This window comes from Capsicum annuum, chromosome 5 (genome assembly GCF_002878395.1).
Source record: "Capsicum annuum cultivar UCD-10X-F1 chromosome 5, UCD10Xv1.1, whole genome shotgun sequence".
NCBI classification, from domain to species: Eukaryota; Viridiplantae; Streptophyta; class Magnoliopsida; order Solanales; family Solanaceae; genus Capsicum; species Capsicum annuum.
Window position 1 is genome coordinate 207663599 of NC_061115.1, and position 72089 is coordinate 207735687.

General features: G+C 34.2%; 2 protein-coding genes across 3 annotated transcripts; both read left to right on the forward strand.

Annotated features, from left to right (window-relative positions):
• Nucleotides 1–30114: 30114 nt before the first annotated feature.
• LOC124898618 (ribosomal RNA-processing protein 14-C-like) lies at nt 30115–30447 on the forward strand. The gene has a single exon (XM_047412250.1). It carries the CDS (start codon nt 30115–30117, stop codon nt 30445–30447), a length of 333 nt encoding a protein of 110 aa, XP_047268206.1.
• A 32562-nt stretch (nt 30448–63009) lies between these two features.
• On the forward strand, nt 63010–67546 carry LOC107871149 (transcription elongation factor TFIIS). Of its 2 annotated transcripts, none has more exons than XM_016717964.2 (3): nt 63010–63341; nt 64062–64241; nt 66338–67546. In XM_016717964.2, the coding sequence occupies exons 2-3, from the start codon at nt 64077–64079 to the stop codon at nt 67256–67258; spliced, it is 1086 nt and encodes a 361-aa protein (XP_016573450.2). In that variant the 5' UTR covers nt 63010–63341; nt 64062–64076; the 3' UTR covers nt 67259–67546. The 2 variants fall into 2 exon arrangements, with proteins under 2 accessions (XP_016573450.2, XP_016573449.2); XM_016717963.2 differs by having other exon boundaries at nt 63014–63229.
• The last annotated feature ends 4543 nt before the right edge of the window (nt 67547–72089 follow it).

The window sequence follows — 72089 nt, forward strand, 5'->3', positions numbered from 1 at the left end:
CCCCGAAAAAAGAAGCTTGCCCTTTCAACCTCCCTCACCCAAAGAGCTTCAGCTGATTCTAAGCAGTCGGTAAAGCCGATCTCAGGTAAGTCCCCTTCCCCGCCCAAATCTATAGGTAGGTTAGGGTTTCAACCCAATGTTGGGCCTCAGTGGGTTGACCCATCTCCTGGGCTATTCCCCGTTTGGATCAAGGCCCACTCGGACTTTCCTCAAGCCCAGTTACGTACTTTCTTTACCACAGGGTTAGATGTAATATCTGTTGGGCCACTTTTAAGCCCAAAAACGTCCATGGACTTGGATCCCTTTCCTAGCCCCCAGCCCAAACCCAGTTCTTTTAGTACTTCATCTACTACTACTATTCCTCTTAGTATTATTTCTTCCTCTCTTTTAAATAATTCAATGGAAAAACAGACCCCTCAGGTGGACCCCCCTTCTTCTCAGTTAATCATTTCCCCCTCCTACCTGGGGACATCCCACATACCATGCTGACAATATCTTTTCCTACTCCTCAAGGAGATTTGATGGACAATATGGCAGTTTCAAACAAAGCTTTTAATGCATCTGAATGTCCTGTAGCTCCAACTATTCAACTTCCTACTAATTATTCTAGTTTTAAACCCGCTACTGTGGCCATGAAAACCACTTCTTGCCAAAATGAGCTCCAAGCCACCCCAAATGATCACCTTATTCTCAGAACCACTTCCTCCATCTCACCTTCCAACATCATGGTTGGAAGTGTGTCTCTCAAATTAGTCCTTCCCACTTCATCTTCATTGGCAGGGGATGCACTTCACTCTCTTCATTTAGGACACGACCTATCTGGCCCAGCTGGCCATGACCTATCTCAACGAGGGTCTCCAGTACTTCGGTCCAAATGTTTGATTAACAATAATGCTTCAGATTTTCAGCCCCTCCTTCTAGGGGGAGCTAATCCCTGCTCTCATCTCGGAGCTAATGACTCAGACCAGCCTGACTCTCCTCTTCTACCCCTCTATAAATCAAACTCTATTATCCCAAGGCCCTCATTTTGTCAATTTTTATGGGGACAACCAGTCTTCAGTTGCTCCAGCTTCTTTATTGTCTCAGCCTTCCAACACTCTCTCCCTGGAGCTGCAAGAAACACTACTAGAAAATATTAAATTTCCGATGGTCAATGTAGTCGAAAAGTGGTCGGAAATTAAGGTATTTCCAACTACTTTTCGGCTACATGATAGTGTCGGAATATAGCCTGTCGGAAAAACTTTTTCGACTATTGTTGTCAGAAATCTTCTACTACTTTAGTCGAAAAAGTAGTTGGATATTTAACAAATATTTATTTAATAATTATTAAATTTTCAACTACTGTAGTCGGAATAATTAAAATTATTAAATAATTATTTATTAAATTCCGATTACTGTAGTCGGAAATTTAATAAATATTTATTTAATAATTTTAATATTTCCAACTACTATAGTCGGAAATTTAATAAATAATTATTTAATAATTCTATAATTATTAAGTAAGTATTTATTAAATATCCGACTAAAGTAGTTGGAAAATTAATAAATAATTATTTAATAAATAATTATTTAATAATCTTAATTATTTCGACTATAGTAGTAGGAAATTTAATAAATAAATATTTAATAATTATAAATTTTTCGACTACCATAGTTGAAAGTTTAATAAATAATTATTTAATAATTATTATTAATTAATAATAATTATTATTTAATAAATAATTATTTTGTATTCGCTTACACTGCTTTCAGATTATAAATGACATAACTTCAACAATCGTAGTTGGAAGTTTAATAAATAATTATTTAATAATTATTATTAATTAATAATTATTATTAATTAATAATTATTATTATTTAATAAATAATTATTTTGCATTCGGTTACACTGCTTTCAGATTATAAATGACATAACTTCGACTACCGTAGTTGGAAGTTTAATAAATAATTATTTAATAATTATTATTAATTATTAATAATAATTATTTAATAACTATTATTATTTAATAAATAATTATTTAATAAATAATTATTTTGCATTCGCTTACACTACTTTCAGATTATAAACGACATAACTAATGTATTTTTCACAACAGGTTCAAACACGACAAAAAATTATAAATACAACCACTTTAAACCATTCAAAAAAAATATCAAATCAAATAGTTTAAACATCTAAATGTCACAACCAAAAACAAGAAAAATAACTACAATCTAATTATCATTAGATTCATTATTTTCCTCGTCCTGAAATACTTGCGGCATGTGCTTCTTAACCAACTCCTCTAATTTATCAAATTTAGCAAACCTAGCATCATTAACTGTACATTTCTGCGTCAATTCCACAATTTGCTTTTTCATCCCTTCCATTTCTTCCATAGTTTGCAAAGTAGAGGAGGAACTAGGAAACAATGAAGGACTACTCGGGGATTGGAGATCCCCTGTCCCATAGTTTCTACCGTTATTTGGACCACCTACCACAGTTGTCCACATATTATTCAGCTCTGCAGGTGATGGTTGGACGATGGTACCATCCTTTGAAGTAGGTTGGGTTTTCCACCACTCTTCTAAGCTTTTTTGAAATTCTTCCTGAAAGAAAATTATTTGTCAGTACGTAAAAAAGCAAAGTTGAGTAATAATAAAACAATGTATGTAAAAGTTATTATCTTACATATGCAATCCTAGCACGCGGCTCGACCTAATCTCCTCTTGTACCGTCCTTGTTTTTCTTTCTATACGTCTCTTCGTAGACCTCAAGAAAAGGTTGCTCTTTTTCCCCATTTTCATATTCCTACAAAATTTTAGAAAAAAAGATAATGCAAGTATGAAGACAAGTCCGGGCAGTAACCCAGGGGATGTAGTACTCTGATAATGCAAGTGTGTCTGCAGGAAACAAAGAGTGCTTAACAAACTCTGCACCTATAGTGGAAGCATTGATAGATGGTGCTAATCATGATTATGACAATGGTGTTGAACTAAGTCTAGATGATCCTACCAGTGGTGCTGATGGTGCTGAATCAAGATTAGATGATCATAACAATATTGTATTGCTGAAACTTTTTTTTCAATGAACTCATATTAGATGCAATAAAATAAGGTGATATAAAACCTTCCATCTTTTGAACAATAACATACGAAAGTTCGGCTTCATAACAGTAACTAGTTACATTGTAGATGCTGCAAAAAAACTTCTATATCTTAGACAGTTTAAGTAAATCTATCCTCTCTAAATTTCTCTTCTTACTCGGTAACTACCACCTCAATATGTACATTTACTCCTCTAAACAATTTCTAATTCCTAGTTGTCCATCTATGATGGATTATCTCCCCAGACTTCAGCTATCACCTCATTCAACAGTCACTAGTTAAACAATTTCTTCTTTAAATTTCTCTTCTTACTCTATAACTACAACCTGTCTAAGATGTAGGTAAATCTAGTGAATCAGTCACTAGTGAAACAACCAGGTTTTTTCAGCTGCATAAAACTTGTATATCTCTTAGACAGTTTAGGTAAATCTATCTTCTTTAAATTTCTTTTCTTACTCTGTAACTACAACCTCAATATGTACATTTACTCCATTAAACAATTTCTAATTCCTAGTTGTCCATGTATGATTGATTATCCCCCCAAATTTCAGCTATCACCTCTCCGTCTTGTACCTAAATTCTAGCCCATTGCATAATGGGATCCCTGCCAATTTAGTCCAAGTGCAGTCCACAAACAAGTGCTGATTTAATTGCACTGCTTGCGTATCAAATAAGAAGCATCTAGTTGTCTCTCTTTGGTAAGCATCCTGCCCTGAACAACTAGTCATACTATAAATACGTAGGTGGAGTTACTGCACTCCAAATGAGTTAGCAATATCCAGCTCCCGTTCAGTCCAAATAATGACAGTTAAGGCAACTGTGACCTAGAACCATCTAACTAAACCACTAATTCTCTTCTTCTTACTTTCTAAAAGCATTAGGCAGTGTGATACAAGATCAAGTTCACAACAAAAGAAACAAGCAATAACAAGAGCAACAAGATGTCAACAACAATGCTAGTGAATCAAAATAGGCCACACACGGCTTCACTAGAATTCAAGATGAACAACAACAAGAAGATAACAACAATAGTGAATCAAAAGAGCCCCACATGGCTTCACTATGTCACGGTTTAAAACATTGAACTAAATCGAATAAATAAAAAATTTAAGCTAATATTACCAGTCTTCGTCGGTGGGTAGCGAAACTCATCGAACCTCCTGTGTGCAATGAGCCACCCATTTGAGACGCTCTGTTTTCCTTTGCCCGTTCCCTCCAACCCTAAATTCAGGAGTATCCCATTTTTTGAAGAAATGGACCCACACATCAGCATTCAGCCAACCAGGTTTTTTCAAGCTCCTCCGAGCCTCATATAAGTGTTTTATGATCCGTAGAGATTCTTTGAACTTGAAAATGCATTGTATTTCATTTTCATGACAAGAATTTCATGCACACTTTCTCTGCAAAATAGTTTAATCTAAAGTCATGAAATGAGTTGACGGATACAACAGTAAATTCATCATTGATAGCATACTGAAATGTTAAATTCTTTGATTTTGATTATACCACAAACTGGTTGCACATAAGAACTCTGATGTCGAGTTTAATCTCGTTCCAACTACCCTATGGCTCCGTGTAAAATGATTTAATTGCTTCTATAATCATATGTCCACCGCTAGATGCGGGAATGAACCTGTAATAAAATTATAGTAAATTATGTTATCTGTCAAAAATTTCAAAAATTATAGAAAAACATAAGGTTTACTTACCCATTACCACCATCAGGGGCGATAATTAGTCTGCCATTGTCGTCATATTCTACTACTTCTTTAAATTTTAGAAACTGGGATGCAGTTGCTGTAGCATTAGATGTTGTAGCACTATCAATGGATAGCGATGTTGATGTGCTAGCACCTCCAATTCTCAATCCAGAAAGGCTAGGTGTGGATGATGTTGAAGGTACAGATGAAGAGCTAGTATACAGACTATTGTGGGGAGAAGAGGGTTGAAACTAGTGGGGTGGTGGGGGCATGAAAAATGCATTTGACAGTGAAATATTTGCCCTTGGAGGAGGAAGAATATTTGTAGTAGCTTGTTGAAGAGTTGTGGTAACAGGTGGTGGTGGTGGTGTATATTGACCTGCGAGAAGATTATCAGTTCCTTTCTTACCTTTTTATGTCGTCCTTTACCAATACCTTTTGATGCCATTGATTATATTTATTAAGCACCTGGAAAAAAGAACCATAATATAAAACAATTAGTTGTATATAAGGACTGGTTATACAGAGCAAGTTCAACCATGGATTCTTCACATATAAAGGTAACAAATTCAACTTGCTGATGTAGAATAAGTACCTTTAACAGTCCATATTGCAGAACAAATATGTTTATCATGTAATACACACAAGTAAAAGTAACTCCATGTTTTGACTTCTCAACTTAAAAATGACAGGTTTGGATCCCACTGTAGTGATATAGTACAAATATAGAAAAATTCTAGCACAAATGATAGTTTCAAGTAATGTAACATCATCTGTGCAAAAATGTGCAGTACTACTCTCTTCATGAGCAGTCCACACAGTATAATTCAACATAAAGCCCTTCCTATAAAGATGTAATGTAACATCATATGGACTCAATAACTTGAAACACTTGCAATTCCAACAAGGACACCTAATTGTCCCTTCAATAAGAAAATCATTAAGTGTCATTGTTTTAGCAATAAATCCAGCTATCCCAGCTTTATATTCCTCCCTCAACCCCGCACGGTTAGGATAAAGTCTATTATACATCCATGTACGATCTTTATTTTTCATCTACACAAGAACAACAACAATAATAATAGAGAAGAGAAACAAAAACAAGAGAAACAAAACAATAACAGGATTGTTTAGAGATGCTACTACGCAGTGGACACAAGCAGAAAACTAAGAGATTCAATATAAAATAGTAAAGTAGCCAACAACAATACAATATTTTAATTAAAAGAAGAATTTTTTTATCAGTGAAAGGAATTCAATCCATGTGATAGCTTCACAAACAAGATAAAATAAAGGCAAAAAGAGAGACAAGCAGACGAGGTAAAGAATTTAAAAGAAGAAAATAAAAGAAAAACGCATGTTGAAAACACTAAAGAGGTTTTACTATGACCACGTCCATAAACTTTTGTATCACAAATGACACAACACTGAAGACTAGGGCCAGCTCATCAATCAAAGGTACTAAAAATAGACCATGTAGAAAATAAAATAAATTTTTACCTCAAATCAGTGAAGACGTGAGTGAAGACGGGAATTTCTTGATTGATCTTCAATACCGTTACCTAAGAATGCTGACTTGATTCTTCCAGACCTATTTCAGCAACTCTGACAAAAGAAAAGCATACAACATTAATGTTTTGAAGGACCAAAATAAGCACATCACACAGAAGTATACGGAATGAACAAATTACAAATGAATACAGTAGTAACATGCGCGACCACTGAAGCAAATAAAGCTGCACATCATATTCTTATGTCATTATTTAAGGGATATGTTACACACAAGAAAATAAATGTATTTGAACTTTTTATTTGATACAACAGAGGTGCAGCGTGATGTCAGGTGGTCACATATTCATGCCGTAGAAATAGCCTTCTATAAACAAGGTACTTAAGGCACTAAGGTACAATAGATACAACATGGTCAAACCCTTCCCTGGACCCCGCGCACATAGAATTCAACCATTTGCTTCTGAATGTATAAATCTTGAGGCAGTAAGATTGTACGAGAAGTAGTAAATGACCCTTCCATTCTAATTATTCTCGGTGAGCTGTTGGAAGTTATTTACTTTTTCAGTTTAACATACAATATATTTGTTTAACTAAGGTTTTCCACACATGCATAACACAGTGTTAACTCATAAAGACCAACTCTGGTAACACATCCAGAAATCTACTTTATTTTATCCTTTATAATCAGTCCACTCAGTGAGAAAAGTAGAGAATCAACTACTAACATGGTGACAATACCACAATTCAAAATAGAAAACTGTACAAATTATTGTGAAGTATTTGGAAAGCCTATTCATGCATTGAACTTGTTCAGTAGTCAATCTAAGCAGGTTAGTCCTCCGGCTCACAGAGAATAACCTTGACCATTCAGGGAATGATGCTAGCGTGCTAAATTCATCATATATCAGTATCAATGTATGGACTGAACTGAAGAACATCCCTTGGAAGGATAATCATAGATCACTGTTAAGTGAGTTCCAATAAGAGCATAGGTCTCAACACTGTGTTTGGTTCAAGGAAAGGAAGGGACGTGAAACACATCAATTAACTCTCCACCTGGAACTATTTATCTTCGTCTTTAGCATGTATGTTCAAGTCATCGAGGGGCCAAAGTATCCTGGACACGCTTCTCCCTGAGGTAATCGAGTTTGTAGGTCATTTACTTTGTAAATTTTGACAATTAAGCTACTGCAAGTTCTCCTAAGGAAACCATGTTATGACACCATAAACCTTGTCATAATTTACCTTCTCCTAATTGATAAGGTTTATTGGACATCGCAAACAATCAAAGGAAGCAAATTTCATGCAACAAAAATTAGGATGACAATTAAATATATATTTTCCTCCTTTCACTAAATCTTGAATGATTATGTAAACATCTATGTAATCCTACTAGGATGATGGAATAATCATCTAGTTGACTTCACTGGCCCATAGGGATGCCTGACCAGAAGATATCCGTATTCAAAATCGACATTCCAAATTTAATCGCTAAGGTCTAGATTTTCATTAGCTTTTCTCATACTCCCTCCATCCCAATTTCTGTGGGGCCTTTTGGATTTCAAGATTCAAACAAGTCTTTCTTTGAGGGTAATTTTCATATTTCTTTTACTAATTTTGAATTGCCAATTACAGCGACTCAGCGGTGTTGTCTAAATATAGTGAGTGTGTGTGAGAGAGAGAGAAAGAGAGGGAGGGAGGGAGAGAGAGATCATACGGCCGTCGCCGTAGCTTCAAGGGTTTCGATGGAGAGGGAGAAAGAGAGAGGCGCTTTGCCCTAATTGAAAGAGGCAGTGAAATGAAGAAGAACAGTTTAATGCTATTAAAAATAATCTTCCAACTACGACAGTTGGGTAAAAGTTAAATATATTTAATTATTCAATTCTTTATATTTCCGACTATAGTGGTCGGATATATGCTTAATTAATTATTAATTTTATTTAGTTGTTAGTATTTCCGACTAGAGTAGTGAGAAATATATATTTAATAATTTATTTAAATAATTATTTAATTTTCGTATAAGGGACTGATTATATATTTAGTATTATATTTATTTAATTATTTCTATTTCCGACTAAAGTAGTCGGATATATATTAAATTAATTATTAATTTTATTTATTTATTACTATTTCCGACTATAGTAGTCGGAAACATATATTTAATAATTTATTTATTTAATTATTTATATTTTCGGCTACATTGGTCGGATATATATTTAATTAATTATTAATTTTATTTATTTATTAGTATTTTTGACTATAATTGTAGGAAATATATATTTAATAATTTATTTAAATTATTATTTAATTTTCATATAAGGGATTGATAATATATTTAATAATATATTTATTTAATTACTTATCTTTTCGACTACAGTGGTCGGATATATACTTAATTAATTATGGATTTTATTTAGTTGTTAGCATTTCCGACTACATTAGTCGGAAATATATTTAATAATTTATTTAAATAATTATTTAATTTTTGTATTAGGGACTGATTATATATTAAGCATTATATTTATTTAATTACTTATCTTTTTGACTACAGTGGTTGAATATATATTAAATTAATTATTAATAATATCTATTTATTAGTATTTTCGACTATAGTAGTCAGAAACCTATATTTAATAATTTATTTAAATAAATAATTTATTTAATTATTTATATTTTCGACTACTATAGTCGGAATATATATTTTCTGGAATTTGTCGCCAAATATTCTGACTGTTTTTGTCACAAATAGTATTGGAAAAATATTTTGTAAAAAATAAAAATTAAAAAATAAGATTTCTGACTACTTATTTCAATCGGAAAAATGCGAATTTCTGGTAGTGTAAGGGAAAAACTCTAGCCTCTCTAAGGGAGAGCAACCGCAAGATGGAACTGCTGTTAGCTTAGCTAAGGGTTCCAAAGAAGGATGTGCTTACTCTGGCAAATCTTATAAATCTAGAGTTTGTGGATTTCCTAAATGAGATAGTCATCCTTCTTCTCCCTCAAGACCTCGACAAGCTAGAACTAGGAATCAGCTTACCAAACCCTATGCTAGGAGACCCCTTCAGAGTGAAGGTTGCTCCACTATCTAGGAAGAGGAAACACTCTACTACTTAGAAGCCCTCCAGCTCTTCGAGGAAAGGAAAGGAAATAGCAGTTGTGACCCCCCAAGCACCCCAACAAATGATGCAAAACTGCATACTATGGAATGTTAGAGGTGCTAACAATGCTGAATTTCGTAGAAACTGCAGGTCTATGGTTAAAATACATCAACCCTCCATCTTTGCTCTTCTGGAAACTAGGATGGTGGATCACTCTAAGTTAGCTGATGAGCTGGGCTTCTCCTGTAGTAATACCCCGTATTTTCGTGCTAGAATTCTAACCATCATTTCTGTGCGTCTAAGCTCTAATCCAAATAATTTCCATGTAAATGTAAGTTTCACGATCATTATCATAGTCTATGAAGTGGTTTAGAGGTGAAAAATGTTCATAGCAATGACTTAGAACAAAGTTGAGCTAAGATCATTTGGTTTGTCGAACTTTGGTGTTTGATTCTACAAGGGTCTACTTTAAATGTGTATAACATTTTATATACGTGGAATTTTTCATCTCAAGACCCACCAAATTGTATATAATTGAATTAAATTTCCACTGATACCTATTTTGCAAAATTTCGATAACCGAGTAAAAATTTATGGCATTTTCCGTGCGAGGCAGTAAGCCGATGCGATCTTGATGCGTCGCGTCAACTTCGCCTCGACACAAAAAATTGACGTGGATCCAAAGCTATTTTCCATGCTAATTCAATTCCAAAAGGGCCTAGGTTCACTTTAGTCAATTTCCTCCACCCTTATTCCGTCTAAACACAAAATCAAAGCCTATTACAAGCACTTTAGGCAAAATTTCATCAAATTTCTCCAAATTAAAAACCCTAAGTTCAACATTCATCTCTAAGAAACTCAAGATTCCACCATCCTTTTTTCCAAATTGATGCAAGATTTAAGATCCCTAGACCAAGAGCTTCAAGAATCTTCATTCAAGAGTGCAAATAGAGTCTCAAAAAGCAAGCTTGTGCATATAGTTCATCATCTAAGGTATGTGGGGTTTGAACAAGAACAATTCTTTCATTCTTGTGCCAAAGGAATTGAATTTTATTAAAGATTTCATGATTTACATGTTGGGGTTTACACCCAAATCATCTTGTTTTAAGGTTATGGGATTCTAAGTGATTTAAACCTTTAATTTGTATGTTTATCCCACCTATTTATGCTTTGAATTGAGAATTTATATCATGAATTGCACTTTTCTTTTTATGGAATGATATTGTTGAAATATATCAAGAATGATGTTGAGCATAAAGTGTTGTTGTGAATTGTCATGAGTTTAAAGCATGAATTTTTGAGCGCAAAGATCAAGTATTAAGATTTTATTATCATGTTCTTGAAAGTTGTTTGATTGTTATATCCATATCAAGAATGAGTTTGAGTTTTAAAAGGAGTCTATGATCTTAAGTTTTCCTCTAGCAAATTGTTTCCAAAGATTTAAAGAAAGTTGATGTTTTGATCCTAAGGCATACACTTTGTGATTTAAAAAAAAGAGAAGCATAATTGGTTTTCACTATAAACCCTTGTACTATTTTAAGGTGGATTTCATGAAGTTTTGAGCCTAAGTATGAGAGTAGTATTTAGCACCGAGTTGGGTATGATTCCAAGGTCTCATGCCCCAGAACTACGTGCCACCGTAGGTTTCTAAATTTTCCCATAGTGGGCTAAGATAGTGATCACTTAAGTTAAGGTTCTATTCCGATGGCAAGGGTAGAACATCTCTCCCCAATGTGGGCAAGACGTTGGACTCCATGTCAGCTTACATGGTTTATGTTGGTTAGAAGAAACTCCCAAGTTCAAGTTCCTAAGTCCCAAAGTTTAAAAAAAAAGGATTTCCAAAGCTCCCAAAGTCTCTAAGTTCTAATAGTAAAGAAAAGCTTTAAAAGTATTTTCCCTTCAGATAAAAGATAAAGTATTATCCTTGCAGTACAGTTTTTAAAAGAGAATTCCCTAAAGCCTTAAAGATAACCTTATAGGAAGTTGTTTTAGAGTATTTCTCTATTAGTAAAGAAAACCATTTAGAAAACTAAGTGTAAATGCTCACAAAGTTTACTTAGATTATGCTTTACAGAAAGATATTAGCTACAGTTTTCAGTTTTTAGATTTAAGAGTGAGTCCTTTTACACTTAGATAGTATGATTTACACATAGAATACTAGCACAACTTTTAGAACTATATGTTATGACTCACTAGATTTATAAAACATAATTTGCTTTTTATTATTTCAGATTTCAGTTTTTAGATATTCCAGCTTATGTGAGTCACTTATATTTACATGCATGAATTTATAAATTGTGATGATATTATGTTTTACTTATGCATTCACCCCATATACTCAGTACATCCTTAAAGTACAGATCCACATATATGTCTATGTGCTACATTGTCTCATAGTGTAGGTACAAGGTTTAGTATGCACATTTAGACTCAGACAGTTGTAGATTCCAGCCACCAAGATGATGAGCCCTCCTACTTTAGGGACTTCAGTTAGATTTATTTATGTTATTTACTTTCTTAATCATATGTATTGATTAGTGATAGTTGGGGTCGTATCCTAGCTATCTATAGTCAGTATAGTAAAGGCTTCACAGATGTCAGTTAGAGTCAGTCATGTAAATTCAGTTTTCATCCTTAAGATTTATTAGATTGTAAAGCTATATCAGTATTTTAATTTCACAGATTTCATCATTTTATATTTTTGCACAGTAAATTTAGTCATGTTATATATATTATTTAGTTGCTTATGAGTTATGCCAGTAGAAGGGTTAGCTTAGTTGCTTATGAGTTATGCCAGTAGAAGGGTTAGCTTGGGATCACTTGTAGTCCTAAGCACCGTGTGACATCTTGGGATAGATTTTTAGGGCATTACAAACTTGGTATCAGAGCACATAATTCAAGTGTCGTAGTGTGTCTGTGAAGCCATGTCTAGTAGAGTCTTGCAGAACAGTACGAAGACGTCTGTACTTTTTTTAAGAGGCTATGAGGCATTTAAGAAAAGATTATTTTCTTTCCTACTCTAGATCGTGCAGTGAAGTTATTTTCTCAGAATCTCCTGTATATTCGTGTGTTACCCCAAAATTCCTCATCTATGTATTATTCTTGAGATAACATAACCAGTAAGTTCCAGTTCCTCCCCAGATAATGCTCTCAGATTTGCTAGCAGAAGTTTCAAAAGTCTCATAAAAGGGGCTTGAGAGGATCTCCCTAGCATGTTAAGTCCTTTAAGTTGAAAGTTATGTTCTCATCCTTATGAGTTGTTCAGTGAGAGAATAAGATATGCATTCAGATTCCTCATTATTCCTTCAATATAGATAGTGCTCATTAGAGGAGATAGTATAAACCTAGATTGTTGAATAGAGTTTGCATTGAGGGATATTGCAACCTAGAGAGTTATGATTCATAGTAGTAGGACCTTCTTATAGTTGGAAGTATAGGTATAGAAGTGTAGTGACAAGAAAAGTGGGAATGACGATTCATAGAAAGTATAGAGATTAACTTATGCATGCTATAGATTTTGTGTTATGGTGATATGTCCTGGTGTGTTAGTTTAGTGAAAGGTAGAGAAGGATTTATTAGTTAAGGTGAATTATTGTTTGCTTAAGGTATGAAAGGAGTTATTGGTGGTAATTATTGTGTTAGAAAGGTATAGATTATTAATGAAATGTTTGGTTGTTTAGTATTTTTAAGTTAGGCTTCCCTTGAGGTTACAGAGGAGTTTAGTTGAAACTTATAGGACTATGAAAGAAATTTAGGTGTATAGATGGGTAAATAGTAATGATGTGTAGAAAGAGGATGTGTTAATGGATTGAAAATAAGATAGGCCATATGATTATGATTGGTTATTATTGTTATGAGATTCTAGTAGATTAGTGTTTCTTGATGTTTTGTTCTATAGATTCCAAATGAGATTAGTATGTGAGTTTGGGTTGCTAATCATTCCTAGCACTAAACACTGAGTTTGAATAGTAGATGGTCATCTAGGTGGATGTAATGATTTCTTGGTTAGTGTGGCTAGTTGTATGGAAGTGATCTAGTAGGCTTGAACAACGTATCCAAGAGCTTAAGTTCATTTGTTCACAATTTAATATGATGTTGCAGGTATGATGTAGAGGTGTGCCCAAGGTGATAAGGGGCTTTATTATTTTCTAAATTTATTAAGTGTTGAGTGGTGAGTGGTACCCTTGAATTGATAAGTATGAATGAGGCTATGTGGTATATGATGTTCTTGCCAGTTAACTTATTAGTTATAGGTTGATGATGTTGGGTATGTTGGTGTAAGTTTAGAGATGTAATATTAGTAGACTACGAAGGAAGTTAGTATGGTTCAACAAGGGTTTGGAGATATCTATGTTAGGTGAGTGTTTAAGTTGTTATATGATGACTTTTAGGGCTATAAAAATCTAAGAGTTGAATCTCAGAAGGAGGTATTAGCATTGGGTGTTACATGTGAAGATATAGTCCTTTAGGGTAAGTTTAGTTTTATGTGTATTGATTATACGCTAAACTCTAGAGTAAAGTGATTGCAGTTTAGATTAGAGTTTATTTAGCAGTTCACAGACTTAGAGTGATTGCTTAAAGCTAAGGGGGAGATGATAGAATAAACAACCAAGTCAGGCTCTCAGATTTTAGTAGTAATGCAGTATGTTATAGAATATCAGAAAGTAAGGGTGAGGCTCAACCCATTCCTATTTCAGTATTTTCAGTTATCCCAATACCTCTATCTACTCATACCTTACATGTCGGTTCCATGACCACTGTTTATATTTATGCACCTTAAAGAAAAATCATGTATACTTCCAGTTCCTAGCATAAGCAATTCTAGTTCACTCAACAGTACAGATTATGTTCCATGACATCATGGACTCTAAACTCAGATCATGCAGATCATGACTCATGTACTCATGCTTTATAGTATGCTTAGTTCTCATAACTCCTGCTACGCTCCTAATAATTGGCGAGATTCAACTTATAGCCACATATGCCCCCAATTTAGACCACTTTGATGAATCTATGATGTTGATTTTCTATCTTCAGGCCTCAGTTAAGTGACTTTGATGAATCTATGATGTTGATTCTCTATCCTCAGGCCTCAGTTAAGTGTCAAGTTTCGTATAGTATCCTTCCATGCTTCAAGGTCTCATGTTCTAACCTTTTAGTTACTTCTCCTTATGTAATGATAGTGGTGATGAATAAGTGTTTCTTGTTGATAAAAGATTATTGTATGCTTGTTTTAGATAAGGCCATGAGTGTGAAGTAATATTGAGGCCAAATCTTTGATATATGTTGTGGTTAGTTGAAATTTATCTGTGTATGTTCTCGGGGTAGTGTGTGAGAGTTGTTGTGATAGAGGTTTAGAGAATACAAAGAGAATGCCATTATAGGTAGTTGTTTAGAAGTCCATATGAGGTTATAGCCATAGGATTGAATGTCATGTTGGTGTATAAGTGGATGAATATGGTGCGCATTATTTTCCAACTTTCCCAACCTTAGAATGTAAATCCTTAAGTGAATTCATGATCAGGGTTGTCAATAGCACATGTCGTGTAAGTTTTAGATTTTTCGAGTGAGGTTTAATGGTAAAAACAGTGAGGTAACGCGATATGGTCGCGGCACATCGTATATCACATTGGTAGGGAGCAACGCAACGTGTCTCATATCATGTCGGTAGTCCAGTTCAGTTATTGTGTTATGTGTAGTACCCCGCAATTTTAAGTTATGCTTGACCTTGGTGAGAGGACGTAGTTTACTTTAGACCTTAGTAGATAGGTTTATCAAAACTTATATGAGAATTAGAAGTTGAATCAAGTGAATATGGTATTTAAGGGGAATAATATAGTTGAGTGAGTATTCGAGAAGAGTTGCTAAGCTTGGAAGTAGAAGTTGCATTGCCTAAGGCCTAGAAATTCTAACCTAGCTTATAATGTATATGTCTATGTTCTAAGCTATAGAGTTGTATCAGTGTTGTGATTCCCTAGTCGGACGTCTTGTTCAGATCATGCCCAAAATTCCTTGCTCCCAAAATTTTTTGCTCCCAAATATCGTTAGAACTTCCTAAAAGAGTGTTGAAGAAATACCCTATTTGGGTGTGAGCATTCAGTATGAATTAGTCCGTGTAGCCAGCAGTCCAGTTTAACAGTCAGACAGACAAATTTATAAAGTTTTCCATTTTCTGATTTAGTCTAGTTTTACTACCAGAAGTTTCCTGAGTATGTCCATTCTAAGAGGTAATGGGTTTGCATCCATGTAAATTATGAATTAAGTTTAGCACACACATCATGCATCAATTTTAGTTTCAAATATTAAAGCCATGATTTAGTTCGTGAGTATCTTGTGTGTCATCTCAATCTTTTCTTAGTTTTTCAACCAAATCAGTATCATTCGGGGACGAACGATCCCAAGAGGGGGATATTGTAATACCCTGAGTTTTCTCTCATTTTTTTCTCATAAGATCAGATCCAGCGTAAAGTAATGGTTACTCATAAGTTGATACTCTCGTTTCTATCTTAGCCATATAGCTATTTTCATGAGAATTCATGCACTCACAGATTAGTTCAGTAGCTCATTATGTTCAAGATTCAGTAATTCAATTTATTTCAGTTGTGCATGATAGCGTATAGCCTCAGATTCCTCAGTATTTTTAGCATAATTAACCACATTCGAGGACGAATGTTTCCAAGGGGGAGATAATCTAATACCCCATTTTTTCGTGCTAGAATTCTAACCATCATTCCTGCGCATCTATGCTTTAATCCAAATGATTTTCATGTGAATGTAAGTTTCACGATCATTATCATAGTCTATGAAGTGGTTTAGAGGAGAAAAATGTTCATAGCAATGACTTAGAACAAAGTTGAGCTAAGATCATTTGATTCGTCTAACATTTTGTGCTTGATTCTACAAGGATCTACTTTAAATGTGTATAACTTTTTATATACGTGGAGTTTTTTATCTCAAGCCCCACCAAATTGTATATAATTGAATTAGATTTTCAACGATACCAATTTTGCAAAATTTCGAGAACCGAGTAAAAAGTTATGGCATTTTCCGTGTGAGGCAGTAAGCCGACGCGATCTTGCATCGACTTCGCCTCAACACAAAAAACTGATGTGGATCCAAAGCTATTTTCCTTGCTAATTTAATTCCAAAAGGTCCTAGGGTCACTTTAGTCAATTTCCCCCACCCTTATTCCGTCTAAACACAAAATCAAAGTCTATTACAAGCACTTTAGGCAAAATTTCATCAACTTTCTACTAATTGAAAATCCTAAGTTCAACATTCATCTCCAAGAAACTCAAGATTCCACCGTCCTTTTTCCAAATTGATGCAAGATTTAAGATCCCTAGACCAAGAGCTTTAAGAATTTTCATTCAAGAGTGCAAATAGAGTCTCAAAAAGCAAGCTTGTGCATCTAGTTCGTCATCTAAGGTATGTGGGCTTTGAACAAGAACAATTCTTTTGTTCTTGTGCCCAAAGACTTGAATTTTATTAAAGATCTCATGATTTTTCATGTTGGGATTTACACCCAAATCATCTTGTTTTAAGATTATGGGATTATAAGTGATTTAAACCTAGAATTTGAATGTTTATCCCACCTATTTATGCTTTGAATTGAGAATTTATATCATGAATTGCACTTTCCTTTTTATGGATTGATATTGTTGAAACACATCAAGAATGATGTTGAGCATAAAGTGTTGTTGTGAATTTGTCTTGAGTTTAAAACATGAATTTTTGAGCCCAAAGATCAAGTATTGAGATTTTAATATCATGTTCTTGAAAGTTGTTTGATTGTTATATCTAGGGGTGTACAAACTGAACCGTTAAGTCAAACCAAACCGATGAATCAAACCAAACCGAGGAAAAAAACTGAATTATGGTTTGATTTGATTGGTTTGGTGTTAAAAAAAAAAATCGATCATTCTTGGTTTGGTTTGGTATTAGCAAAAATAAAATCAAACCGAACCTAAATCGAACCGACATAATACATATATAATTTTATTTTTTTATACGTAAAAAAATATTACTTATAATCTACTTTCTAATTACTTTTATAAATTTTTTATATTCAGAAAATAGATATATATTCTTGGGCCTTTAGTTATAATATTTAGGAAAAAGGACATGAACTGATCATTTTAAAAAGAAATGGCCCACACTATGAAAATATGAACAATTGGAGCAGTCAGCCCAATTTATTTCCTTTTTTTAGCCACTAGGCCCAAAACCACTCTCCTTACACAATTAAGGAAATTAAATGCTCTTTATAGTTATTACTCTTAAATTACTTTTCTTTTCTAAATATACTTTCTCAAATCTTCTTTTTTTTCTCCTCTATTATGCATCGATCAATCTATTGTATTTTATGATCAATATCAAAAATTGATTTGTTTTTTCTTGTATTGGAGCATTGAAAACTATGGACATGAAGCAAAAAATAGGAAATAAAGGAAAGTTAAAATTAACGGGTAAAGCGGTCAATTTTGACCTCAAATTTGTTGTTAATGATGATTATTTTACAAAATCATTACATACAGGTTTGTACTTGAAGCAATGTCATAGTTCTTTAAACTTGAAGAAGAAAAAAATAAAATAATGAGGTCTCAAGTAAGAGAAAAGCCATGTCTTGGTCCATGTTCTTCTCAGAGGCTGATTCAATCACGGTGAGTCGGAGATGTTCTTCTTAGAGGCTGACTCAATCACGGTGAGTCGGAGATGTTTTGATGCATGTAAAGATAAAAAAAAAATATGCCAATAGATACTCTTTTATACCAGATTGATACACATTTTTTAAAAGAGAGAAGGGGAACCTTTGCATGCACATACAGTCTCTATACCCAATTGATACTCTTTTATACTAGTTTGATACACTTTTATACCACATTGATACACTTTTTTTATATAAAAAAGAAGGGGAACCTATGGATGCATATACAGTCTTTATACCCATTTAATACATTTTTATGTCACATTGATACACTTTTATACTACATTGATATACATTTTAAAAAAGGAAGAGGGAATTCTTTGCATGAACATGCAATCCCTATACTCAGTTGATACTCTTTTATACCACATTGATACACTTAAATTCAACAACAGATATCCACTGACCTCTGTATTTTATCATTATTGAAACTAAAACTGAAGTTGAAGCCATTATTTTGTATCAATTTTGAGCAAATTTACAATGGGAAAAAAATATAGGAAGCTGATTGAATGCAAATTTTTGGAGATTTTATACAAAATTTATGGAATAAGAAAGATTAATTGAAGTATCGAAAAAGGTAAAAGAATGGAGGTTTGGGAGTTTGAATGGAAAGGAAATTGTGAATGAAAAGGAAAGAAAGAAAGAGAAAGTTACTTTAACGACATGTTCGATTATGTTTAAGCATATGACAGTGAAGGTTAGCTAGTGAAATTAGTTTGTGGCTATTTATAGGGTATTTAATTTTGAGTGCTATTTTTATGATATTATTTTAGTTTTAGGTGCTATTGCTGTCCTTTTCCCTAATATTTATCCATTAGTAACAGATTAATTCAAAACCCAATATTAATATAAAAACCTATAACTCTTCAATTGCTTCACTTTACATTTTACTTTTCAAGTTTTCAGAGAGTTCTCATTATTTCCTCATCTTACTTTCATCTTACTTTTCTCATTCTCCTCATTCGTCAAGTTTTAATTTAGGTTTGTTTCTCTTCTTTCTCTTTTTTCTTGTGGAATTATGTTATAGTTAATTATTTTATGGAGTTAAATTTTTAGTAAGTTGTCTCCAATTCTTCATTCTTCTTTATGCTCACATTTTATGTGAAGGAAACTTTCAGACAAGCTATTGTGACTAGTGACTTACAAATTGAACCTCGGAGCATCCACATAATATTACTTTGAGAGATAGTAGTTTAAACGTCTTAGTAATTTGTCAACTTAATTTTAATTGGAATTTCTCTATGACCATTATTTATTTTTTTATCTTTTTAGTGAAAACATTTAATTTTTTCTTCAATCACATTATAATTGTAAAAAAAATCGAGAAAAAAACCGAAAAACTAAAAAAAACCTGATTAAAACCGAAATATAAAAATTGATTGTCTATTGGTTTGATTTGGTTTATAGATTTAGAAAACCGACATTGTTGGTTTGGTTATATTTTAATGAAACACCAAACCAACCCGACCTATGTACACTCCTAGTTATATCCATATCAAGAATGAGTTTGAGTTTTTCAAGAAGGCTATGACCTTAAGTTTTCCTCTAGCAAATTGCTTCCAAAGATTTAAAGAAAGTTGATGTTTTGATCCTAAGCTAAGATAGGAATCCACACTATTCATACACTTTGTCATTTAAAGAAAAGAGAAGCATAATTGGTTTTCACTACAAACCCTTGTGCTGTTTTAAGGTGGATTTTCTAAAGTTCTGAGCCAAAGTATGAGAGCAATATTTAGCACCGAGTTGGGTATGATTCCAAGGTATCATGCCCCATAACTACGTGCCATCGTAGGTTTCTAAATTTTCCCATAGTGGGCTAAGATAGTGATCACTTAAGTTAAGGTTTTATTCTGATGGCAAGGGTAGGACAACTCTCCCCAACATAGGCAAGACATTGGACTCCATGTCAGCTCACATGGTGTATGTCGGTTAGAAAAAACTCCCACGTCCAAGTTCCTAAGTCCCAAAGTTTAAAATAAAAAGGACTTCCAGAGCTCCCAAAGTCTCTAAGTCCTAATAGTAAAGAAAAGCTTTAAAAGTATTTTTCCTTCGGATAAAAGATAAAGTATTTTCCTTGCAGTACAGTTTTTAAAAGAGAATTCCCTAAAGCCTTAAAGATAACCTTACAGGAAGTTGTTTTAGAGTATTTCTCTATTAGTAAAGAAAATCTTTTAGAAAACTAAGTGTAAAGGATCACAAAGTTTACTTAAATTATGCTTTACAGAAAGATATTAGCTACAGTCTTCAGTTTTCAGATTTAAGAGTGAGTCCTTTTACACTTAGATAGTATGATTTACAGACAGAATATTAGCACAACTTTTAGAACTAAATGTTATAACTCACTAGATTTATAAAGCATGATTTGCTTCTTATTATTTCAAATTTCAGTTTTCAGGTATTCCAGCTTATGTGAGTCACTTACATTTAGCATGCATGACTTTATAAATTCTGATGATATTATGTTTTACTTATACATTCACCCCATATACTCAGTACATCCTCAAAGTACAGATCCACATATATGTCTATGTGCTATATTATCTCATAGTGTAGGTATAAGTTTTAGTATGCACATTCAGACTCAGACAGTTGTAGATTCCAGCCAGCAAGATGATAAGTCCTCCTACTTAAGGGATTCAGTTAGATTTATTTATGTTATTTACTTTCTTAATCATATGTATTGATTAGTGATAGTTGGGATCGCGTCCTAGCTATCTATAGTCAGTATAGTATAGGCTTCACAGATATCAGTTAGAGTCAGTCATGTAAATTCAGTTTTCATCCTTCAAATTTATCAGATTGTAAAGTTTTATTAGTATTGTAATTTCACAGATTTCATCATTTTATGTTTCCGCACAGTAAATTTAGTCATGTTATATATATTATTCAGTTGCTTATGAGTTATTCCTGTAGAAGGGTTAACTTGGGATCACTTGTGGTCCTAAGCACCGTGTGATGTCTCAAGATAGATTTTTGGGGCGTTACACCTGTTTTCTCTAATCTAGTGCACTGGGCACTCTGGGGAATTGTCATCTTTTGGAGAGAGGATACCATATCCATATCTAGCATTTTTATGTCCTCTCAGGCTATTCATGGTACATTCCAGGTTAGTAATCCCCCTTCCTCTTGGATTCTTACCATAATTTATGCTAGCACTAATAATGTCTTACTTAGACATAATCTCTAGGACCAATTGACTTCCATGGTTGACTCTCTTAATCAGGATGACTTTATTCCTTGGCTTGTAGGAGGTAACTTTAATGAATTCCTTAGTGAGTTTGAGAAATTTAGGGCAAATAGTATTAATATACATAAGGCTAATATATTTTGGAATTGTATTAACTATTGTGGGCTTATAGATCTAGGTTTTAGAGGTAGTAAGTTCACCTGGACTAATATGAGATATAGGAATAGACAGTCCCTTATCCTGGAAAGGTTTGATAGGTGTCTAGCCACTGATAGATGGATCCGTTTATATCCTGACTCCTCTGTTTTACATCTTCCTAGAACCTACTCTGATCACTGCCCCTTGCTTCTCCATCTTACCAGACCTTCCCTAAATATCCTGAAGCCTTTTAGAGTGGAATCCATATGGTGTAACCATAGTGACTTTTCTAACTTAGTGAGTCAATGCTTTCCTACTGGATCTGACCTCACCAGTGCCACTCTTGACTTTGAGGAGAAGGATAGAACCTGGAATAAGGAGGTCTTTGGTAACCTCTTTCACAGAAAGAAACATATTCTTGCTAGACTAGCCGGGATTCAAAAATCACCCCAATACCTTACCAGCACCTTTTTGTGTAACCTGGAGCAACCACTTCTTCAAGACTACAAATACCTTCTCATGGATGAATCTAATTTCTGGATGCTCAAATCTAGAATCAATTGGCTAATGGAAGGGGATCAAAACACCAAATTTTTCCATACCACAACCATTAATAGGAGAAGGAAAAATGGCATTCACTCTATCCTTGAGAATGGTGTCTGGCTTCTTAATCAACAGGCTATCAAGAATGCTATCTTCTTCTTTTACACCTCTCTTTTCTCCACTGCCCTTACTTGTAGTTTCCAAGATTGCCAATCTAATCCCTTTAGTGTTGGATCTATTAGCACTGCCAGCGACCTTGCTATGGACTCCCTCCCTTCTTATGCTAAAATAAAAAATGTTGTCTTCTCCTTCAAGCCTACAAAAGCTCTTGGTCCTGATGGTTTACACCCTTTCATGTACTAGCAATATTGGGAATCCTTGGGTCCCTTACTTGTTGACTTTTGCACCCACAACTTCACCACTTCTACCATGGATGCTAGGGTGAATTCTACTTACTTATGTCTGATTCTTAAGTGTAAGAATGCCACCTCTCTTAGGAACTTCAGACCTATTGACCTTTGCAATACTCAGTATAAAGTTGTCACTAAGATTATTGCCAATAGAATTAAACCTCACTTCCAGACCATCATTGTCCCAACTCAGGCCAGTTTTCTTTCTAAAAGAAGGGCCTCTGACAATGTTATTATTGTTCAGGGATACTTAAGGCACCTTAGGGTCCAAAGAGCTAGATCTCAGTGTATGATTATCAAGATTGATTTAGAAAAAGCTTTTGATAGGCTTGAATGGTCCTTTATCTGGCAAGATCTCTTCTTCTTTAATTTTCCTTCTAGGCTTTCAGCTCTTATTATGTCACACCTCTCCTCATCTTTCATATCCGTTCTAGTGAATGGGGGCAAAACCCCTGCCTTCCATCCCACTAGGGGCATCAGATAGAGTGATCCTATGTCCCCTACCTCTTCATTCTATGTATGGAGCACCTGGCTAAAAGAATTAACCATGAAGTTGATATACTTTAATGGACTACCCCCATTAGAATTAGTAGAAGGGGCCTCTCTCTCTCCCACCTCATCTTTGTTGATGATCTAACCTTGTTTCCTATGGTAGATAGAGCTTCTTGTAATACCATCATCAGGATCCTTGATAGCTTTAGTTCTCACTCTAGCCAAAAGGTCAACCTTAGTAAGTCTAAGGTCATCTTTTCTGCTAACTGTAGTCCTGCCACTTAAGCTGACCTCTCCTCTATCGTTGGCATCAAGGCCAGTGCTGCATTTGGAAAGTACCTAGGCTTCCCATGTTCCACGGCCCTCCAAAGCTGGCTGACTTCTAATTCCTCCTGGACAATATGCATTCCAAGTTTGCTGGTTGGAAAACTAAATTCCTCAATATGGTTGGAAAAGTCACTCTCGCTAAAGCCAGTCTTAGCAGTATTCCCAACCAAGTCATGCAATTCATTCTCCTCTCTAGAAAAATTCATATGCTTCTTGATAGAACCCAAAGAAATTTTATCTGGAACACTATTGGTGTGAAGAAAAGATGCACTTGGTTAATTGGAACACTGCCGATCTTCCTAAACAGCAAGGGGGATTGTGATTCCAAACTGTCAGCCTCAAGAATGAATCTCTTCTTTTCAACCTTGATTGGAGATTCCACACCTCTCCTTTCTCCCTTTGGGCCCAACTTTTATCTAATAAATATGGCAGCACCATCCAGAATACTTCCCCCTCCCCCTCTAACTGGAGGAATATTAACAGAGGCTGGTCTTTATGCAAGGATGTTCTCTCCTGGTCTGCCTATGATGGGAGTAAAATTGATATTTGGAAAAACCACTGGTTTCCCCTCCCCCCTCCACTCTTATTCAGGGTCCCCTACCTGATCCCAAAGCCCTTAAACTTGCCTCCCATCTATCTAATGGTGTTTTATTCTTAGAATACCTCTACTTTCAGATTCAAGCCTCTCTAGTAGCTAGGATTCATAATACTTTATGTCTGGCCCTTCTATCGGCACTGACTCTCCTCTATGGCTTCTTTTTGGCAATAGTTCTTTCACTTGTGCCTCTGTATATCAGCTTTTGCTAACTAGGACTAATGGGTCTAGGCCTACGCTTCCCCAATGGAATGGGATTTGGAAAGCACCAGTTCCTAACAAACTTAAGTATTTTCTTTGGTTAATAAGACATAACATCTTCCCCACTAGAGCTACTCTTACTCATAGAGACATCACCTTTCTCATTCATATCCCACCTGCACTCATCCTTTAGAAAACATCACTCACTTTTTCTTTGAGTTTCCTAATGCTATCTCCTTCTAGGGCCATCTGATCACTCTCTACAAGGGTGAGCTTTCCCTATTCCTTGACTCCTTTCACCCTACTAATTGGTCCAGCACAGTCAAGCAGCTTCAACACTCAGGTTTTGATAGCTCCCTTTCCTGGTCCACTCTCTTTCCTTTTTGCCTTTAAACCATTTGGAAAACCAGGAACTCAAACCTCTTCAACAACCAAAACTTCTCTCTTTACTTTACTCAAGCCTATGTAGAAGCTACTGAATTCTCTCACCTCACTCACCAAACCACCCTCGCTGCTAAGATCCCCATTTCCCTTACTAGGAAACCTCCCCCCGCGAGGTACTTTTAAGCTCAACACTGATGGATCTTGTTTGGGTAACCCTGGGAATGGGGGTATTAGAGGAGTTGTTAGAAATTCTAAAGGGGACTGGGTAGTGGGTTTTTCTCAGCACTTTCCTCATGCTACTACCAATTTAGTGGAGCTCCTGGCTCTGATTCAAGGGCTCAAACTTGTTCTGCAGCATCACTTCCTTCCAGGTCATGTTAATATTGACTCCCAGGAAATACTTGTAATGCTCCAGCAGAGGAATATTGTTTATAATCCTTTACTCCATGAATGCAGGTTGCTGCAAGAAAAGCTGGGGTCACCAATAGTCCAACACTGCTATAGGGAGAAGAACTCGATTGCTGATGCCTTAGCCAAACATGGAGCACAGAAGGAAGATCTAAGTATTTGTAGTGTTTTTGTATCTCCCTCCTTTTGTAGCCCGGAATGTTTGGGCGAATGTCGTTGGAACTACTCATCTGAGAAAGGTCCCATTACTTTCTCATGGACCTAGCCCAAGGTTTTTTGCTCTTGAACCGGACTGACAACTTTGTAATTATCTTTATCTTAATGCATCTCTTGTTTACCAAAAAAAATTACTTTAATAAAATTTCAATTGCAATGTTATTTGCTACTGTAATGAAAAAATAGAAATGGTCTCTATTCTACCTATGAACACTCCTGAGTCTTTATCGCATACTATGATGTAAAGCTTATTTATCTTATAGGATAGCACAAACTTACACATATGTTAAGAGTCTTATTATTTGACTCTGTATTTAGTAATATTACATTGATATTTTAACCTCAACCTGTACACACATACATTTTCTCCTTAAAAATAATTGTTAAAAATAAACTTTAAACCTTCTAAAATATGCTTGAGAACTAACTTATTGACATGTCAAGACTTAAATACGACCATTTCTCAATTAAGAGTTTAGTGTCATCCTTGGAGAATAAAAATTATCCGATAACTGAAACTCTGCTCTACTTTGGGAAAATGAAATATATGGATCAGAAGCAGATTCACAAATAAGGTTTAGGTTTCTCATCAATTTGAAAAGACTTTTTCTCTTCCATAGAATGTGCTCTATATCCCTTCAAACAAAAATGAACGCTTCAAAATTAGTAACGAACTCAATATACAACATCCCAAATAATTAAGATTGACATGCTAAACATGCATGGTACAGAACCATAAGAAAGAGAAGACAGGTGAATTGAAGAGAAAATAATTAATAATATTGTGCAAATAAATCTCCATGATCTGAATCCTTAATTACCGGAATTGTAACTAAGGCCAATGGAGTTTAGGGGATATCAAAGGTTGTTAGAAACAATTAGAATGAAATGGAGGATATAGAGCAATATATAATGTTTGTGTAAGAGTGCATTCCATATAACCATATTTGGTGGAGGGGTAAACAAAACAAAAGAGGTATCCACTACAAAATGACATAAAAGGGATGTTCAACTCAATTAATACCACAACGCAAAATCTAAAGATACTGAGGGCACATCGGAATACAAAACTTATCAAAATTTTACTCAAGAATATTTATAGACATTGTGTTCTACTCTGAGGCAGTAGTGAACTTATCCCACCTTGCTTCTGATAACTACTAATTTTGTCAAGTAATTAGATTAAAATTGACACAATCTTCATAATCGAATTAATTGAGTTAGATATAACTGAATTATCGAGCAGTCAAAGCATTTTTATTCTAGGTTAGTGTGCTCGTTAGCGAGATAAAGAGGCCTCCTTTTTAGGTTCCATCAGTTTATGACTCTTTTTGCCTAATGTTTTTGTTGGTACATATATTCTTAGAGGTTTGATATTTTTTACCACTCTTCTGACATTGATGTAACTTTTGTGTTCCAATGAATGTTTTTGTTAAAATGATTGTTTTAAATATAATGTTAAAGCAAAATGTAACTTTTTACGTAATTGAAAATTCAATACAACTTAGTATAGCTATATGATGATATAAGTTTAATTATACGGGCACATATCATAGGTAGAAATAACTCAAATAATTGCAGAAAGTGCTATTTTAATATACAAATTAAAAAATTAACAGATATGAGATATGTTGGTCTAAATCTAAAAATAAGTAGATAGATAAGTCGATTTGACATTTTGCTAGCATGGTTAGTCCAAACTTATCCTCTTCCATCTCCATATCCCCTTCACTTTCTGACCATTCCCTACACTGGCAAAATTCACTTTTCTCAGCTCCTTACATGTTGAACTACTCATCCCATCCAAACGACTATTAAATTGTGATAAATTATCATATTAGAGACCACAAATATGTAGCAAGGTTAGTAAAAAAAATTGAACTATAAAATGCTTTTTTATTTTATCCAAAAGATAATTACCTATGCTAAAACCAAAACTAAGCAGGCTTAACCTCTTCAAAGACCAACTTTTTGTCATAAATAACACGTCTTGATTATTAACAAAGTAAATGATAAACATTAATGCAGACCTCACACTCCTTAGATTCGGGATTTATCTTGAGCAAGAAACTACGCACCAAGTGATCATCTACCGAAGATTCATGAAGAACCCTTATTTTTGTGAATAAATGTTGGTTTCCTGGGAAAAATTGGCAAGAAATACACTTTCCAAAATTATTTTGCCAAATACCTACTAAATTTCTTTTTTATTTAATTTTTAGGGTTAGGGTGTAAAAAATGGAGAAAAGTTGAAAAAATGGGGCCCATACGTGGGCCAAGGGACCATTTCATCTTTTTTATAACTTTACAAATTTAATATAATACACTTAACACCCTTCACTTATTCCAATATAAAAAAAAAAATCTCTCCTCTTCAATTCTCTCCCAACTCCCGCTTTTGAAACCTTGCTCCCAAAAATACCACTTTCATTTCATCTTCTTCTCCAACTGCTAAGGGTTTGTAGTTTCTTTGCAAGGTTAGTTAAAATCAAGTTTCGATTATTTATAGATCCATTTAAATGATTTTCTTTTCTAATCTATTCGTAGTGACGTAGGAAATTTTTTTTCGAATTTAATTGATTAAGTAGTTAAAAAAATTAGAATTTTATAGGTAATGAGTTTGATTTTGAAGTATGATTGAGGTTTTATGCGGCATTTTTGATAGTTTTTTTTGTCGATCACTGTTGAATTTTGAAACTTTTGTTTAGGAGTTTTGGTTTAGTTCAGATTTCTTTTAGCAAGAAAGTGTTGAATGGTGGGATAATTGCTATTTAAAGAGTTATTTTGGCATTTTAATCTAAATAGTGACTTGTTTCAGTCTGTAGACCCGTGGTCTATAAAATGAGAATGCCCTAGATTGAAATCAATTTTTAGACGTATGAAATTCTTTTAAAATATGATTGTTGAAATAGTAAAAATTGAAAGATTAATAGCTAATTAGTTTGATTAGGTGTACTAGTTTGATTTTTAGCAATTGTTGTATTTTGATACTGCATGTTGGATTTCGGTTCAGTTATTGTTTGTTTATGTAGTGAATTGTTTAATAGTGAGGTATTTCTTTTTTTTGGGGGGGGGGGGGTATTTTCATTTAAGCAATGAGTTATTTCTGTTGATAGACTTGTGGTCTATGAATTGAAAATGGGAGATTTGTTATGTGGGTGTAGATTGTGTTGAAAATGGCTAACAAAACAATCCTTCCTAAATGCAAAGATGGTACCGCTTCTGAATCTGCTGGTATTAGCAGAAAAAGAAAAGATGAGGCATTTGAAAATGTATCGAAAACAAAGAAAATTGAAGAGGTAGTGTCTTAATCAGATTTAGAATTAAAGGAGATAAGCGACTACATCGAGTCTAGTGAAGATGTATCCAAACGAAGTGTCAGTGGTGATAGTGAAGAGAGCAAGAGAAGTGGGAGAAATAGTGATGATGGGGATAATGATCCCTTATTCGTGCCATCTATTTCAAGGTGCATTTTTGTGGAGTGGTATGACCTTCGAATGATAATTGACGAGGTCGGATCTTTCCCGGCAAAGATATCAATTAGATCAAGAATGGCTGCTTATCAAGAATTTAAGCAAGATTTTTTTAACCAGGAATTGAAAAGAAGATTCAAGCGGTCCTATTTTGGACACCTAAGAAACCTGCCGGAACATCTCAAGTTCAATGGTCAGTTAGTCCATTATTTGTTGTTGCAACGCGTCAAGAATGATAAGATGCGTCAAAAGATATGGTTCTGCATTAACAACAAGCCTACCTATTTTGGCTTAAAAGAGTTTTGTTTAATCACGGGGTTGAACTGCTCATCATACCCAATGAATAAAAAATAAAGAAGGTGTTAGCAAAGGGGGGACAATTTTTGCTTTAAGGTGGTGAAAAACAAAAACATCATGGTGGCCAACTTGTTATACCTGATTAGAGGGAATAAGCTGAACGAGGACCAGAAATTTAAGTGTTGTTTACTGTGGTTCTTGCACACCATGTTTCTTGCAAAAGATTCGACGAAGGTTGTCGACACAAAATTGATTCGAATGGTTGATTCTTTGAGTTTCTTCGAGAATTATTCATGGGGGAAAGAAATATTTCAACTGACCATGGACTATCTAAAGAATAAAAGTGACCTGAAGAAGCAGAGGAAAGTATTTGATGAGAAACAGAAGGCATCCTATGCTCTATTCGGATTTTCCTGGGCATTCATGGTATCTACCATAAACCCTTTAGTGAGTTTATCATAGATTCTTGTTTTATTTTACTCTATCATAGACTCTGAGTTCTTTTTTTCACTGTTGTACTGCTTACAGATTTGGATCTATGAGGACTTTCCTCATCTAGGAGAATTTGCTGGAAAATCAATAGATGAGCCCTTTCCCATTCCCCGCATCCTCAGATGGCACACTACAAAAAGTGACAAGATAATTGAAGGTGACCCATTCAAGTATAAACGAAAAGTTACCGAGGTATGAACTTATTTTTTATTATGCAATAATATTACTATTTTATCAAATGTTATGTAATTATTAATTGATATTTTGTAGAACATGCATCCATACATTATCCCTACTGTTCGTAAGATGGAGATGGATTACATCATTACGTTTAATCCATATACGAATAAGGTGAAGAATAACGTCCTCGATGGCTTGAAAAAAGAGTTAGAAGGGGTGACTGTCCTTACTTCAAATGAGGACAGTGATGATGATGGGGATTTGGGTGGTAACCCTGTTGGAGTACGTATTGATAATGATGCTTCTCTGAGCACCTACAAAGATGCAATGGGTGCCTCATCCCCTGGGGATCCTCATAAGCATGTTGTTGTGCTCGAGGAAGCTTTGTTGGATATTGTTGCCTATATCAGAGAGAAAAGACTGAAGAAAAAGGAAAAAAATGAGCGACAACACAAGTGAGGTAACTTCATTCAATAATTAATGTTGTTAATGAATTTTCAGCTTTAAATATCAGTAACACTTTGTAATATGATGATACAATACATGTGGACCTTCGTGAATCGGAGAGGAATAAAGAAGGAGAAAAAGAGAGCAAAATGGATGAGTTGGACTCCGCTGTGGCAGAAGAGGAAAAAAAGAAGAAAAGAAGGATGGAGAAGAAGAAATGGAAGAAGATAAGAGCCAAGAAGAAAGTAGAAAAGAAGCAGCTGCAGAGGTTGAAAAAGAAGCAGCAGCAGATGAAGAAGGCAAGGAAAAAGAAAAAGCTGATAAAGAAACTAACAGAGAAGAAGTTGAGAAAGAAGCATCAGGAAAGGAAAAGAAGAAGCTGAGGAAGAAACAGCTGTTGCAGGTGAAGAAAGAGAAGAAGCTGAGGAAGAAAAGGAAGTTAAAGAAGCACCAGTTGCTACAGATGCCAAAAAAAAAGAAGGTAAGAATGAAGAAGCAGCTGCAGCTGTTGAGAAAAAAAGAGCTGAAGCGGACCAAAAAGATATGGTGATAGATATCGTTGATAAAATCAACAGTAACATTTGTGTTAATGAGGAACATAGGAAAAAATACATTTGAATGCTAATACTATTAATGTGTTGTTCAATGATGAGTAGTTAGGATATGACAATTTTTTTTAATTCACAAATATGAAGGTTGAAGGATGTGGTGGTAGGATATGACAAACATTCTTTTATTTTATGAAATTTGTTATGATTCTGCACTGAATCTGTTTCTATCAAACTAATTTGTGGCATGGAATTTGAATATGCAGGGTGTTGTCATAGTTGGTACAGTGTATGCTTGATATCATAGAATGTATACTTAATCTTTTGTATACCGCATGCATAGTCTATCATTACCATGCTGCTTGAATTTTAGTTGATGTGTTGTTTGATCAACCATGATTCTATCAAAAATAGTATTAATATTATAGAAAAATAGAAGTATTTTAATTTATTCAATATCACTACATCCATGTTACACTTTTTCAAAGAACGAATACTAGCATTATAGCACATAACATCATTTTTAGGCCATTCTCCCTTTCTTTGGTCAAAATCAATTTTATTTGTGTGTCATGTAGCAATACTTTAAAGTGATTCCTTTGTTCTTCGGCTTCTTTGAACAAAGTCATTAGAAAATCTTTATTTTCTTCGAATTGTTGGAGCCTTTGTAGTAGATTAAATTTTGCTAAGCCTTAAAAATTTGATGTCTCAGGTCCCGAACTCAACGTTGATGGACTGGTTGGAGGTGATATCTCATCAAGCCATTTAAAAAATGAGCATACGCCATTATCCTAGAAAAAAATAATAATTACATAACAATAAACTTAACTTTATAAAAAAGACACACACAACTCACCTTTGCAATTTCACAATTATAAAATTTGTGACTTGGATTTGAATTCGTGCGTGACATCCTCAAGACAGCCGCATTCCCATAATGACAAATTAGAGTGTTTTTAGAATTGGATGTTTGAGATACTCGAGACATTGTAGAATTTTTAAAAACAAAACAAAGAGAATGAAATAAAATAATGAAGGATGGACACCTTATATATGAAGTAAAAATGAAGTGTTAACACTGATGGATTACAAAAGTAGCCATTTATTACCATTGGAACAGTATTTTTTTTTGGAACTGGTGGTGACACTTAATAGACTGTCGTAGATCATGACCTATGTCATCCATCAACGAGATACCAAAGTCTACCGTAGACTCTCGTAATCGATGGACCCTCAATGATATGTTAAATAAAAAATGTTACAGTAAAAAATATACTTGTGCTTTGAGGGTCCATCGATTCGGTTGGTCTATCGTAGACTTATGCCTTAAGGAGTGCATCGATTGACCCATGTCAAATCCATGTAAAAAAATATACTTGTGCTTTGAGGGTCCATCAAACCGCTTGGTCTACCGTAGACTTATACCTTCAGGAGTGCATAGATTGGTCTCCTGATTATTCGTAGACCACATAGTTCTATGTACGCTGCTATAGACCAACACTTGGATGTTGTTTAAAAATGAATAAATAAATTAAAAATAAATGTAGTGTGGGTTTGTACACATATGAAGGAGTGCAAACAAGTCGCATAAACATATTAGAGCTTATACAAATTAGGGGTGGTGAATTAAGGAGTGTGTGGATGGGTATTGGTTGAATAAACAATATCGTAAGAGTAGTGGTTGTCAAAGCACAAGTATGTTTTGAGGATGATGATTGTTCAACCACTATCCATTCCACATACTCTTTTGATTTGGGGGTGGTGATTGAAGAAGTATGTGGAATGGGTAGTCATCAAATACAATCAACATCCTCAAAATATACTTGTGCTTCAACAAGCATTACTTTTGGGGTATTGTTTGTTTCGACAAATACCCACCCCCATACTTATTAATTCACCATTCCTAATTTGTATAAGCTCTAATATGATTATGTGACTTGTTTACACTCCTTCATATGTTTACAAACCCATACTATATTTATTTTTAATTTATTTATTCATTTTTAAACAACATTCAAGTGTTGGTCTATAGCAGTGTACATAGAACTATGTGGTTTATGAATAATCAGGAGACTAATCTATGCACTCCTGAAGGTGTAAGTCTACGGTAGACCAAGCGGGTCGATGGACCCTTAAAACACAAGTATATTTTTTACATGGATTTGACATGGGTCAACATCAATGACAGTCTATTAAGCGTCACCAACAGTTCAAGATTGTTTGTTTAACCACCCCCAAATCATGTGATTATGTGTTTAAAGCTTGTTTAATTTAATTATTTTCTTTAAACACCCCCAAATCATGTGATTATGTTTTTAAGATTTTTTAAAATGTACTTATTTTATTTAACCAGCCCCAAAACACGTGAATTATCGATTTAAATCTTTTTTAATTTAATTATTTCCTTTCACCAGCCCCAAAACATGTTATTAACTTTTTAAATCTTTTTAAATATAATTATATTTTTTCATCAGCCCCAAATCATGTGATTATTTGTTTAAACCTTTTTAAATTTAATCATTTTCTTTCAAACTACGAGCCACTCATGGGCCATCGACTCATACGGTCTACGATCGACTACCTTGTTTGGTCGATGCGATACTAAGTCTACGATCGAGGATGGACTACATATGTGATCTGTATTTAATCTATGTGAATTCAATCAAGTCGATCTACAGATGCATTCATTGAACATGTAATAAAGTAAACTCAAAAAACAACAATAACCAAAACGAGGGAAATAAAATTTGAAATCAGAAATACTTATATTAACATTGGTTCATTGCAGAAATTTGGGAATTATACATCCATTGGCACAGCGGCCAGAACAAGCAAAATAAGCAAAAAAAAAGAAGAAGCTTTCTTCTAACAACAACCCTACCAAGAAAGCTTCTTCTGCAATGAACAATAAAAAAAAATTAAATACATAAATTAAAATAAAAACATAAATTAAATTTAGGGGGATGGTTGGGAGTGATGTAGTCATTGCCGTTCATGCCAAGCCTCTCCAGAATTGCTCGGAGGAAACGAGCAATACGCCCGAGCTCACGCTCCAAGTATGCTCGGTCTTCTCCCAGGATGTAGAAAAGCCGATCAAGGTCATTACGTAGCAGCAATAGATCATAGTGACAAGGCAGAACTCGTCTGATTTGGCGAAGGGGAATCCGATGACCAGTCATGTTTTAAATTTTAGGGAAGAAGACGAGGGTTTCTGGTGTGTCGGGTTTAGGTACAACTGAAGGGTTACATAGAAATAGTCACTTTATTTAAAGACCTATAGAACGTGTCCTTTCAGATTTCCACCCAATGGTCAGTCGACGCGTGTGACCATAGAAAATTCTTGGTTTGAGTATACCAGCAGTTTTTCTTGAGAACAGACATTTTTGCAGCTTTTCATCAAATGGGAACGGGAAACAATGATTTATTGCATCAATTGGAGAGATAAGGCGGTAAAAAGACCAACATAACGTGTTTGATAAGTAATCATATAACCAATACATAATATTTTATAGACCGTGTGAATGATATACCGTAGAATTTACACAGTCTATCATAGACAATGCTTTAAATCGATTAAAACTGAACGTTAAATTCTTCAGAAATGAACATTTATCCACCAAAATAGTAGCTCTCCAATCTCTACCGTAGGTGCCAAAGAAGAATGAGAAGAAGCTCAAAAAAGAGCATACAACTGTAGAAAAAAAAAAGGTTGTCTATGATTTATTGGCCATTCTACATGTGGTTCTTTTATGCCTGAATTTCTTGCATTTTGAACACCTATTCCTCCTTTTGGACTTGAGTGTCTCACCGACGCCCTTAGTGCATTTGACTTTCTTTCTTCTGAGTTTGCGATCGTAGGGGGTGGAGAAATGTTAGTGTCTTGCACTTCCTATGGCACAGTCCATTCGGCCTCTGGAGAGACAACGCTAATAGCTTTCGAGTACGCGAGGATGTAAGTTTCAGCTTTATAAATTGGTGAAGAGTACTCGGAGATGGAGTTACCATAACCTACGTCATCGCCATACTTTGATCGCAAAGCTGCCATCGCATGTTCGCATGGTATTTTCACCAAGTCAAATTTCTGACAAGAATAACTCCTCTCCAACAGATTGACCTTGATAGAACACCGTTGCCAAACACCATAAATTAGTTGAGACCCACATTTGCATTAGTCACATACAAGGAATTGCTTGCACTCTTGTTATCCTGCAGGATCTTTTCTGCAAAGGCATAAATTTGTTGTTTTTACCAGTGACAAAGGCATGCCGCTCCGTAAATTTTTCAGCAAATTTTCTTGTAATTGAATTGAATATGTACAACACAGGGTACTCCCGTTCATCCATCAACACCGAGTTGAGAAACTCGACGATGTTTGTAGTTATCATATCGTACCTCTTGCCCGGGAAGTGTGCTCTACTCCATTTCTTAAAACCAAACACATTTTCAAGGACATGTGCTGCCTCGGGGCAATTATTCTTCAATTCGGCAAAATGCTCACTAAAATCATCAACAGTATAAGCCTTTGCCATGGTGTAGAATAGATAAAGATGTTCTCCACATTGCTGATTTACACGCAGATTTTTAGAAAGGTGCCTCATACAAAGTCCATGATATGCACGACTGTAAACACTGGAGAAAACATTGGCAATGCTTATGTGCCTATCAAAGATAACACATAGATCTGGTTTATCTTCTACGATAGACTTCAATTTCTGGAAGAAGAAGATCCAAGAACCATCGTTTTCTTTATCCACGACACAAAAGACAATTGGAAAGATATGATTTTTGGTGTCCTGTGCAATGACACTCAGCAACACACCCCCGTACTTTTCATACTAATGTATGCCATCGATGGTAATTACCTTTCTCATATGAAAATATCCCCGTATGCAAGTTCTGAATGCTAAGAAGTATTAAACGAACGATCGATTCATGCTGTTTACCATGATAGAGTAGGAAGACCCAAGATTCAATTACTCCATCATGTGGGAAAAACCCAGCAAGTAAGCATATCCGTGCTCCGGTGTCCCACGAATGATGTTCTTCATAATTATACTTCCCTTCCAGCACATCCAATAGCTTGCGTTGCAATGCGTCTCCTTAAACACAATCCTTTGAATTTCACTTATGCTTGGACCCTTACCATCCCAAAAATGATCTATGCATAGTGAAGCAATAAATTCGAAGGAGATTCTCTTATGCCTGCGGTTGGCATGTTCAACACCGCACGTGTGCAACCCGATATATTTGTATATGTGAAATCTGTTTGAGGTGTTGTACTTTTTTTTCTACAACAACCATCCACAACCACGAGATAAGCATTTCTCCTTCATGAATTTGGTGCAGCTCTTCTCCATATAATAATTAATAAACTGCCTCGCTGCTGCTGTGTCTAGTAGCATTTTTAGCTCTTTTGTATCGACGAATGTTTGACCACAATAGAAGTTGGTTCCATCGGTGAAGAAGTGTCCTAGTTATGATCTCGTTCCACAGTCTTCTTCATTATCTTGCGAGTCTGATGAAAAGTCTTCCATATGCATAGAATTATCTTCCATGTTAATTGGATGATCAACATCGTTCTCATAATTATTCAAATCATCATCGACTATTGGGAACCGAGGTGGGGGTAGTGATGAATTATACGGTCCTTCAAAGGACCTCTCAACTGTATTTATCCTCAAAATAGGCCTAAAGCCATCTGCATCGACATCCATCATGTACGTCAGCACACGTACATCATTATTTATGATCATAGAATTTACCTTTTCCTTCGAATGCATTAGATAACTAATCACCACGTCACTCGATACATAATCAAGATCCCCGCTCTGCATTACGCTTGCAACGAATGCATCGTATAAACTATTGCGGCGAACAGGAATGGGCATTGTCACCTTGGTAAAAGATCTCCATTTTTAATATTTGGGAGTCTCCATAAATTCTCCCATGAAATCACCCGAAACCAGAACAAATTCTCCAATAGACATCCTAGAATTAAGCTTTGGTCGATGGTAGATTATGCTTAGAGTCTATGTAGGGGTGTATGCACGGTCGATGGCTGAAGATGATGGGTCGATGACTGCACATATATCCGTACAAAAACTTAAAATTGCAAATATTGCTTCTAATCAGTGATCGTTGGGTTTATGGAATAGAGAAATGAACTTGGAGCTGCCTAAGCTATTGTAATGTACTTTTTAAAGATTTTTTGAGTGATGTGACTGATTTAAACCTTTTTAACAATGGTGGAAAGTGTGTTTGAGAAGATAATAAACAAATGAGGTAAAATGGATGCAATGCACAAGCTTATGATGTTTGTGAACTTATTTAGAGTTGATTGCCAGAAAATAATGTCGGAAAGGACGCCGGAATCGGAGCTTTTTTTGGAGGGAAAGAACCACCTTCTATTTTTAGCTTTTGAATTATTTTTTTAAAAATTTTTGAAAACCTAGATATTTTTGTATATATAATGGTGGATGATGGAGTGGGTTGAAGTGTCTTATTAGAAACTTGTGGATGAATTTATTAAATTAGAAATATTGGGTTAAAGTGAATTATTATGAAACTTGAGGTTAAAGTTGTTAAGTTGGAAAAGTTGGTGGTGATGTAGAATTAAGTGGGTATTTGGCCAATTTTTTCAAACTTGTGGCTATTTGGCAAAATAGTTTTGAAGACCATCCTTTTTGGCAACCTTGCCCTGGTTTCCTCATAAATTTTGTCCGATGAATAATAATTGTTCCTTTTGCTTGTTAAATAAAAAAATGAAAATATAATAAGTTTTGTGATCTATTACAACTATCTCCCAGTAGACCAAAAACAAAATTATTAAGACAAAAGTGGAAATCAAGTTATCAGAGGTATTGCATATAGCAAATTTTTTACTCATTGCTGGGAGTAACACCGTAACTTTTTGTGTAATTTAGTCACATACTGCTCATGAACCTTCAAAATTTAAGACTAGAACTTGATAAATCCACATCAAATAATTACTACTTCTACAAAAGAAAACAAAAGTGCATCATAATCAATTATCAGCAATCGATGGCGATGAAACAGTTTACTTCCCATTGCGGTAGATGGAGATTTCTAAATAAAAGATCTCTAACTATGAAAACTTGCTTATTGCTTTGCTAAAGATTCAAAATTTTTATCACCATATATTGACATAAGCTCTTATGCCACTGAAAAAGTGGTTTTACTTTAGTAAAATGGTAAAGCAATATAATTAATCCCATGTATCATTATCTATGCATTTCTATAACAACAATAGTAAAGTAACATAATTAAGCAATGACATGTTGTTAAGGCATGTAGAGTTTTGATGATATACATATGAATGAAACATGTTGTGAAAGTTGGTCCATTCAAGTATACAAAGAAAAGTTGCAGGCAAGACTGTTGATAAGATGATATTATGCATAGACAGGACTGGATAAACAAGAATATTCAGGAACCTTCTCAAATAATTATCACTTCAGTAAAGTGGAAGAAAAATGCAATACTCAGAAGTTGAGTTGATCTAGAAGTCCAACAATGAGAAGAGTTCTGCAAGGATAAAGGATAAAGCAAAAGAGTCCTATTCAACTAGGGGAGGAGAAATGGCTACAATAAGAAGTAAAGTTACTTGATAGAGTTGAAATAAGAAAGAAGTATAAATCAACTAGGACTCCATCGCAAGTGTATTACAAGTGTGCATATATACAATAAATCACGATCAATTAACTTACTCAATGCACTGAAAAGAAAATCAACAATTAGCAAAACAGTTCTCATACTTGAAGAAGAACCTGGTTCCTTACTTAAGTCATAGATTGTGTGTAGTAGGTAGGTTCTTTGAGTTGTAATGAGTCATTGTTCTAGTCTCAGTGATCTATAAACTAAGTTAGAAGTTGTGTCTTCAAGTTAGGAAACTCGAAGACTTGGGAACACTTATTTTGGGAAGATTTATGTTTTTGTAGTGATAGGAGCTAGAATTTTTAATTCCTAGTTTACAAGAAATCTTGTAACTTTTTTGATTGTTGAGGCTCAAGTATTATAGTGAAGTTGGGGTTAAATCCTGTAGAGGTACAGGTCATGGTTTTTTATATCTTTCCTGAGCCGGGTGTTTTCCACGTAAAAATACTGTATTTAGCTTTTACTTCTGTGAACCACGTTTACTTACCTGTTCTACTGATAGACAATTAGAAGGGCTCGTACTATAACAAGTGGTATCAGAGCGGGGTTGTCTTAAATAATGCTAGCACCTAAGAAAATATCAACATGATGAATTCTGTACCTCCTACTAGTCACAGTGAAGGCCAGTCAACTACTAGACCTCCAACTTTTGATGGCTCTCATTTTATCTGGTGAAAAGCAAGGATGGAGATGTTAATTCAAGATGAAGACTATGAATTATGGGACAGGATTACTGATGGTCCTACTATTCCAATGAAAATGGTAGATGGTGAACAAGTCAAGAAGGTAAGGAGTGAGTTTAATCCTAATGACTTATTGGCGTTGAAGAAAAATACAAAGGCCAAGAACATATTGGTCAGTGGATTAGGACCTGCTGAATATAACAGGGTATCCACCTGCACTACTGCTAAGCAAATCTGGGATGCACTAGTGAATGCCTATGAAGGCACCTCTCAAGTAAGAAAATTCAGGATCTCTCTTCTATTTACTGAGTATGAGGCATTCAAAATAAAAGAAAATAAAACCCTGCATGAAATGATGACAAGGCTTACCACCTTGACAAATGAGTTGACTTCCCTGGGAAAGATCATCTCTGAGGAGGAACAAGTTGAAAAAGTACTAAGGGTATTGCCTAGATCAAAATGGAATGTTAAGGTAACTACAATCAGGGAGGCAAATTAGGAGCTTGAAGGCATGACCCTGGATGAACTAGTAGGGAACTTAAGGACTTATGAAATGGAAATTGATGGAACCAAAGAACAAGCTTCTTCTGAGAAAATTTTAGCATTGAAAGCTTTTGATAGTGATGAGGATTTTCAACTTAATAAAGAGAAAGTTGCCTTCATAACCAAAAACTTCAGCAAATTCTTTAAGAAGAAGAAGGGAACAAGTACTAAGAAACGTTCCAATGATAATCCAAATGGATGCTACAAATATGGTAAAACTGATCATCAGATCAGAGACTATCTAGTCTAAGAAATGGAATGGAAGAAGGAAAGGACTGAAAAGTAACTGAAGGCAAAAAGAAAGGAGGAGCATGCAATAATAGCAGCCTGGGGATCTGATTTAGATGAAGATGAAGTTGATGAAACTGTATTCATGGATTTTAGAGATTCAGATATAGATGAAGAAGATGGAGATTCTGAGCTAAGCATACTTGAACTCAAATAAAAACTTCAATTATTTTCAAAACCAAAACTTGTTTCCTTAATGAGTGCATTGATTGATGATTTCCAAGAGTTATTCTCTGATAAGGATGAATTATTATATAGTCTTGCAAGTCTCAAATTTGATCTCATTGATCTAAAGGCTTGCTCAGATATAGTTGACAAGGAAAAATACACTCTTAAGAAACAGGTTATAGAACTTGAGATGTCAAACAATAATCTTAAGTCTGAAGTTCTCAAACTAACTCTCTTTAAAAATAGGAAAAAGGCCAAGAGTAAAGAACAAGAAAATGCTGAACTTGAGTTGGTTAGATACAAACAAGAGTTCTGTGATTTTCCCATTCAATTGAATTCTTATGGATATAATCATGTTTGACTATATTTTTATAGTTATGTATCTATATATACAACTCCAAGTGAACAAATACGAATTATATTCATTGAATGAATGAATACTATTGATAACGAACAATTGGTTACATTAATAAAAATGATAATAAAATATTTTTACGAGTAATAATTAAATAGCAAATTATAATTATTTATTTTTCTTAAAATTAAAATATTGGGCCCGTAACTGGGCCCTTCAATATCTAGTATATAAATAAGAGGGACATAGCCCCGGTGACGTGTTGCTCTCTAAATATTTCTGAATTTTTACTTCTTCTCTCTATTTATTTACATTAATATTTTTAAAAAGAACGAAAGAAATTTTACATAACCTTTCAAAAAAGAGAGATGTATCAATTACCCCTCTGAAGTTGTCTCATTTTATTTATGGTACACCTGAACTTTGAGTCATCTTAAGTACCCCCTCCCCCCCTCCCGAATTTGTTGTTTTAGTATGTCACACGACCCTTTTTGGCCCACAAACCATAACATGTAAAACACATGCATACTTGTGGAAAAAACTATATGTGTCTGACCATGTGGATAAATACCATCAACATCCCTCATATTTATCCTATATAAAAAAATAACCCACTTCTAACCTTAATTATCTGATTTCTCTCTAAAAAAATTGTATTTTTGAGCTTTTCTCTGCTCTGAAATAGTGAAAGGTTGAATTTTAGTCGATCAAGTAAGTTATTATCCAAAAATATTATGTATTTTTTGTGTATGTTAAAAATAAGAATTATTTCTCTTTCGGTTAGTGTTTCATAGTAGTTTTTGATTATTATTTCATTAGGATTTTCAGGAGACATACATGCATAAATACATTTTCTATTATAATTAATGAAGTAAGAAATCACAATTTAAGTTAGGAGTGTACAAAAATCGAACCGATAAAAATGTTATTGATTTATCGTTATTGGGTTAATGATTTTATTAAAAAAAATTATTGGGTTATTGGTTTGATTTTGATTTTTTTAATTGGGTTATTGGGTAAATCGATAACCCAATAAAATTATATTAAATTATTATTTTACACACATACACACATACTCACACACACACACACACACACACACACACACACACATATATATATATAAATATATATAGGATTTTGATTGCAACTAATAGTTGGTTTATTTTCAAGTTAGTTACTAATTTTCTATTTTATGAGTATTTTCTTATCGGTTAAATAAAAAATCGAACTGTTAAGGACTAAAATTCGATAAGAAAATATCTTTTTGATTTGGTTATTGATTTAGCGTATTTAAAAATTAAAAATCGATAAACTGAACTGTAAGATCCCGCAAAATTTCTAAGCTTAATTCAATTCTTTAAGCTTGTTAAGGGTCCAGACTTAGAAAATTCTGGCTAAGTTTCTAGACTTAGTTTATTTTTAACCTTCGAAAGTTGGCAATCTCATTTTGCGACCTTAATGTCCTTTAATGGTCTATATTTTTGTTAATTCGTGATCAAGAAGTTCAATAGGTGTTTTCAGACAAGTTTTGAATTTTTCGGACCTAGTTTAGACCAACGCGATCTTGACGCGCCGCGTCGCCTATCGTGTTGGTTAATATTGTTACCAGATTTCCAGTCAAAAGTCCTGAGACATGGCGTGATCATGGCGCAACGCGTCGAGTATCGCGTCGATGGCATCGACGCGCCGCATCGCCAAACGCGTTAATGCCCAGTTTTAGTCATTAAATTACCATATGCTTAAGGGTAATTAAGTTATTTTCCCCCGACCTTCAGCCCTCGTAACACAAAATTTAGCTCTCTTTTGTCTAAATACATTCATTATTTCACAAGTGCTCAAGAACAAGAAACCCTAGGTGATTAATTTCAATTCAAGAACTCAAGCTTTCTTCCATCAATCCTCAAGAAATTATCAACCAAGGTATGTAAAGTGTTCATCCAAGGGTCCCTTTCACCCTTGGAGTTCAAGAAACCCTTTTCAAAACATGAATTTTGAATTTTCATGTTGTAGGTTTTATTGTACACATGTTTCTGTTGTGATAGGATTTCCAAGATTGAATCTTTATTGAATTTTCATGACTTTATGTTAGTATGTAGATTGAAATCCTTAAATTTAAAGTGCTTGATATAGCCATGATGTATTAGTTGTTGATTCATGCCCTAGAAAAGGTTATGCCTTCCATGTGTTTGTAAAAATGCCTAAGTGAATAAGAATCGTGTATTATGACCTATTTGTGATCTCAATGATGAATTCATGATGTACCCACATGTTCAAAATAACTCCCATGCTAAAGCTATGTCTTGTAATGATTTGGTGGAATGCTCATAAGTATGAATTTGTGAAATTATATTACGTTAACATGTATTCCCATTCATATGTAAGCTTATGACTTGCGCATGCTTCATGAAATCCCGCAATGATAGTATTATGAATTGTTGACTATGGTCATGTGTTCAAGTAGTGTCATGTTTTATTTAGTTTTATGCTATCAAGCTCTGAGGGTATTTAATACCCAACAATTTAGTTGTGTGCCTAGAGCCAATATCAGTTTCAAGATAACCTCAGTCAAGCCACGATCAGGAGAATTCAGTTAGTCTCAGAACTCAGGAAAACTCAGTAGTATTCAGTTCAGTCCTTAGTAACTCAATCAGTTAAGCAAATTCAGTAATATTCTGTCAGTCAACGGAATTCAGTGAACTCAGGCCTGTTCAGTCCATTATACTCCGTTCAGTGTCTATTCAGTTGGGAGTAGGATTCAGCACCGAGTGAACCCAAGGATGGGAACTTACCTACCAGTCAGAGGGTGTGATTCTTAGAAGTAGTCCTTGTATTTCAGAACTACGTAGCCAGCGTAGGTTGAGACATCAAAACCTGTCAGATGAGGGTTGATGAGGTGGATTAACCTATCAGATGAAGATCCCACCATTCTTGTTAGAGTACCTGACAGATGTGGTTCACTCACAGCTTGTCCTTACCAGTGGCGCAATATTGACACCCTTCCAATTGGGATTACATATTGAACCCCAACTCAGTTATAATATCTTATTTAGGGTATATCGGTTAGATGACTACCTCCCATAGTCTCAGTCTCAGTCTTCAGTAAAAAACTCAAATAGTTCTACAGATTTCAGGACGGTCAGATACAGTCACTCAGCTTAGTACGAACTCATCTTGTTCCATTAGAATTAGGACTGTCTAACATGATCACTTAGTTATCAGTTATCAATAATCTAAGTTATCATTAATCTTAGTATTTAGAATCCTTATGATTTCAGTTACAGTTATGTATTCATGCATGTATCCTCACGTAGTCATGTTCATGTTATCCAGTCAGTTTAGTTCATGCATATGAACCCTTGCATTTATTATTACCTCACTATGCGTACCAGTACATTTACGCGTACCAGTACATTTACATGTACTGACACATACTTTTATTTTGTGCTATAGTATTTTATACCATAGGTTCGGACGCTCAGGTTCCCGATCACTCTTAGCAGCTCAGATATCAACAGTCAGAGTCAGTGGTGAGTCTTCAGTAGATAAAGTTAGTTAGGGACATGTCCCATCAACTCCTTATTCAGACAGTTTAGAGGATTTCAGACTATGGCATGTTCAGATAGTTATTTCAGTCTTGGTATTATCATACTTTGTCCAAACGTTGTTTTATTCAGTATTGTTTAGTATTTGAACATTATGGAAAGTTTTTCGCTAGATTTCTGCATTTATTTCTGTTATATTGTTATTCCAATATTACTATTATCCAATGCTCAATTACAGACATCAGTCATGTGTTAGCTAATGGTCCTTCAGGATTGTTAGCACCGTGTAGCGTTTGGGATACCAGACTCGGGGCGTTACAAACTTGGTATCAGAGCCAAAGGTTCAATAGAGTCCTATAAATTCTGAAAGTTGCATCTGGTAGAGTCTTGTACACGGGTGTGTAGTATGCCATATTTATGAACAAGAGGTTATGAAATATTTCAGGAATAGCTTCCCTTCTTTCTGTATTCACGTCATGCGAGTAAGCATGAGCTCTAGTTAAACTCTCAGTCTAATCCTTCTTTCTCCTCTATCTACAGAAAAATGCCTCCAAAGAGGAACAGGAGATCAGCCAGCCCCTCATCCCGATCAGCCCAATCAACCTAATCCTTTAGGCGAACATGTCTCCCATGCAGAATTTAAAGTTGCATTCACTACTCTTGCTCATTTAGTTACTGCCCAGAATAAATGTCCAGATATCATTCCTGCTAACCCAGTGGCCAATTCTTTTACAGCTAGAATTTGGGACTTTATCCGAATAAATCATCCTTCTTTTACTGGGTCTAAGTCAGATGAGACTCTCAGGAGTATCTTGATCGGGTGCAGAAGATTACTGATATTATGGGAGTGACTTCTATCTAGAGTGCTGAGCTAGATGCATATCAGTTGCAGGATATGGCTCACACTTGGTTTAATCAGTGGAAAGCAGAGAGGGTTGTAGATGTAGGACCTATTGATTGGGAGGAGTTTGCCACTACTTTTCTAGATAGATTCTTTCCCCTAGAGCTGGGAGAAGCTAAGATGTTAGAATTTATCAACCTCAGGCAGGTCAATATGACAGTGATAGAGTATTATCTTAAGTTTACTCAACTAGCTAGATATGCTCCTCATGTGGTGGCAGATAGTAGATCCCGAATGAGTAAGTTTGTGTCTGGAGTGAATGATAGTGTGGTTAAGGATTTCAGGACCACGATGTTGATTAGTGATATAGACTTAGCTAGGCTCATGATCCATGCTTAGTAGATAGAGGAGCAGAAGAATAAGAAGAGAAAAAAACAGAATAAGAGAGATAGAACAGGTAGTTTTCATTTTATTCAGCCTAAGTCAGAGGGTGGGAATCATTCTCAGTTCCACTCAAAGTCCTCAGCTCCAGCTCCTTCCTCAGCCAGTGCTCCAGTTTTTAAGTTCATGAATGGTAACAAAGATAGGGTGCCAGGCTGTAGGTCTCAGAGCAGTGTTAGTAGTGTGTGAACTCATCCTCTTTGTCAGACTTATGGCAAGCACCATCAGGGTGTTTGCAGAGCTGGCGGTGATGTTTGTTTTAGATTTGCAAGCCAGGACACAGAGTGAGATATTATCCCCAGTCAGGTTTTCAGGGTCATCCTAACCGTTCCTCAGCTCAATCCAGTAGCCCAAACTAGCAGGGTGCCACTTCCAGTTCCACTAGTGGCCAATGGGCAATGTCCAAATAGAATTTATGTTTTTCAGTCTCGACAGGACTAGGAGAATCTCCCGATGTGGTCACTGGTATGTTACAGATTTTTTATATACATATTTAAGCTTTGCTAGATCTAGGAGCTTTCTTGCCTTTTGTTACTCCTTATACAGTAGTTGATTTTAGAGTCAGTCTCGAAATTCTAGCAGAGCCCTTCTCAGTATCTACCTCAGTGGGTAAAACTATCATACCCCAATGGGTAAAACTATCATACCCCAGTGGGTATACAGGAACTGTCCGGTTATGGTATTCTAGAAAGTCACTTCAGCAGACTTGATGACTAATTTTGATATCATTCTCAGCATGCATTGGCTTTATTCCTATGATGCCATAGTCGACTACAAAAATAGAATTATCCAATTTCAATTTCTGAATGAACCCATCCTAGAGTGGAGGGGTAATACTTCAGCCTTCAGGGGTCAGCTTGTTTCCTACCTAAGGGCAAGGAAAATGATATCCAAGGGATGTGTCTATCATCTTGTTTGAGTTAAGGGCTCTAGTTCTGAAACTCCCAGTCTTGAATCAGTCCCAGTAGTAAATGAATATTCAGATGCGTTCCCAGAAGATCTTCCTGAAATTTCTCCCAAGACGAAAATAGACTTCAGCATAGACCTTCTCCCAGATACTCAGCCCATATCTATTCCACCATACAGAATGACACCAGCAGAACTCAGAGAACTAAAATAGCAGTTAAAGAATCTCTTAGATAAGGGGTTCATCAGACCCAGTGTGTCCCCATGGGGTGCACCAGTTATATTCTTGCGAAAGAAAGATGGTTCTCTCAGAATGTGCATAGACTACCGTCAGCTCAATAAGGTCACAGTCAAGAACAAGTATCCACTTCCCAGAATCGATGACTTGTTTGACCAACTCCAGGGTGCCAGTTACTTCTCTAAGATAGACCTCAGATCAAGCTATCATCAGCTCAGATTCAAAGAATGTAACATTTTGAAAATAGCCTTCCATACTCAGTATGGTCATTTTGAATTCTTTGTTTTGTCATTTGGTCTTACTGATGCCCCAGCAGCTTTCATGGACTTGATGAACCATGTGTTCAAGTAGTACTTGGACATGTTCGTCATAGTCTTCATAGATGACATTCTTGTCTATTCCCACAATGAGCATAATCATACAGAACATCTCAGAACAATATTGCAGACTCTTAAAAATCATTAGTTATTCGCCAAATTCAGTAAGTGCAAATTTTTTCTAAGGTCAGTAGCATTCCTTGGTCATGTCGTTTTCGGTGATGGCATTAGAGTTGATCCTCAAAAGATCAAAGTAGTAAGAAATTATCCTAGACCCATCACTCCATCAGATATTAGGAGTTTCTTGGGTTTGGCTAGCTATTACAGACGATTTGTTGAGGGATTTTTATCTATTACATCCCCTATGTCCAGATTGACTCAGAAGAAAGTTAAATTTCAGTGGTCAGATTCATGTGAGAAGAGTTTTCAGGAGTCGAAGACTCGACTCACCTTAGCTTTAGTTTTGAATCTTCTAGATTTCCTAGATGGGTATGTCGTGTACTGCGATGCATTCAGGCTAGGTTTGGGTTGTGTCCTCATACAGCATGGTAAGGTCATACCCTACGCCTCCAAATGGCTTAAGCCCCATGAGAAGAATTATCTGACTCATGGTCTTGAGTTAGCAGTCGTAGTGTTTGCCTTACAGATTTGGAGACACTACTTGTATGGGGTGTATGTAGATGTGTTCACAGATCACAAAAGCCTCCAGTATATATTCTCTCAGAAATATCTTAATCTCCGTCAGAGAAGGTGGTTAGAGCTCTTAAAGGATTATGACATGAGTGTCCTTTATCATTCGGGCAAGGCCAATATAGTAGTTAGTGCTCTCAGTAGGCTGTCTATGGGTAGTGTTGCTCATGTTGAGGATAGTAAGAAGAGATTAGCCCAGGAAGTTCATCAGTTAGCCCGACTAGGTGTCCACTTAGTCGATTCAGCAAAAGGTAGTGTGTGGGTTCAGAACAGTTCAGAATCATCTCTAGTTTCTAAAGTTAAGGAAAAGCAAGATAGAGATCCCAGTCTAGTAAAGATGAAAGAGTCAGTCAAAGATCAGAAGGTAGAGGTTTTCTTCCAAGGGGGAGATTGTGTTTTGCGTTGCCAGGGTCATCTGTGTGTGCCAGGTGTTGATGACTTAAGGCAGCGAATTATTGTAGAAGCGCATGGTGTCCGTTACTCTATTCATCTAGGGGCCACTAAAATGTACCGTGATTTGCAAGAGATCTATTGGTGGAGTGGGATAAAGAGAGATATTGCGGAGTTTGTGGCTAAGTGCTTAATATGTCAGCAAGTTAAGATTGAGCATCAGAATCCTAGTAGGTCCATGCAGGAGTTTAGTATTCCTATTTGGAAGTGGGAAGAAGTGAACATGGACTTTGTGAAGGGTTTGCCTCGTACTCGTCGTCAGCATAATTCAGTTTGGGTCATTGTAGACAGAATGACCAAATCAGCTCATTTCCTTCCAATCTATAACTCTTATTCAGCCGAGGATTATGCAAAACTCTACATTAGAGAGTTGGTCAAATTTCACAGTGTTCCATTTTCTATTATCTCTGATAGAGGTACCTAGTTCACCTCTTATTTTTGGAAAGCATTCTAAAAAAGTCTTGGTACCCGAGTTTACCTCAGTACAGCCTTTCATCCTCAGATCGATGGTCAAGAAGAAAGGACCATTCAAACTTTAGAAGATATGCTACGAGCGTGTGCAATTGACTTTAAGGGTAATTGGGATGACAACTTGCCTTTGATTGAGTTTGCATACAACAACAATTATCATTCTGGTATTCAAATAGCTCCATTTGAAATTCTCTACGGTTAGGAGATGCAGATCTCTAATTGATTGGTTCAAAGTCGGTGAGGCCGCAATGGTAGGGCCTAACTTAGTCTTCGATACCTTAGAGAAATCTTAATTAATTAGAGAGAGGCTCAAGATAGCTCAGAGCTAACCGAAATTGTACGCAGATGTGTGCAGAAAGAATCTCGAGTTCGAGATTGGTGATTATGTGTACCTAAAAGTCTCTCCCATGAAAGGAGTAAAGAGGTTCGGTAAGAAGGGAAAGCTCAGTCCTCGATATGTCAGTCCCTTTAAAATTCTCAGTCACTTCGATAAAGTAGCTTATGAGCTCGAGTTGCCTTTAGATCTAGCTTCAGTCCATCCAGTGTTTCATGTCCCCTTGCTAAGGAAGTGCATAGGTGACCTAGTAGTTGTAGTCCCTGTTGAGGACGTAGATGTTTAGAATAGTCTCTCTTGCGAGGAAATTCCAGTCGAAATCCTTGACTATCAAATTCGCAGACTGAGGAACAAAGAAGTCCCTCTAGTAAAAGTTCTTTGGCGGAATCAATCCGTTGAGGGACCTACTTGAGAAGCAGAAGCATACATGCAGACCAAGTATCCTCACCTTTTCTCCGCTAATTCATACTCAGCCCAAGGTAATGGCTTTCCTTAAGCTTATTCCGTTTCATGTTCAGATTTCAGTTACAAAACTTGGTATTCAGTTTCATGCTCAGTTTTCCATTTCAAACTTGGTATCTTTTACCATTGCATTATCAGTCACATGTTCATGTATCAGCTCAGTTATGAAATCATGCATCAGATATGCATGATCAGCTTATCAGTACTCGCAGTCATGCATTCATGTATCAGCTCAGTCATGAAATCATGCATCAGATATGCATGCTCAGTATGAGTCTCAGTAAATTAGTAATGTCAGTCACGTAATCATGTTTCAGTTGTTCATGTTCATTATGTACATCAGCTTATCATTTCTCCCATCACAGTCAGTCTCATTCGAGGACGAATGTTTCTAAGGGGGAGATATTGTAAGACCCCACAAAATTTCTAAGTTTAATTCAGTTCTTTAAGTTTGTTAAGGGTCCCATACTTAGAAAATTCTGGCTAAGTTTCTAGAGTTAGTTTATTTTTAACTTTCGAAAGTTGGCAATCTTATTTCGCAACCTTAATGTCCTTTAATGGTCTATATTTTTGTTAATTCGCAATCAGGAAGGTCAATAGGTATTTTTAGACAAGTTTTGAATTTTTTGGACCTCGTTTAGACCATGTTTGAAAGTCCAAAATAGTGGACTAACGCGATCTTGGCGCGCCGCGCCGCCTATCGCGTTGGTTAATATTGTTACCAGATTGCCAGTCAAAAGTCCTGAGACATGGCGTGATCATGGCGCAACGCGTCGAGTATCGCGTCTATGCCATCGACGCACCGCGTCGCCAAACGCGTTAATGCCCAGTTTTAGTCATTAAATTACCGTGTGCTTAAGGGTAATTAAGTCATTTTCCCCCGACCTTCAGCCCTCATAACACAAAATTTATCTCTCTTTTGTCTAAATACATTAATTATTTCACAAATGCTCAAGAACAAGAAACCCTAGGTGATTAATTTCAATTCAAGAACTCAATATTTATTCCATCAATCTTCAAGAAATTGTCAACCAAGGTTTGTAAAGTGTTCATCCAAGGGTCCCTTTCACCCTTGGAGTTCAAGAAACCCTTTTCAAAATATGAATTTTGAATTTCCATGTTGTGGGTTTGATTGTACATATGTTTTTGTTGTGATATGATTTCCAAGATTGAATCTTTATTGAATCTTTAAAGTGCTTGATATAGCCATGATGTATTAGTTGTTGATTCATGCCCTAGAAAAGGTTATGTCTTCCATGTGTTTGTAAAAAGACCTAAGTGAATAAGAATCATGTATTGTGACCTATTTGTGATCTCAATGATGAATTCATGATGTACCCACATGTTCAAAATGACTCCCATGCTAAAGCTATATCTTGTAATGATTTGGTGGAATGCTCATAAGTATGAATTTGTGAAATTATATTATGTTACCATGTATTCCCATTCATGTGTAAGCTTATGACTTGCGAATGCTTCATGAAATCCCTCAATGATAGTATTATGAATTGTTGACTATGGTCATGTGTTCAAGTAGTGTCATGTCTCATTTAGTTTCATGCTATCGAGTCTTGGGGGTATATAATACCCAATAATTTAGCTATGTGCCTAGAGCCAATATCAGTTTCAAGATAACCTCAGTCAAGCCATGATCAGTAGAATTCAGTTAGTGTCAGAACTCAGGAAAACTCAGTAGTATTCAGTTCAGTCCTCAGTAACTCAATCAGTTAACAGAATTCAGTAATATTCTGTCAGTTAACAAAATTCAGTGAACTCATCCTTGTTCAGTCCATTATACTCAGTTCAATGTCTATTCAGTTGGGGGTAGGATTCAGCACCGAGTGAACCCAAAGATGGGAACTCACCTACCAGTCAGAGGGTGTGATTCTTAGAAGCAGTCCTTGTGTGATTCTTAGAAGCAATCCTTGTGTGATTCTTAGAAGCAGTCCTTGTGTTCCAGAACTACGTAACCAGCGTAGGTTGAGACATCAAAACCTATTCAATGAAGGTTGATGGGGTGGCTTAACCTATCAGATGAAGGTCCCACCATTCTCATTATAGTACCTGATAGATGAGGGTCACTCACATTTTGTCCTTACCAGTGGTGCAGTATTGATACTTTTCCAATTGGGGTTACAGATTGGGCCCCAACTCAGTTATAATATCTTATTTGGGGTATGTCGGTTAGATGACTACCTCCCACAGTCTCAGTTTCAGTCTTCAGTAAAGAACTTAGATAATTCTACAGATTTCAGGACTGTCAGATACAGTCACTCAGCTTAGTACGAAACTCAGCTAGTTCTATTAGAATCAGGTCTGTCAGACACAGTCACTCAGTTATCAGTTATATCAGTTATTAGTAATCCATGTTATCAGTAAACTCAGTATTCAAAATCCTTATGATTTCAGTTATAGTTATGTATTCATGCATGTATCTTCACATAGTCATGTTCATGTTATCCAGTCAATTTAGTTCATGCATATGAACGCTTACATTTAGACTTACCTCACTATGCATACCAGTACATTCACACGTATTGACGCATACTTTTCTTTTGTGCTATGGTGTTTTATACTATAGGTTCAGACGCTCAGGTTCTCGATCGCACTTAGCAGCTCAGTTATCAGCAGTCAGTGGTGAGTCCTCATATTTCGAGTACATGGTTATTTCATTCTTTTAATACTTCAGAACTTAGTTATTTTCAGTAGATGGAGTTAGTTAGGGATATGTCCCATCAACTCCTATTCAGATAGTTTAGAAGCTTTCAGACTATGGCATGTTCAGACAGTTATTTCAGTCTTAGTATTATCATGCCTTGTCCAAACGTTGTTTTATTCAGTATTGTTTAGTATTTGAACCTTATGGCAAGTTTTCCGCCAGATTTCCGCATTTATTTTAGTTATATTGTTATTACAATAGTACTATTATCCAATGCTCAGTTACAGATATCATTCATAGGTTAGCTAATGGTCCTTCGGTATTATTAGACCGTGTAGCTTCGGGGTACCAGACTCGGGGCATTAAATGAACCGATAATATAAAAATCGAACCGAACCAATCGATGCACACCTTTAATGTAAGTAGGTAAAATAGAAGCAATTGAAAGAATTTTTCTTTACACATTTTGAAAGTGATTGAGAAAGAGAGATGACAAATAGGAAGAGAAGAGATGAGGCTTTGAAGTTTCTGGAAAAATTAAAGAAAAATATATTTTTTTTGTTTTTTTCGTTGTAAGGTGCTGATTTGGCAAAAAATTAACTCCATCATGTGCGTGATGGAGTTTGAAATCACACATTTTGTCATGTAGATCAAAAAGGGTCATAGACATACTAAAACAATAAGTTTGAGGATACTTAAGATGACTCAAAGTTCAGGTGTACCATGAATAAGATGTGACAACTTCAACGAGGTAATTGATACTTTTCTCTTCAAAAAAACGTGTCCTTCTAACTTATTGGTAAAGGGTTGGCAATGAAAAGTTGCAAGAGCAAGTGAAAAGTTACGATATTAAGGAAAATGAAGAGTCACATTGCTTAAATTTAAATGTACAAAAATAATTACAACCCTTCATTTAGTGTGTCGATGGTCTCCAAACTAGGGGTGGGCATTCGGTTTGTTCGGTTTGATTGTTGTATATTGGTTCGATTTTTTTATTTTCGAATTGATGAAAGTGACAACCATAACCAAACCAAAATTACGAATATTGATTATTTTGGTTTGGTTCAGTTTTTACAAATTCGGTTCGGTTATTACGGATTATTATTTCGATTTTAAAGAACAAAGTAGTGAGCATTTAAAATTGATGTTTTTTCTAGAAAAATGTTTTTTTTCAAACCTATTTTTCATTCTCAAATATAATTAATTCAACACGCATGAAATAATGTTAAATATTGACCTCGCTGAGTCACTCGGCAACGACTGCCGACTGTCTTTGGTGATGTTGAAATTTCAAACGAATTGACGAACTGAGGATATCTAAGCTCCACTGCAACTTTCACGTTAATGTTAGGGTCTAAAGCAAAGCAGTATATTAGGATTTAGGGTTATTAAATGATTATAATTTATATATTTATATGTTATATCATATTATATTATATTTTTAGTATATTTACATATATAATAATAATATATATATATATATATATATATATATATATGTATGTATACTAGATACCCGTGTCCGTGCAAGGCACAAGCATTTTGACAACACTAATGTAATCCCTCCGTTTTATTTTAGTTGGTCTTCTTTCTAAAAATATTTATTTCAATTCAGTTGTCGAGTTTAATTGGTTCTTCCAATAATACCCTCATCATTAAATGACTAAACAAGTTGTATATATTCAAATTTATATTTTCAAAGCATAAGTAATAAGGTTAATTTGGTAAAATAGACCGCTAATAAATATTTTTCTTAGTGGGTGTGTCAAGTCTATAGGGGCCAACTAATACGAAACGGAGGGAGTACAAAGGAGATTCAACTTTGGAAAAGATTATTTGCTACTTGTTTTAATTGTTTAGTATAGGAGTAAAAGAAAAGAAATGTAGTACAATGAATCGATGTTAACATAATATATACATTCAGTGTGAAATATAATTGAGCTTTCTAGACTGGTTCAACCAATACAAAAGTGATTATATAAGTGGATAAAAATCTAGTTAGATTATTGCAACTACAGTTGGTGACACGTCTTTCGTTTGGACATTTCTGAAAAAGCGCATGATGCACGTCTCATTTGAAAGTTTTAAATATATAAGTTGAAGAGACATATGTCAATTTTGAAATATTTATTGCACCATAAAAATACCGAAATACCTTTGGTAGTCATTTAATAAGAAATAAAAAGATATTTATAAAAAATTACTATCATGTATAATTTAATTACAAAGGTCTAAATAAAAATATTATTAAAATAATACATGAGGACAAAACTAATAAATATAAGAAAAAATCAAAATGCATGTGTAGCCATTTTATTGCATCATAAAAATAAGGATAAAAATAATAAATATAAGAAAAAAATAATATGCATGTGTAATCATTTTATTGCACCATAAAATTATCAAAATACTCTTGGTAGTCATTTAATAGGCAACAAAAAGATATTTATAAAAAAAAAAGTATCATGTATAATTCAATTACAAAGGTTTAAATAAAAATACTATTAAAATAATACATGAGGACAAAAAAAAAAATATAAGAAAAAAACAATATACATGTGTAATCATTTTATTGCACAATAAAAATAAAGACAAAAATAATAAATATAAGAAAAAAAACCATATGCATGTGTAATCATTTTATCTACTACTATATATAAGTAAATGTTGAAGTGACTAAAATTACTGAACTACCTTTGATAGTCACCTCAACCTTCACTTATATATAGTAGTAAAGTAAAGTAATAATAATAATAATAATAATTACAACACAAAAAGACAAAATAGTAGTACACTCATTCTTCATTTATCTATAAGAGTAAAATAAAAATTATAATGTATTATTTATATAATTTCGTTTTTTTGGTTTATCCGAATTTTTTTTCTGAAAACCCAAAAATCAAACCATTTAATCGAATTTTTAGAATTTAAAATCGAAATTAATCCAAAAAAACAAATCAAAATTAAATTTCAATTCGATTTTTCAATTTTTTCAATTTAAACTAAAATATGTCCGGCCCTCTTCCAAACAACCATGGTCTAGCAGTGAATAATGGATAGAGAAAGGGTCTCCACTGTATTCTTCAAGAGAATCCTCTATGAGAAAGGACTAAAACTAAAGAAATTAGAATGCCACAATAGAAGAGTCGGATCATAGAAAGCATATTTACAGTTTGTGTCTGTGTGTAATACGTAGAATTAGAATTACAGCCCTTCATTTGGTTTGTTGGTGATCTCCAAACAACCATGCTCTATGCGTCAACCCAAAATCAATTTGAAAGGGTTTTCGATGGTGAAACATATAATGATTAATGGCAGAAGACGTTACTGTATGGGTTCATGATTTATTACTTTCTTTTATATTTCTTTTTTTTTTTTTCTTATGAAAGATGTATTGCATTGTTTTTTTTTCTTTTTATAATTTCCTTTCCCAACATTAATTTTTTGAAAATTTTTTTTTGCTTTTTATTTTTTTTTTTTGATGGAATATGAAAAGCAAAATAAAATTTAAAAAATGTGTTACCTTATGAATTTTGAGAATCAAGAATTTTTTTTGGCTGTGATCTTTTATATATCGGTAATTTTTTATTTTTTATTTTAAATTCATGGTTAAAATTTAACCGTTTGACTTTAAAAATCACAACAATGTCATATAAGTTAGGAAAAAAAAATCTTATGCAGCTAAGTGTTTTTTTTTTCCATCCGATGTCCGGTGCCCGCATTGGAACCTCGACTAATCCGGATCGTTGCATGGCCCATTAAGGTAACAACGCTCCCAACAGAGTTTTCTCCATACCCAGGATCGAACCCTCGACCTAAGTGTTAATCTATGGAACATGAACATATATTAGACTAAAAGAATATTTAAAATAATTAAATTTAAAGATAGTACTGTAATAAGATTTTTATAATTAGCTGAATTTCAAAATGTTAAGCTCTTTTCTAAAAAAGAAAAAAGATTACCATTAGTTTAAAACTAGTAACTTAAGATTGAAGAACTCTAAGGGTGTGTTTGGTATGATGGAAAATGTTTTCTTGGAAAATAAGTTGATTTTCTACTTATTTTCTCATGTTTGGTTGGTGAGTGAAAAATATTTTTCGGAAAATATTTTATGGTGTTTGGTTGGTGAGTAGAGAATATTTTTTAGAAAAATATTTTCTAGTGTTTGATTGGTGAGTGGAAAAATATTTTTTAGAAAATACTACTACTAATTGTTAACTAGTATATCAGTGTCTCTAACAACTCAACAATTTGTAAGAAATAATTTAAGCATAACAAATAATATCAATATCGTATTCTAAAGTACTACAATCACTAAATTTAAGCAACTATTAATTAGCAAATATATGAGACACTTTCAACATTTTATCATGACAATCTCAAGATATTACAATCAATAGAAATATAACGGAACGACAAGCTTATTCAACCTCGTGAAACAAGTTACATCGATGACAAGTTGAAATATGCAACTAGCAAAAGTAATGTAGGTAAGTCTTTCTCTATGAATATAAAAATAACAATACATTCAATGAACATTGAAAATGAAAAAAATTTGGGTTTCACTTTTTTTTTATTTCAAGCAGTGAATAATTAAAGTAAAGCACAGTGAAAAATATTTTCGAGTAATGTAAATTTTTAAGAAATGTAAATTTTTTGAGTCATGTGAATATGAATGTTGTTAGGGTGAGGAAAAGGGATGGGGATGGGGTCATAAGTCTCATTTGTCATTTTCTGGAAAATGACTTCCCTTGACCCATGAGGGAAGTCATTTTCCATCAAATAGAGGAAAATGAGTTATTGTGGAAAATATTTTCCCAACATTTCATTACAATCAAACAAGGAAAAATTGTAAAACATTTTCCAGAAAACATTTTCCATCATACCAAACACACCCTAAATGAGCTACTACTATTTCATAAACATATTCATTTTAAATGTTACATGTATTTGAATACATTTGATTAACAGTACTAGTTAAGATTTTCCCAATATCATTAGTCTACTCTAATCTCAACTATACGATTATGATTTAAAAAAAAAAGTCTACTTCTAAATCATTTCAAAATTATAAAACCACCTTAATCGATAATATTTATACTATAGGATTCAGCTGATATAAGAAAATGAATTTGAATCTATTAACAAATATTTAATAATTGACACGACAAATATATATTTTATACAAAATTAAAGGGGCAAAAATAATGAGATAATCCATTTGTCATCAAATGTCAAATTAAATTAAAAAATATCAATATAAATATTATTATTGTTATTATTATTATTAATAATAATAATAATAATAATATTAGTAATAATACTAACTAAAAGAAAAACACCATTTGGTCTTCCACTTGATAAGATATTTTCTTCACACATGATCCTATTTTATAACAACTAAAATCAGCCACAATAATTGTGAATTTAATTTGATTATAACTTGATTTTAAAGTTTTAATATTATCTCAACTCTTAGTGCTCATCATAATTTAATTTGAATTTAAGATTGTGTTATTCCAACCTTTATCTTTATCTCAATAATGTAATTTAAAAACTAAAGCAACACTAAAATAGATACAGTAGCATTTCAAATTCATTCTCAGAAAAAAACACAGTTGCCGCTATCTAAAAAAAATCACTAAAATCGACTTTGTTCATGAGATATCGAATACTCAAATGCAATGTAACTTTAAGGTTTGCATAATTCGATTGTGACATGTTCCAGAACATGAAAATTTCGATAAGCTATTATTGTTGGAACATGTTTCAGAACATGAAAATTCCAATAAGCTATTATTGTTGGAAATGCTTTTGCAGGATGAAAAGATATACGTACTTCATGCATATTGTATTACAATAATTTTATTTTATTTTATAATACGCTCAGTTATGAATTATTATTTGTTTGTAGGGTGATTGTATTACTAGTACTAGTCTTCTTCTAACATTATTAATCTTATGTAATATTATTGTGACGGACATATACGTATTACTACCTTAACAATAAGATATAGGGGAAATATAGAAACGACACTTCAAATTAAACTATTTCCATAAAAATGGTCATGAAATTTAAATTCCACTTTCTAGCCATTTCAATTTACTGGCTTTTTCTATACCGTTTTTACACACCTTCTATACAGTTTCTATACAAATCTTATACATATAAATATTCTACACGAAAATTATACAGTTTTGATACACAATTTATACAATAACTGTACATTTTTTTTACACGTTTTATACGACAATTATATAGTTTTCATACACTTTCTATATATTTTTTATATATATTTTATACATATACATATTTGATAGAATTATATAATTTCTATACATATATCTTATATAGATACATATTCTATTTAACAATTATATAGTTTCTATATAATTTAATTATTATTTCTAAACAATAAAAAAAGCAGAATATTTGATCAGTTAAAAAATTTATACCAAAAAAATTGAAATATTTTTAAAAGAAATGAATTGCCCAAATTAAATACTGTATTAATATTATATATAGACTATATCAGTATTATATATGAACTGTATATGAATTATATAGGCCAAAATGATCCCAATTAGAAAATAACTATAAAGCATAAATAATATATCTGATTGACTACTTTTTAAAAAAAATTCAAATTTAGATTATTTGTTTTAAAATATGCTATAGAGTGTCATTTTGCGTTCGATGATATATATGTATTTGATTAGGTATTCATAGTTGGCGAAAATGAGCAGTGCAAGTACAGCCGGAACCGGACTGTTTAAATTCCTCCGCCCAAAATTGCGACCACAGTCAACCGATATTCAGGCCGCCGCTACATGGGGTGTTGCCGCCACTACCACCGCCCTTTGGATTGTCCAGGTCACTTTCTTTAATTTCTACCACTCATTATTAATATTATTATTCATATGTTCCTAGATTTACTGCACCTGAGCAGAGGTAGCTGTAAGGTTCGCGTTCATTCTACTCTCCCAGACCTCAATAATTTGATGAAATTTTGAAGTTTTTGAGAATTGAGAGTCAAATTTGTTGATATGGTAATGATTTGGCTGAGTAATTTGACCCAAGTTGCGCGGACTTTCACTTTGGATGCCGCATCCGTGTCGGATTCTCCAAAAAATACACTAGCTTTGACGGATCTGACACGCACCCATTGACATTTTTGAAGAGTTCGAACAACATAGAGTTTGACTACGTAGATCGTCTAGTGTTGCTTGTTTGGATGGTTGCTACCGATTGTATTGTCCAGGTCACTTTCCTTTTGAATGATTTTTGGATTCGACTTATTAGGTATGCAACTCAATTCTATCTAATGTACTTCTGTTTTGGATATATAAACTTGATTTTATGATGGTATATGAATCTAATGATGCCTCTGACCGTCATAGTGTTATTTTTTTTTTCATATCTAAACAGCCATGGGACTGGTTGAGGAAGACATTTATTGAGAAACCAGAAGAAAAGTGAACAAAAATGTTGAAGAAGCTGGTTGAGCAGGGTTAAGTTGAATAATGTAATTTTTTTATGTTGAGAACTCAGACCCACAAAGTTGTTGTCATCGTCGTAGGTCTTGTTAGAATAAATCATGAACGTCTTGAGTTGAAACTTTTGGTTCAATCAATTTCTCTTTGTTGATGGTCTCTTTTTTTTTTTTGGGTTTCCCTTCGGTGTTCGGTACCTGCATTAGAGCCCGACTGAATAAATCATGAACTTCTTGAGTTAAAATTTTTGGTTCAATCAATTTCTCTTTGTTGATGGTCTCTTATTTTTTTTTTTTTTGGGGGGGGGGGGGGGGGGTTTCCTCCGGTGTCCAATACTCGTATTAGAGCCCGTCTAATTTGGATTTGCGCTGGGTAGGGCCCCATTCGGGGTAGTGTTCCCAACAGAATTTTCTCCATATTCAGGGTTAAACCCTCGACCTCTAATTAAGGGTGGAGCAGCCTTATCCATTGCACCACAATCAATATTGGTATCTTTGTTGATGGTGTGTCTCTTCATACATCATACATGTTTTCATTTTCATGTCTCTTCATACATCATACATGTTTTCATTTTCATTGTAAACTGTGACAATTGATCTTGTGTACTCTTCCATCAAGCAATGTTTTAATCCATTACGAAGTTACTCACCCAATAAGAACAGTTTAAGTATATGATTTAAAATGTTGTCATGGAAATGTTTTTGTATTGGATAAAACGTGGAAGTTTGTCATTGGTGGATAGTGCTTTAGGGCTCAAGTGGAAGGCACTACCTTTGTAAACTATAAATAGTAGCATCAACATGATTGTAAAGGGAAGTCTTTTCTCCAACAATATGAAAGTAATACATTACTATTTTTGTGCTTCAAGTTTTTCATATTTTGCTAAATCTTTACTTCTAAGTATCCTTTGAAGGAAAAATTAACAGCTTCTGATCTATTGCAAACACCCGAAATAAGAATTTTACTGCTTCATTCAGCTATATTAATTTGCTTGCTTACTGTCGTTTCTTTATTTAAACAAACAAATTTCATTACTAATAACTAGATCTAACGAGTTAAATCATATTTTGTGCCCTTAACCTCATTACAAATTTTTTATCGTAAACAACTTCATTTTACAAATTAGTTCTCAAATTATCTGAGATTTGTGTATTAAAGCAGGTAATTTATCTTGGTTCTATGATTCTGTATCTTGTGATAATTAAGTATTTTGTACAATAACAATAATAGATCAAGTGAAATTTCACAAGTGGAGTTTGGAGAGGGTAGAGTATGTGCAAACTTTTATCACTCACTTCATGGAGATAGAGAAGTTATTTCGAAAGCCAAACATTTAAGGGTAACAATATTATTTATATGTTGGTGAAATATTATGCACATCACAACGAGGTGATCTTGTTGTTGATGCGCGAGATGAATGCAATTGACACAATATTGTGAAGTGACCACCCTCGCTCAATTCTGACTCAGACCTTGACGCTGCGACTCAGACATAACTCAATAGAGGTGCAAGACCAACAAAGGTATCGAAACAATTACAATATGCATCATTGCCAATTGAAAAATAAATTCTAGTCATTTATGCAACTATCAATGGATTGTGTAATCGAATGTCACTAAACAGAATTTCTCAATATGAGAAAGTCATTCCAAGTAGAAGAACCGTGATATTCAAGTTCATACATGTTCGAATTTCATCTACAGTATGGGTTGTAATCGTATAGAGGATCGGAAAACACATCTTGACCATGTCTTAAAGCGCTCATGGCATCATTATGAATGTCTGTTTAATTAGGCTTTGAAAAATCTAAATAAAGGAATAGCTCTGATACTAATGCAGATTACTTATTTTAATGGTTGCGCTTTCTTAAATTACACGTCTAATATAAGGTTTCAAGTTTTGACCATATTAATGAAGCCGTCATACTAAAACAAAAGCATGAACGTTTTATATTAACTGATCCGAAACAATTATAATCTTGCAACCATATTTGAAAACATATCTTGAAGACGACTTAAAACGTTCATGGTATTGATAGTTATAAATATATAAATCAAATTATGAAATCCTAGAAATGGATATACTCATTAAATCAAATTATCTCATAAACTTATATATATGAGCTACTTTAACAGACTAGTCAAGATGACACGAACAATACTAAAAGAGCTCTCAATAGTCAGAAGTCAAATCTTAGAATAGTCGAAATGCATATTAGTCGAGTTGACATGAAGAAATTGAAAGAGCTCTCAATGGTCGAAAGTCGAAATCTTAGAATAGACGAAATGCATATCACTCGAGATAAAATGAAAAACTGAACAAGCTCTCATTAATCGGTTGAAAGTCGAAACTTTAGAATAGGCAAGACGTGGAACAGTCAAGATGAAACAAAAAAACTAAAAGAGATTTTATTAGTGGAAGCAGGAACATTATTACAAACCAATTGAGATGACACGAAGAAATTGAAAGAGCTCTCATTGGTCGGAAGTCAGAAACTTAGAATAGTCAAAATACAGACCAATCGAGTTTATAAAAACATTGAAAGAACACTCATTGGTCGAAAGTCGGAAACTTATAGATGTCACATGTCTATTGTTTCTCCTAACTCCTTCACAAAATGAAAATACTCGTCTCACTATATTTTACAAGTTGCCTATTCCAATTTTTTCCAAGTGTTTATGAAAAATGAAAACACCACTTATTGGTCAAAAGTCGAAAAACATTATGAATGTCATGTGCCTGTTGTTTCTCCCAACTCTTTTACAAAATCAAAATATTTCTCTCACTATATTTTACAAGTTACCTATTCCAACTTTTTCCCAAGAGTTACGACAAAACGAAAAAAACACTCATTGATCGAAAATCGAAAAACCTTATGAAAGTCATGTGCCTATTCTTTTTTTCCAATTCCTTCATAAAATCAAATACTTCTCTCGCTATATTTTACAAGTTACATATTTTAATTTTTTCGTAAGAGTTTACAACAAAACGAAAAGAACACTCCCTAGTTGGGAGTCAGAAAACATTATGAATATCACTTGCCTATTGCTTCTCCCAACTCATTCACAAAATCAAAATACTTTTCTCGCTATATTTTACAAGCTACCTATTCCAACTTTTTTCATAACGAAAAAAATATTATTGATCGAAAGTCGGAAAATCTTATGGATATCAAGTGCTTCTCCCAATTTCTTCGCAAAATCAAAATACTTCTCTCACTATATTTTTCAAGTTACCCATTCCAACTTTTTCAAAGAGTTTATGAAAAATTAAAAGAACACTCATTGATTGAAAATTGGAAAGCCTTATGAATATCATGTGCCTCTTGTTTCTCCCAATTCCTTCGCAAAATCAAAATATTCTCTCACTATATTTTACAAGTTACCTATTTCAATTTTTTTCCCAAAAGTTTACTAAAAAACGAAAAAAACACTCATTGGTTGTAAGTCGAAAAACATTATGAATGTCACGTGCCTATTATTTCTTCCAACCCCTTCACAAAATCAAAATACTTCTCTCACTATATTTTACAAGTTACCTATTCCAACTTTTTCTCAGGGAATTACGAAAAATCGGAAAAAACCCTCAGCGATTAGAAGTCGAAAAACCTTATGAATGTCATGTGCCTATTATTTCTCCCAACTCCTTCCCAAAATCAAAATACTTCTCTCACTATATTTTACAAGTTACCTATTTTAATTTTTTCTCAAGAATTTACGAAAAAATAAAAAAGACACTCATTAATCAGAAGTCGAAAAACCTTATGAATATCACACGCCTATTATTTTTCCCAATTCTTCGCAAAAGCAAAATACTTTTCTAGCTATATTTTACAAATTGTCTATTCCAACTTTTCCCCAAAAATTTACATAAATATGAAAAAACCACTCATTAATGGAAAATCGAAAAACCTTATAACTATCAAGTGCCTATTATTTCTCCCAATTCCTCCACAAAATCAAAATACCTTTCACACTATTTCACAAGTTACCTATTTCAAATTTTTTCCCAAATTGTGCACACTCTCATTAACCCCCCACCGTCAGATCACACATCCATATCCTTTTTTCCACCGTCCGATACTCACACGTTTCCACAACAAAATCTCTTTTATATCCTCCCTACTTCTTCGAAAAAAAGAAATAGTTCTAATTTTGTAAAATCCCCAAAACATCATCGAAGATAGGGTTTTATTCGGCCGTCAAATTTGTCGGCGGCGGCGGGTTCGATTTCAACTTCATCTTCATTGAATTGTTTATGAAGCTCTCAAAAAACTGAAATTTTGTGTATTTATTATATGAAATTTTACTATTTTCTTGTGAAGTTCTCAATAAGGTGCAATTTCTGTGTATTTGAATCTGAAATTTTCAAAAAAGTGCAATTTATGTGTATTTGAATGTGAAGTTTTCAGTAAAGTGCAATTTAGGTGTATTTTTATGTCAAATTTTACTATTTTTTTTGTTGTGAATTTTCAAGAAAGTGCAATTTTTTGTTTAGTTTATGTGAAATTTTACAATTTTTTTTGTTGCGTGTTTTAAAAAAAGTACAATTTCTGTGTATTTGTATGTGAATTTTTCAAAATAGGGCAATTCCTGTTTATTTGTACGTGAAGTTTTCAAAGAAGTGCAATGTGAAATTATACTTTTTTTTTGTTGTGAAGTTCTCAAAAAGTGCAATTTCTGTGTATTTCTATATGAAATTTTACTAATTTTGTTGTTGTCAAGTTCTCAAAGAACTGCAATTTTTTGTTTATTTGTATGAATTTTTTTACTAACTTTTTGTTGTCAATTTTTCAAAGAATTGCAATTTCTGTGTATTTTTTTGCGAATTTTTACTTTTTTTTTTTTGTTGTTGTTAAGTCCTCAAAAAGTGCAATTTCTCTCTATTTGTATGTGAAAATTTACTAATCTTTCTGTTGTGAAGTTCTCAAAGAACTGCAATTCTTTGTGTATATGTATATGACTTTCTTACTCTTTCTTTTTGTTGTTGTGAATTTTTCAAAGAAGTGTAATATCTGTGTATTTTTATGCGAAATTTTTATTGTTGATTGAACAGTGAAGATAGAGGAGTATGGAGAAGGAGCTAATTGAGCTGTTTGAAACGGTTAAACGAGCTGCCGATGCAGCTGCTGTTGACAGCGGTGCAGATTCGTCGCCAGAAGAGAGTAGATGCCTTGATGTATTGAAGCAGCTCAAGAAGTTTCCTGTTAATTATCAAGTTCTCGTTACTTCACAGGTAACAATAATATTTTTGCATTTTGAGATTCAAACTAGTGTTTCTTTGATCTTAATATCTTAAGAAAAAGATATTTTGAATTGTTAATTTTTGTGAGCTATAGTACCTTTTTAGGTAGTTTTAAAATATGTAAATTTTATTTCAAAACAAATAGAAAATTTATGTCTTGAATTAGAGCCCGTTTGGTACTTATTAATATCTGGCCAAATCAACTTTTAATCTCTTTTTTTTTTTTTTTTTTTTTTTTTTTTTATAGCTTTTAAGGTATTTGGTAAAATTAAAAAGTCCTTTGAAAAGCTAAAAATTGATTAAAAAGATTAAAAAGTGAGAACCTGGGTGCTTTTTGCTTTTTAGATTAAATTTTTTTTAGATTTGACCAAAATATTTACCTTTTTATACCTTATATTTTCCTCCAATTCCAACAATATCCTAAATTTGTAGCCCTTAAATATATCGTTTTTTTTTCTTTTTCTCTTTGCCGTGGCTTCATCTCTTCCCTCCAATTTCCTCTTCATGTTTCTTCTTTGTTGTCGATGGATTATTTACGGTGTTAACAACTTTAAGGACATTTAAGTTATTTTAGCAACAAAAAAGTGCTTAACATCACTTGTTTATCAAACACATCAACAGCTTTTTTTTCAGTTTCAGCACTTCTATCCAAACACTTATTTGCTTAATGTATAAACACTTATTTTATGCTTTTAATCACTTAAGCTAAAAAGCTATTTTTTTAATCCTATTCAAATGGGCTCTTAATGGTTAAATATAAGCTGGTTGATGTCCAAAATTTGAATTTTACCACATAAATTAGGATAGTTGTTTTATCTAGAAGGTGATACACAATATGCATGAGTAATTTCCGAAAAGGTTCTGTTTATCGTGTGTGTGTGTATATGGGTTGGAAGGGTTGAAGTTGTAAAATTTGAAACTTCTGGAAAAAATTGAAGCCTACAAAAGAGTGACCAATTAAGTTGGAATGGTTCATGGAGATTCGGGTTGAAATCTTAGCGGAAGCAAAAAAAAAACAAACTAGCTGGTTTCTTTTATTTAAGTCTTGGTGTGACAAGTGGGGCTTGCTCAAGCGATTGAGTACTAGGTCCACCATCAACTAGTGAGGTTTCGAGTCACGCTGGATAAGTGGGAACACTATTGAATCCTCCTGGGGTGGGGTGGATTTTTTCTTTTTAAAAATATAAATCTTGGTGAATAGACTTATGAGAACCTTTGTTGGTGGGAGTAGGGAGGTGGCAGAGATAGATTTAATTGAGATGCTGTCAACTCGGTGAGTAGAGTTACCAGAGCTTCTGCTGCTGGGAGCGGGAGGTAGCAGAAATAGATTAATTGATGTGCACGCACATTGGTAGCATATCATTGTTAAGAAAAATTAGTGCAATATGTCTGCAATTTGATGTTTGAAGTCTGAGGAGATAATTACTGTGGCCTTTGGTGGGAAAATTGCTTGTTTCTCAAAGAAATTATAAATATTAGGACTTTTGGAAAAAAGTTATTGTACTTCCTTTTTTTTCCTAAAAAAAAGAAAGAGAAACAGACTTATGTTTGAAAAAAGAGAATTTGAACAATTTCCTAACCACTTGAATTAAATAGGAGCTGAACAAATCTGATATATGAATACAAAAAGTTACCTGTTTCAAAAATAAAAAACAGATCTATATAGATATCCCCTCAGGGACAAAGATTCTCTTGATATATGTTAAAAGGACCGGGTGCTTTTGCTTGAGAAATCTATTGTAAATTTGTTCCTACACTTTTCTGCATCACTTCGAATTATAGTACTTTCTAGTTTGTGTCATCTTTTCTTCATTCCAATTTGTTGTTTGTTTGGGAAAAGAAGAGGGAAAGGGGGTGGGGGTCAAGTTGAGAATACTTGGGATATAAAATTTCTTGCCATTAGAAAATGAATCATGCTTCTCTACTGAAAGAGAGGTCTGTTCCTCGGAAAGTTTCTGTACATCTCTTGATAAACATTACATTATTTTGCACAATTGCTATGTATTTGTCAGGCTTATTGTTCACGGTGATGCTAGTAAGAAGAATATGATCCCTTTTCTGTTTTGACACAAGGAAACCTGTTTCAGGTGGGAAAGCGTCTTCGACAATTGACAAAACATCCGAGGGAGAAGATCCAGGCTTTGGCTTCTGATGTGGTTCAGAACTGGAAGAATATAATCGTAAAAGAAACTATGAAAAATAAGAACAGCAATGGAGTGAATGGGGAATCTGTAAAAGATGAATGTGCTGGTGCTACTGCTAATGGAGCCACTAAATCTCAGACAGCGGAGTCGGTGAAGGTTGAAAAGGTGTCTAGGGTTGATAATGTAAAGATTGAGAGAGTGACTTCAAAATCTGAAGTAGTAGTAAAATCAGAAAGTTCCATTGCTGAGAAAAAGGTTGAGCGTGTTAATGTTGTGAAGACTGAAAAGAGTAGCTCTAGTGCGGCAATTGCTGCTCCGCCAAAGTTGGGCGCTCTAATTTATTGCAAGGATTCTTTGAGGGACAAAGTTCGGGAACTCCTTGCAGAGGCTTTATGCAAAGTCTCAGGTGAAGTTGATGAGGATCTGATGGATGAGGTAAATGCATGTGATCCATATAGAGTTGCAGTTCAGGTAGAAACTGCAATGTTTGAAAAGTGGGGCAGATCTAATGGTGCTCAAAAGTTCAAGTATAGGTCTATAATGTTCAACATCAAGGATCAAAACAATCAAGATTTCCGGAGAAAAGTCCTTCTGGGGAAGTTCCCCCCTCGTGGTATTACTGAACTGACACCAGAAGAAATGGCAAGCGAAGAAAGGCAAAAGCAGAATGAGAAAATCAAAGAAAAAGCGTTATTCAATAGTGAACGTGGAGCTCCTGTACAGGCTAGTACCGATAAGTTCAAGTGTGGTAGGTGTAAACAGAATAAATGCACCTACTATCAGATGCAAACGCGAAGTGCAGACGAACCTATGACCACATACGTGACATGTGTGAACTGCCAAAATCGCTGGAAATTCTGTTAAATTTGAGAGCGTGTCCGACCATGTATCACTTACTGTTGCACATTGTGAGCTTCATAGGTACCTTCTCTTAACCATGATGTAGCCCCTAGTTCATTTTTTCATTTTTCGTCTGGATGGCGATCTCAACATGCCTGGCATATGATCCCTGATCTATTTGTTTTACTATTGCAAAGATGTTTATGACATTGTATTGTTCTCATTCCTAGGATAAAACTTTGCTCTACAGAAAATGCAATGTATTGGAAACTGGAAAGAAACAATAAAAATATTAGATGCAGTTCTGTACAACTATTGGCTGATTTATCGACCAGGTCATGTGTTCAAGTCCTGAAAAAAGCCTCTTGCTTAAATTCAGGGTAATTCAGGGTAAGGCTGCATAAAATGAACCCTTGTGGTGCAATCCTTTCCCGAATTCGCGCATAGAAGGAGTTTTAGTACATATTGTTAGAAAACAGTGCAAACTTAACAGCTTACTTCCGATGGTTGTCAATTTCCAATAGAGACAAACAGTAGGTGACCCTTCCCATCTGCTCTAGTTTTGGTACCTGTTGACGCTGACGGTTTTAAAAAAGAAATAGGAGTAATAAATTTCATTATCTTCTTGTTGGACTTGGAAGCCATCCGACTATATACTTAAATTATGTAATCAAAGGCTCCATTGCTCTGAAACATAAACTTCTTACTTTCTGCTGACTTAGCTATGTCGGAATATCGACCTCCCAAGGTAGATTTTTGAATTGCAAAAAATTGGAAGAATGTAAATAATAAAAAATACTTTTAAATTATTTTTAACAAAATCAACCTCTGAAAGTCGGTTTTATGTTATTTTTTATGATTTAGTTTACTGGTCAGAGTTTAAAATTTGACCAATAGCACGTGGATTTTAAATGACCATTTTAAAATAATTCAGTGTTTATCAGTCAAAAGGCATAAGCTAACAAAAAATGTAATCAAAAGAGATTTTTAACCAAATAGGCCAACTGTGATTGATATATTTATATCTCTGTGGAGTAATCCGGCGCAATGTTGACCCCTTTGCGTTAGTAAGTTAAGTAGGTAATACGTTAAAAGATACAAAAATTAATCTGAAGCTAATTGGTGAAAGAAGATCAATCTGAAACTAAGGATCAGAGGGTTTGTTTGTACACAAACTAAATTTACCTTGATATTATAATTTGGAAATACTCTTTAGACTAATTTAGATATGATAAATTTATCCCAAACCGGATAGGGATATTTCAATACTAAGAATCGGTTTGGACACGATAAAAAAAGCTTTTTAGCTTATGTGCTTAAAAGTTGAAAATAAGTGGTTATAAATTAACCAGATAAGTGTTTGGATAACACTGCTGAAGTTGAAAAAAAAAACTATTGATGTGTTTCGTAAATAAGTATTGTTTAGCACTTTTTTATTGTCAAAATGATTTAAATGTCCTTAAACTGTTAACACCATAAATAAGCTGAATTATATATAATTTTTAATTATAACAATTCAAAAACAAAGGAGAAAGATGAAGAGAAAACTGAAAGGAAGAGACGGAGAGAAGCGACAAAGTCAAAAAGAAAGAAAAAATAATATATTTGAGGGCTACAAATTCGGAGTATTGTTGTAATTGGAAGAAAATATAAGGGATAAAAAGATGTTTTGATCAAATTTAAAAGAATTTTAATCTAAAAAGTAAAAAGTTATGCTTACCTAGCTTCTCACTTTTATTTTTTTAATAAGTTTTTAGTTTTAGTACCTTTTTATGTTATCAAACATCTAAAAAAATTTTAAAAATATTATTTGATTGTAAATCTACTGTGCTATTGTGAATATTAACCTGGTCATTGTGATTTTTTGTCCATGACTCTGTTCTCAACTTGTCTTCTTTCAGCTCCACTAAAAATCCCGCATTGTCACTGTCTAATTGAGAAACTCCCAAATCAAACAACGGAGTGCCGCAATTAATCTTATCTACGTGTTCAATACTTCTATTCAATCTCCTATAAAGAGTTTTTTCATCCATTTGAAAAAATAAGAAATTGATTACTAGAAGAGCTAATTGACGTTGCAAATAGATGAAATTTGAATAAAATTAGTGGCTCATTTAAAGAATATCTAAAAAAAATAAAGAAAAATAAATACATATATTCGTAAAAAGTAAAATTATCGAAAAATCTTCAAATCATATCTCCGTGAAAATTTAGGGATAACAAATTGCTCAAAATAATCTTCAATGAAAAATCACAACACATGTGTAGGTGAAACACAAAAAAAAATAAAAAATTTGAGAGAAATATTTTTTGACATATGTTGAAGAGGCATGAATGAGCTACTGTCACAAAATCATTCAATCAGCTAAGAGAGCGAGAGTAAGAAAAATTAATTAGAAGAAAAAAAGTATTATTTGGTATATTCATTGCACATTATATTTGCATATAGAGGCCCCCTCAAAAAAAGGTTTTATAACTAACAAGTAATTAGAAAAAATTGAAGGAAAGGTGTCTTTTAAGTTTTGAATGAAGGATTGGTGACATTGACCAACTTAAAAGGTCAAACATAATTGGAAAACTTGATTAAGTTAATTGTGGATTTGATTAATATTTTCAAAACTTTTTAATCTTTTCAAAACAACCCACCCCTCTCTTCAATCCAAATTAACCGTCTCTCTCTTGACAGGTTCTCTCAACTCTCTCCCAACCAATAGTTTTGCAAAATTTCTTCCTTTAATCCCTGCCGACTTCAACCTCCGGCGACAAATAGTCGGGCGAGTTCCTTTTCGAATTTCAACCGTCAATTGACATGAAGACTTCTTCGGAGACAATAAATTTGAGTTCTTCGTCGTCCCATTTATTTTTTCACAGGTAAAAAATTATGAAGAAACAGAGGAACTTGAGCCAACTACTCTTCTAGATTGGTTAACACTTTCAATATTTCTTGCTTAAATTTGAAATGTGAACTGAATAAAACCCTAATTTCTGGCATTTCTTTTTCTTGTTGTCGAACTGTTGATTCAGATTTGTTGGTGATTTTTGGTCACTGTTGATGTTCTTAGTGTGTATGTGTGTGATGTGTTGGTGTTGTTGGGTTGATTTGTTGTTTGTCTTGATAAGAATGGTGTTGCAACAGATGAAACATCTGATGCAATAGATGAAACATCTGATGCAACAGATGAAACATCTGATGCGACAGATAAAATATCTGATGCAACAGATGAACAATCTAACAGATCATTCATCTATTGCGACAAACGACTCTTATGTTTGGAAGAAATCTAAATAATATTAATCCAACAAATAACTCATTTTGCAACAGATAAGTGATATGTTTCAACAGATTAGTGATCTGTTTTTACTATTTCCAACGGATTACTCATCTATTGCAACAAGTTGGTTATATGTTGCAACAGATAACCTGCAGATACAACAGATCAATGATCTATTTTTACTGTTTCTAATGGATTACTCATCCGTTGCAACGAGTTGGTTATATGTTGCAACAGATAAACTATCTGGTGCAATAGATGTGTGATCTGTTTTTACTGTTTCTAATGAATTATCATCCGTTGAAACAGGTTGGTTATATGTTGCAATAGATAAACTACCTGGTGCAATAGATAATGATCTATTTTTACTGGTTCCAATGGATTACTCATCCATTGCAATAGGTTGGTTATATGTTGCAACAGATAACCTTCCTGATGCAACAGATAAGTGATCTATTTTTACTGTTTCCAACAAATTACTCATTCGTTGCAACAGGTTAGTTATATATTGCATCAGATAAACTACCTGGTGCAACAAATTAGTGATCTATTTTTATGGTTTCCAACGGTTTACTCATCCGTTGCAATGGTTGGTTATATGTTTCATCAGATAAACTACCTGGTACAACAGATTAGTGATCTGGTTTTATTATTTTCAATGGTTTACTCATCTGTTGCAACATGTCGATTATATGTTGCAACAGATAAACTACCTGATGCAACAGATTAGTGATCTGTTTTTATGGTTTTCAACGGTTTACTCATCCGTTGCAACGGTTGGTTATATGTTACATCAGATAAACTATCTGGTGCAATAGATTAGTGATTTATTTTTATTGTTTTCAAAGGTTCACTCATCCGTTGCAACAAATCGATTATATATTGCAACAGATTATATACCTGGTGCAAAAAATAAGTGGTCTGTTGGAACTGTTGTTTTATTTTTATTCTTTTTAACGATGCATTAATCAATTATAATCTATTTTATGTTCTTATTAATTTAAGATTTATGGATCCCCAAAAAAAAAATCAAATCAAGTCCAAGTAAAGGAACAAGTGAAGCAGCTCGGCTATATCCACTACTCTATGAGCTTGCTTTACAAACATTATCTCAATCAGGAGCAGAAGATAATGAACAAGGGGAGGAGAAATGTTTCAAAAGAGATGATCCAAATGCTAATAGCCCTTCTGTCGAAGAGTTGGTGGAAGCCTTTAACATTGATCGTTATCCTGTGAGAATGCAGTGCGATGGTGCCGCAAATTTAATGGGTGATTTCGTGGTTAAGTCAGTGATGGGAAAATCTTTTGACGCCTTCAGAAAAATACTTCGAGAACAAAAATTGGATTCTTATTTCAGGGAAAGCTGCTTTGGACAATATCTTGATTTGCTGGAGGACAACAATGCTCGTTTCCAGATGAAAATGGTATATGATCTTCTCAATCGCAGGTTTATGTATGAAAACAAAGATAAGATGGATGAAGTGTGGATAAATTACTGTGGCATGCTTGTTTGTTTTGGTTGGAAGGTGTTTGCCATAGTAACCGGACTAAAATGTTATCCTCCTTCTCCTTCTCAAGTTATA

What these genes read in the sequence shown, in the direction of transcription:
- LOC124898618 (XM_047412250.1), top strand. Translation starts at nt 30,115, where the DNA reads ATGGAAGAAGATAAGAGCCAAGAAGAAAGTAGAAAAGAAGCAGCTGCA.
- LOC107871149 (XM_016717964.2), top strand. Translation starts at nt 64,077, where the DNA reads ATGGAGAAGGAGCTAATTGAGCTGTTTGAAACGGTTAAACGAGCTGCC. An exon ending in AAGTTCTCGTTACTTCACAG is followed by an intron (nt 64,242 to 66,337) that starts GTAACAATAATA and finishes AACCTGTTTCAG; the next exon opens with GTGGGAAAGCGTCTTCGACA.